This window comes from Pelecanus crispus, chromosome 11 (assembly GCF_030463565.1).
Source record: "Pelecanus crispus isolate bPelCri1 chromosome 11, bPelCri1.pri, whole genome shotgun sequence".
NCBI lineage: Eukaryota > Metazoa > Chordata > Aves > Pelecaniformes > Pelecanidae > Pelecanus > Pelecanus crispus.
In genome coordinates, this window is record NC_134653.1 from 31,987,908 (window position 1) to 32,048,855 (window position 60,948).

Sequence of the window (60,948 nt, forward strand, 5' to 3'; positions counted from 1 at the left end):
AGTTCCAAAATTAGCATTATTTATCTATTAAAAAAATCAGGTCCAAAAATTAACATTATTTATCTATATATAAAAAAAAAAAAATTGACTTGAAAGGCCCACTTAAAACACAAGCAAAGGATTACTCCTCTTTCTGCTGCTATCCCTTGTGTTCATTGATGGTGGTCCATACCAGCATACAGCCCTGTGCAGGGTTCACTTTGCTCAAGAGCTCTCAGATTTGTGCTCTGAACGTCCAGGGAATTGCAGCTGGATTGAGCCCCTGCATCCCAGTGGCACCGGGGCTCCTTCTCTGCGACCCTGTGAAAAGCCCAAGAGGAGCTGGAGCGAGGGATTTTGGTACCAGTTCACCTCCTCCATCCTCCTTTCAAATCCTCTTGATGCAAAATCCATCAGTGCCCCGCTCACCTTCCTGCTGTGGTGGCTCTTCAAGATGGTGCCGTCAGTGCTGGTGCAGCTGTAGCTCTTCTTCCTCCTGTCGCTGGAGAACCAGCCCTGTTCTGCCCAGACTTCTCCAGGAAGAGGGGCTTCTTGACATCAACTGAGCCAATGCCAGTCCCTAAAAAGCACCGATCTGGAGGGAGGTCCTAGGAAAGTATTTGCATTTCCCAAGAGGAACAGAGGGACCAAGCTCCTTGCTGGAGCCAGGGGAAGAATTCCTCCCAAACGGAACCAGTTTCAGAGACCACTATGGAGATGTCACATCGCAGTGACAGGCAGAAGGATGCGGGCAGATCTGAGAGTGTTACCTTGGTTTCTGATCTCAACACGAGCAACAGGGCTCTCCCTTTGTTGGTGCCACACCTTGAATTCAAAGAATGCTTTAATAAACCACCTCTCTGACCTGCGAGAGCTTCGTGCAAGCATGGTGAGTCCAAATGTGGGTATTTGCTCATGATGTCTTCTGCATCAGAAAGGCACCTGCCAGTCCTGGAAGTCTCAGCTTTAACCCCCCTGAGAAGCAGGGACACACTGGTGGCTGGGGCACTCTCTCAAATTATTCTGCTTAGTTTCAGGTCTACTGATTTTTCCAGGCTCCAAAAGGTGCAATTCCAAGCTCATATGCTTAAGTTTTAAGAGAGAGAGTGAATGGAAAAGGACCACCTTGGGGATGTGCTTATCCCCAAGGCAGAAGCAACATCTGCTGACCTTGTCAGGTAGGGTCAGCAAACCACTACAAGCAGGAAGACATTTACATCCTGAGGGCTTAGACATCACCATTTCCAATAGCTGACACAAACCACTCAAACCTTGCTGAACCAGAGGACTGTACAGGGCCACTCCCTGCGGTTTCCTCTCTCATGCACATCTTTTCTTTCACCTTCTGAATATGTAAATAGCTAAATGAAAGTGTTCTCCTTTGAAAGGGAAACAGATTTCCTCAGACGCGCAAACAGGATGTTGAAGTGAGTCAGGACAATGTCCCAATTCACATTGCGGGAAGAGCAACCTGAAGAAGAAAGGAGCTGTTCTTCCCCACGGGGGCACGGAATTGCAGTGCCAGCCCTGCAGACTCGGCTCACCTCAGGAGTCTAAGCTCACGCACACTGGATGCACGCTTGAAGCAGGGAGACACAAGCTTATGCAAAACTGTGACAAGCCACTGTTCTCCTCACACGTGCTTGAAAAAGAATGGTGCTTTGCCACAAGCATTTGGGATGCAGCAAGGCAGATAGGCTGGCTGATACCAGAACATCAGACTTCAAAGGGCTGAGGTCAGGCAGCGATGACCAGTCAGAACGAGGGTGGAAGTGCACGCCTAGGTGAGACACAAATGGCGACTGCAGAGAGTCTGATGTACAAAGTGACACAACTGGATCACTAAAGCACTTCTGGCATCTGCATTGTGCTCATTTCTGCAAGCTCACATAGCAAACAGCCACAGAGATTGCCAGATAGGGTTTATTTAGGTTCTGTAGGCAGCCTATGGATGTGTGGCTGCTCACGTACTGTCTTTTTGTCTAGCCCAATACAGTGGGTTCTCTGCCAACCTTTGGCAGAGGTAGAGGCTGCTTCTTTGAAAAGCTCTTCCCACTTCTCTGAGAAGATGGGGCAGCTTCAGAAAAGGGAGGGACATTAAACAGGTTACAATCACACGTTGGACGACTGAGCTTGGACTGCACAGTAAAAAGATGATGCCGGAGCCAACACCAGCCCTAAAATGCAGAGGGGTTGTAGGGCTTCCTTTGCAAGAGATTCTCAGGACCTCTGCTGCCCACCCCCAAGGGCAGAGTGCTCAAAAGCTCATGCTGAAGCCCAGGGATTCTCAAAAGATGACTTGAGCATTCACAGACAGAAAGGCTCAGACAAGTCACTCCCAAGACGAGAAGGCTGCCAGGCCCAGACAGAACAGTGCATGAACATCTGCAGATCTGTAGCCTTCCCAGTGCAGGATCATCGGGGCTCAGAAAGATCCTCCCCAGCCCTGGAGGGCTGGAAGTTGGGGGATACACCTGCCCCACGTGGTGCATCTCTGCAGTGATAATGTGGTGGTCACCGGCAAAGCTTTCTTGACAAGCAGTTCCCCATTTTTCCTGACTGAAAACAAAGCTGTTGACTTTCATGTCCTATGAGGAATGAACAGTCGAGATGGAGCAGTCACAGAAGTGTTAAAAGGGCAGGCAGCAGCAGGACTTGGGGACAGTGATGAGTCTAACCTTTTGTGGGTCTGTTTCCATTTTGTGATGGAAAGGCATTGGGGTTTGTAAAACACACACCTTGTTCCAAGACAGGAAGGTGTTAAGCATCTCTCTGGATGACAACAGGGACTCTTCTGTGTTTGCACGCAGGGAACTTCCCCGACACCCAACTATTCATTGTCTGCCCACCTCCTGGCGATGTGCACACTCAGGAGGAGAAAGTCCTCAGGGACGAGAACAGGCATAGAAGAGCCCCTGAGGGTAAATACAGGTTAAAATTTTTTAAAAAATTAAAAATCTAGTGAGTATTGCTTTCCATTCTTTTACATATAAAGAGAGCCCTGAGCTGTTTGCCCATTGAAGTGCCAATTCCCTTACAGCAGTGATTTCATTTGGCATAATTTCCACAGAGCAAATGTAGGTCCAGTTTTGGCAGTGTTCAAGGATTAGCAAAATCAGCCACAAAAAAAAGCCATTTTAGTAACTGTCTTTTGGCACACCAGCTACAATTATACCAGCCTCACTGAAATCACCACCAAATCAGCAGTAAAGAAACAGTGATCACGAGCCACAGCTTCCTCCCAGAGATGTTTGATGGGATCATTGCAGTAACACTGGCATTTATAATGCCAAGAGTGAAGTGAGGCTGAAGTGTTGGTTTATTACTGTTATTCACTGTCTTCTCCTACCAAAATGCTTCATGTGACATCTAGCTAGAGCTATTTTAAAAATTAAATGCAAACAGAGTTAGAGAACTGCTAATACCTTCTCCTGGAACCACAGGCCTGACTCATCAAAAGTGCTCATAGAGCTATTTTAAAAATTAAATGCAAACAGAGTTAGAGAACTGCTAATACCTTCTCCTGGAACCACAGGCCTGACTCATCAAAAGTGCTCATAAGCTATCTTAAGTCAAAGCCACCAATCACAAGGATGTGATTAACCAGCATCAAGTCTTGTGCAATGACTTTAAAATAAAATCCCTCTTTTCACTCATCTCTTTCACTTGAACTAGAGCCTCAGTCACCCAATGCTGCTTCCACTAGGCAAGAAAATTCAATACACCAATGAGGCAACAACTGAGGCACAGAGAGCTGAAGTGTCCTACCAGGGAAAACCAAAAATCAGTCGTTAAAGGCAAAAGATGAAATGTTTTTTGTTTCATTTTTTAAAATGGATTTAAGCAACTCAATGCCTAACACTGACATCAATTCCACGGGAATACCACATTAACCCATCTCAGTGCTGCTCTGTGGAGTCCGCTGCCCAGGCAGTATGTCAGCCAAGAGCCCCAAATCCAGGCCTGCAAGAAAATAAGACCATCAGGGCTCAAGGCATTGGTGCAGCCACTACAGGCTTAAGAGTTTTACCTTTCTTGGGGAAATACCAGGGCTACCTTTGCATTTGGAGGCTGAGGGGAGACCTTATCGCTCTCTACAACTACCTGAAAGGAGGTTGTAGTGAGGTGGGTGTTGGTCTCTTCTCCCAAGTAGCTAGCGATAGGACGAGAGGAAATGGGCTCAAGCTGCGCCAAGGGAGGTTTAGACTGGAAATTAGGAAAAATTTCTTTACGGAAAGGGTGGTCAAGCATTGGAACAGGCTGCCCAGAGAGGTGGTGGAGTCACCATCCCTGGAAGTGTTCAAAAAACAGGTAGATGTGGCACTTTGGGACATGGTTTAGTCTAGTCTACCCTTGATTGGTTTAGGTGGGCTTGGTAGTGTAGGTTAATGGTTGGACTGGATGATCTTAAAGGTCTTTTCCAACCTAGACGATTCTATGATTCTATGATTACTATCCTGTTAAAACTAGGTGCAGAAATAAATAGATGTTTGTCTGCTTAGTTTTGTCAAAAGCGCTTGCTCTGTTATGCTTAATATAATTAACAGCAATGAGGGTCTGAGCACTTTAGGAACAATCAGAACGTCAATACATTGGGAAAATTATGCCATGCAAAATGTGAAAGAGCAGGCTCACTAGTTATCTAAGGTGAAGAAACGTGTCCGCTCTGCAGACACCTGGACTTGTGGAGATGGTACTTCAGCCCATCTGTTCATTCCATCTATGATCTGCTTCAGTGAAGGGGAGCAGAGTTGACTACAGAGGGTAATTTTCAATTTTTCCTAATCTGGCTAACACTTACTCTGGTGAGACAGGGAACAAGCCAGCCCAGAGCAAATACAGCCTGGCAGCCAATGCATGAGAAAAGGAAATCACCTGTAGGCTCCAAGTAAGCCCTTCAGAGTGAGTTGATACTTTCAGTCAAGAAGGGGCCCAAGGAGCACAGTTTCTTAAAAGGAGTCCAAGCTTCAGAAGCTCAAAAGAGGATTGAAGCCTTGCAGTGGGAAAGCCAAACAGACGGATCCCAAAGGGGTAGCTTCAGCATTGCTAATAGGAAATGAGCCCTTATCACCTTTCAGAGTTGCAGTAAGGATGGCAGGTCCTGGTCCTAGTCCAGGAACAATTCCACTTACCATTTCCCCACATCCAGTTAGAAAATAAAAGGCATTGCAACCAGTTTCTTCCAAAAAATAACCTTTATTGTTTTGGTTGTAAATATAAAAAATGCATTGCACAATTTAACAGACCTACTGAAAAGTGCTACATACCAACAGCACAACAGAAAACGTGTCATGCAACAGAAAAGGAAACCTAGCCAAAGCAAGAGCACAACCTGAAGTCCTCATACCTCCAAGCTTTTTTTTTTTTTAAAACGAGAATGAACTCCATTCACTTAAAACACATTTAAATACAAGGTTAGAAGAAGAAAAAGAGCAATTTATTCATTGTATTGTTAATTAAAAGGCTTGCTCCTAACATTGATATTTTTTGATTCAAAACCTTATTCATGTTGGAAAAGTTCAGATATAAAAGCAGTTCAGACAATGGCTAGAAAGTCATTCTATTATATACCTAGTATGTGTTTCTTTGTAACTGAATCAAGTTTTACGAATCAATCTACAATTCAGTACTACCACTTCTGCTCTAACACAGTAAATGAGCACGAAATCCAACCAAGAATGAAACAAAAGGAAACGTGAGGCCTTAACTGATGTTGTGGAAATAATATTGGGGCCCTATAAAAAAACCACCCCCAAAACACATGATCTCCTCTGAAACTCAAGTGTATAAATTGAGGAGGAGTAATAGGAGAACTTCTGTTGTCTCACCTAATCAAAAAACCTCCTAAAAGTCGTTGTTGTCCATAGTCCTCCAAGACTGGTATGACTGAATCCCTAAAACACCCAAACCAGGTATCATCAGCCTTTTGATTTTGGTTTTTTTTTTTTCCCCATGCAATAAAGCTGGAAAGGAACAAAACAAAACAAAACAAACAAACAAACAAACAAAAAAAGAAAGAAAAAGGTCAAAATAGTTAACAACCCATTCTATTTTCAGCAGTATCTTCCAGTTGGCAACATCAAGGCAAGAACTATCCACTCCAGAAACAAAGAAAGTGAAATAGCTTTCAAATAATTTGTACTACAAAAGCATTATCTTACTGAATGTTTCTGCAGTGAGCTTCCTTCCCTTTCCTGCTCTCAAATTGCTCTTCAGGAGTTTTGGGCTTTAAAAGCAAACAAAACAAAATTTACCTGCCCCTCTCACCTCTACCGCATATGCATGCATGCATACATACACACACACTCTTACTCAAGGGAATGTTAAAAAATCCTGCAGATACGAAGTAAAGGGATGTTATTTTCCGACGCAATTTGACAGCCCTTTGTCTTTTCAAGCCATCCCAGATTTAAGAGATTTATTAGGCATTTGCATATTTACTGGGCCTCTCTCAAACTTCTGGTATGACAGTATGTATGTGTGCATATGTGCCTGTGTACATGGGAGGGGAGGACAGTGAAGTCAGCAGGAAAGACGCAATTTTTTCCATACATACACACAATTTTTCACAACCTCCATTTCAAAGGGATACAGTAATGCCACGCAGGTAAAACCCTCTTAAAACCCAGGGAAGCCCCACTTTGTCAACTCACTGAATTTTCCACATAGCACTGTATTAGGGGGAAGAATGTATGACTCAAGATAAATCAAATGCATACAGGACGTCAATATCTAAGGCACAGATGGAAACATTCTAGTAAGTCTCCCTTCAAGGAAGGCTTCCCGAGGGGTCTAGAAAAGCATGGAAGAACATGCCAATCAGGTCAAATAGTATTAATTCAGAATCCTTTGGTTTTGTGCAGAGATCAGACTGTCACAATGAAACATGCACTAGTCTGTTCCTACTGCTCATTAATTCCTTCAATTCTAGTTTGCTTCTGGACTTTCATCACTTACTCCTCCTGCTAACAGGGAGCATCATACAAGCCTAATACCTACATCAGAAAACACACAAGTTCTCTAGAACTTGTTTGGGGTGGGGGCCATCTACAATATACTGATTAAGAGAATTCAACATCAGAAGGAGCCACTAGACAATCTCAGTTTGTGCATGTCACAGACCATAAATGTTTTATCTAGCCACGCCCTTATTGAGTGAAATATGTTGGATTTGACTGAATATGACTTGTATTCAATTATATGGGGATTCTTTAAAAGTTTAGCACCAATTCACTGAAGACAGACATGCACCATCTGTAATTCCGTGTAGAGTATAGGCACCGTGTGTTTTGCTTGCTTAAGTATACTTTGGTGACACTGAGGAAATTAGACCACTTACATTAGGGGAGGAAGTGTTACCAAACTTTTTTTTAAAGAAATATGGTATTTAGACTCCTCAATGGGTGAGACAGACTAAGGAGTTCAAATATAAACCAAAGTGGAAAACTATGCTGGAGTTAATACATATGCAGTCAATCTTTTTTCATACCAATCCTCACCACTTCTACTGTGCAAATGATGAGACATAATACAGCTTTTTCCTCCTGTGTTTCCAAATGAAGAGAAATCACACCACTCACAAGGCTGACTGATAAAATAAAAGAATTCTGATATGCAATAATAGGGTGACAAAAATACACTGCTTCAAAGAGCAGCCACATCACTTCTGGTAATTGCACTACGTGGAAAGTATCTTTTCACTTTTCCTTCCCTCCCTCCTACACTCTTGCCTAAGCAAGCAATCTTTGATTTAATTTTTTTCTCTTTACTATGTTAAGATTTGCAGTCTTGTCATAGTGCCATGAGCTTGTTTCTCCACCACAAGTTATTAAAATAAGCACTTTCCCTCCAATTGTAACCAGCTCGTGGTGCAGTGAGCACAATGTTTTTTCCATCCACATCCAGATAAAACTGCTAATGGACAAAATTTTTAGCAGTTCAGTCACACTACCCCTTCCTATTCCTTTAAGAGCCCTTTCAGCTTCCAATCCATTCAGTGAGATCTGAGATGTTAGTATTTAGGCTCAGAAGTCGTCAGACTTCCCTGGGCTTTGAAGTATGCTTGTAGTGCACTTTGCTTGTTGAGACAGAACTCTAATGTCATTGATACTAGTAGTGGTAAAAAAATCAAGCACAATCACCGCCTGACAAGCAGGAGACCACACTGCAGAGGAAGCATTACAGAATCTGTTAATCTGAAAAGTACAGCAAAAACACAAGCGGGTCTTTTCTTGGACAATTTGCCTACTGATTTCTTTCTAGAAAACCAGATACATATTTTTAACATGCAAATATGCATGTAGATATCTATGCATCTCAATGAGATAGCCCAGTTAAGAAAGAACTTGAGGGACGCTCCCCAGCTAATCACAGTGTTAAATGACTTTACTGGAATCAAGTTCACAATCAATGATAAAAATAGGAAGATTTAAAGCACTGATTTGAAAAAGAATTTACACTTATTCAACACTTTCCATCCAGATGCATCCCAAACAATATTGCTTAATTGATTACAACATTATGTATGAAAGACCTAGATATGGATCCCCCAGAAAAATCTAGTCACTATTTAATTACCATGACAAACTTTACACACTATTTCAACAAACCATTCCTTAGCTGAGGCCTGGATTTTTGTTGGTTCTGTCACAGGGACACAGGTTTTCACATGTGCCACAAACTTCAAATGATATATCAGATCTACTGTAAAAGAAAAAAAAAAAAAAACCCAGAAAAAAAAAAGAGAAAGAGAAGAGTGTCTCCTCGTTTGTCTGCACAGCTACAGAAAGGCATGTTGGTACTTAGATCATGCCATTTTGTCTTCTTTTGTCTTCGGCTCCTTTCCCCCCCTGCAGTCCCCGTCAGCCCCCAATTCCTCAACTCACAGTACCTCTGCCCAGGGAGTGGGCCCTGGGGTTAATCTTTCATGCTTTCTTCTTGCCACAGTCCTGCTCACACATAAACGAACTCTGCAATGAAAGCCATCAGCTACAAAATCTCAGGACAAAGAAGAAAGAAAAAATACTCCCCATGCTTATTCCCACTCCCCAAGCCTATTGCTTCTTTTTAAAAAATTTGGCCCACCAAGTGGAGAAGACTGGGGAAAACGCAGAGAAAAACTACATCCCCCCAAAAGGAGAACCTACTGAGCCCATTTAAGCACATGCAATGCCAAATATTTTAGCTGCTCCTCACTTTAGCACTGCAATAGCCTGCTAATCACCTCCAGGCAGCCTGCTTTTGAAACTGGAAGAAAACTACTCAGGGGAGGTACAAGGGAAACTTTACCCACAGTTTGCATAGCTCTTAAGAATCAGAATCAAGTAATGAATGGAATTACAAGGGTCACAGGATCATTCCAGACTATGAACAATCAGCCAGAATAAATATCCCAGTGCTGTCTCAGGATGGACACAGACTATCACTGCTATAACGAGACTAAGTTTATCTGCAGCAGAGCACAGTACTTGCTGAGTGTCACAGAAAAATGTTATGCAGTATTTTGGGTTCTAAACATATTTATATGTTTTATAATTCATGTTGAACATAACCTTCCCATACATACCAAATTTAGCCAAGTCCTTCAGGTTTTTCAGCTAGAAGGCAAAAAGAACAAGCAAAAAAGACGAAGCAGCAAAGAACCGACTACAAGTCCATCTGATCTGATACAGTTTCTGAGATAACAAAAAAGCCAATTTCTTAACATTACAAACTCAATGCTTGTCTCTGAAGCGCTACTACATTTATCTATGGATGTGTTTTATATGTGCACATTTTATGAGGAAGGCAGCTGAACTCTGCAGAGTGCAAGAAAACTGTTCACAGATTAAATGGGTATGAAATTCATGGATCCGTCCTAGTTGCAGACTCTATACAATCTCAAACTGCTTTCTTGTACTTACTGCACAGCCTGCTACTCACTTGCAATGGCTATTATCAGGAAAAAATAATAAAAATCAGCTACTTTATTTGCTAGAAAATAAAGCACGTCTTGAAATTGATCATATACAATGATACACTCGTTGAAATAAAAATACACAAAACACAGCCTGAGATTTTAATTTTAGTATTTTTGCCACAAGTTGACATCACTGACAGATTTTTCTTCTCCTTTGGTTTTTAATATGATCCTGTTTAACAATTTTCACTATTCAAGTAAAACAAATGGAACTGAATACCAGAAAATAAAATAAAAAGCACATTTTGTTTCATGAAATTGAAAGCATATTTCCCCTTTAAGAGAACGTTCCTTGGTGTACATGATTTACACTTCAGAGAACTTAGTACTTGAAGGTGTTTCACAGAAATATGTTTGTTGCGTATAGATGCATGCTGCATTGATGGAGATATATTGCTGCCTGCAGGACTCAAACCTGCCGAATTTACCTGAGCTTGGTGTTTTCTCACTTAACGGAGTACAAGCACTGAAGAGGAATCAAAACGTTATGACAACGTTGCATCATACTTCCACATATTCTGAAGGCAGAGCCAGATGCCCTGAACAACGTCTCAGGTGAAGGAGAGAATTCTTTCTAAAGTGCACCAACTGAAAGGAGACTCGCCAGGCTGCTAGACTGGCAGGTTCTCCACCCCTTGTATAAGCAACTCATTGTCTTTGGTTGTTAGGTTTCGCCAGCTGCTTTGTTCATCTTGTTAACTGCCTCAGCAGCTTGCTCGGGCAGGCGAGATGGATCTGACAGAATTGAGGTGGTTGTACTTAGATGCCGGAGTGTGTTCAGCACCACTATAAAAAAAGGCAGAAAAGTACCAAGAAAAGCCATTAGCCTGACTGCAAACAGCTCCATGCAGCACAGTGTGCAGGTACTGCAAGGCTGTTATGCATGAGAGAATTATGGAAATACTTCTGCAAAACATGCATGCCTCCACACACAGCAACAGCAATAAACAGAGATGTGCAAGAACTGTGCCCAGGGAACAAGGAGCGGAGCCCTAGGACTTTAAAAAACCCCACCTATTTCTTCTACAAAGGAGAGCACCACTTGGCAATTACAACTGTAAATGTAAATACTTGCTGAATTGCAAGGGGAAAGGATCAAGCAATCATGGCCAAACAGAAGGTCATTCCAAAGCTCAATACACATCTCAGAAGTCTTCCTTCATAATGAGATAAACACACTGCCAAACTTACTCCAACTAGAGCGCAGTGTCTCAAATTTAAACACAGCTTGAGACTGTTTAAATTCTGGCATTTATATTCAGCAGTTTGGGGTCTTTTTCTGTCCAGTGTTAAGCATGCAACCAAGTGTCTTCACAGTCAAAAGAGGTTCTTATTTTTCCACTGAGATAATAAATGGAACTGAAAGTCATATTCAGCATCATGTGCTTTCTTTGTCATCCTCTGACTTTCAAGAAATGGTATTATATATGGTCTCACTTCCTATGATCTGGAATAATTGCTGGACAGAACTTCACTTACTTGGCCTCAGAACAGGAAGAGAACAGTGCTGATCCAACCAGGCCATTGCAGTTTGATTCAGATCCTTAAAGCTTGTTGTTGAAACCATCCCATTGAAGGACTCAAACAATGGCTTAATAATAATGCTGAACTGCAAATCATCAAACGTTAAGGGAGACAACAAAGGAAGAGTTCAAAATATTCTATGGGAAAGGCTACTACAGCTCAGTCTGCAGAGAGAACAATCGACTTCTACGTGGACTTCAACTACTAGAGGGATTGCAACGTTTCAAAAAATATTTTTTGAAATCTGTAACACTAAGACAAAGGAAAAAACTGAACCTCAGTTCCTAGTGATACCTGTTATTTTTTGTAAAATTCCTGTACAACTCACCTGATCTACAAACCAACTGCATGCTGTGGCACTGTTGCAAGCACATGAGCATCTGAAACTTCTACCTACATGTAATTCATCCAATTTCTTCATTGCCACCTTTTTCATATAACACTGATGCTTTCCTAGCAAAAGGACATAGAAGCTGTAGTGTAACCACACCACTTACCATAGCACACCACAGATGCATCCAGGGTGGGGTACCTGGATGAGTCTTGCCTGGCAATAGTGAGTCCAGACAAGGCCAACAGTGCAAGTATTCAGCCAATTCCTCAGGCAGATTTTTCAGCAAACACTCAAGTTCTCTGCTACTGTAGCTAACCAAAGACCTCAAAGTACGTAAGCACATTCTTAGAGATGATCAATGGCATGGCAAGGATTCCCACACCAAGGACTAGACTTGCTGATCTGCATCTATGTGGACCAGAACAATAGCAAGCTGAGGATTGTCAGGCTTTTATTTTCGCTGTCATCACAGCTTGGAAGGATGGGCCTGGAGCTGGCAATAACCTTCCTGTCAAAAAAGGAGCACACAGAATTCTTAGCCTGTACTGTATTAAAACATACAGAGCACCACCACAAGCCTCAGTTGGCCCCGCTCCCAGGCTTTCAGATGAGCTTTCCTGAAATAGTCACCATATATGAACCCAAACATTGCCACAATAATTCACTAAGTAGATTCCAGCTTACAGGTACATTTATTTCAGAAGCTGGTTGGACAACAAAACTCATCTGAAGGCTTAGAATCTGTGGTTTTACCATGTTACTCCGGATGGAATTTTCTGACTACAGTCAGCAGCACATGAGAATGTGGTCCAAACCAACTTCAGCATTGTCTTGCACCCTCATCTTTCTCCCTGTGGCTGACAATCAAGATAGGTCTAACAATTGCCTGGAATACTTGAGGGGATTTGCATGCCCTTACAGACTTTTACAGAGTTACTGGAAGAACAACATGGGTATTATTCAATTGATATTCTAATATTCAAGAGTATTCTATTCTTGGGTTATCTCTAGGAGCCCAAGACCAGATTACTCATTTCCCTCCTATATGCAACAGAAACTATGGTATTTTCATATTTGTAATGAAACTGCCCTTCTCTCTCTCTCACAGTCATTTCATGAGGATGAGATATTATTATTATTATTATTACCACTCACTCCCTGGACCTTGTCAGCTTTTACTGCAAGACATTCTGAAATATGTCAGCATGTGTTAAGGATTCAATCCAACTGTTAGAACAACCTTTCCATCGCAGTTACATCCTGACTTGTAAAGTGAAGCTTGGGAATGTTACTTTGCCTATCAATCTTCTCCTTCACCAACTACAGAAGCCTTTGTCTTTCCCCAAATACTACAAAACCCTGCTACCGAAAATTGCATCTTCATCCCTAATAAACCTCTGCCACTTTCTACAAGTGTCTCACTTCCAAATTCTGGAGCTATTTAACATCTTGGAGCAGCATAAAATAAACACACTATCCAATCAGCAAACATGTGCAGGATTGTCTTTAAATAACCGTTTTCACTCTTACATCAAAAGACCTCTATTTTCATAATTCACTTGAAATTGTTCCAGAGTTAATAGTGCTGTAGGATCCAGAGGTTCCACAGTTGCACCACCTCTATGAACATATGAAGTTTAATGGGAAAAGAGAAGGTTAACACTACTGCTCATTGCTAATTACTAATATCCTTGCACTGATTCAAGCTAATAATGCTTGATCCAAACTAGTTAAGTCCATACAGCACAGCACAAATGCAGCTAACTTGGTTTCATTCAGTTTGTCTTTCTACCTCCTGCATTCTCATTCGCTTACAAGCACAGCTGCTAGCATTGGAGACTACAAGAGCTACACTTACAGAAGCAGTCCATTAAACATTTCTTGCAGTATAATAACCCACCAAGAAAACCTTGCCTTTGTATTGCATTTTACTTCTAAGTTACCTCCCATACTTTAAGGTGAACAAGTTCCGCCCCACGACAGCCTATAAGGCAAGGACTCATATCCACATACAGATGTGAATGAAAACTGAGGAGTTATGTTATTTAAATAACTTGGCTTAAAGTCACAGCATCAGAATCCAGAGTTCTTGGCTCTAAATATATTAGTAGCAATCCTCAAGTTCATCACATTAACATAAAAGGATACAATCCAAAACTTCCAGTTCTGCAGGGTCCTGCTTCTCACATACTCATCAAACAGCCTCCTCATGTGGTCAAATCTCTGCCATGTTATGGAAACCCCAGAAGCAGGGAGCTGCTGTTGACAAGAACTGAAAAGAAGATGTTCTGAGGTCAGAATTCTCACCAGAAAAGGACACACTTCTCTTCCACACTAAATTATAGCAAGAGAAAAGTGTGTATCCCCAGCATCCCTGACCGAGGTGGCTTCCCAGCGCATAACCCCTGCAGAATGTAATTGTTATAGCCAGGAATACATACTGTTTTCCCATCAGTTTTGTCTACATTCACGCAGCAAAGCGGTTTCTCAAGCTGCTACACACTTCTTATTACAAGCAACAAAACTGAAAACAAATTATAACATAGGACAAAGTAGTTTTTGGCATCCAATTAGAAAAAGGCGCATTAGGAGTCAAGGAAAAATTTACAGAGTTACTCCTGAGCAATGCTGCAGAAGAAAATGTTACAGAGATTCTTAAGAAGCAGATCAATTTAAAATAAAACCAAACAGACATCATCATACTTTTAAAGAAAAATAAAAAGATTTTGATTTGCTGATAAGTCTAACATAATACCTAAGCCTAACATTTCTGTAGAACATAACTAGGGTAAACCCACAGAGGAAACTGAGGCACCAGGAAGGTGAAGTGACTTATCAGAGTTATGTTCAGCCAGTGGCAAGCTCCTTGATTCCAAGTCCTGCGTCTTATGTACTCAACCATATTTTCCTATAAAAATTGACTGCATTTGGAAAGAAAACTGCAGCAAAGCCATCACGAAGAGTAAGAGTGTTTGATCGCACAGTGAGCATAGCTTTAAAAAAACATCATCGCTGGCTGCTTCTCAGAATTATTCTAACTGACCTGATGCATCTTTTTGGATGCTGCCACTGTTGTGCATTCATGCTCAGAGCTTGCTGAAAATCCGCACGGTTTGCTACCAATGCCCATTCCACAGCAACTATGCTTTTTGTTTGGAAGTTGGTAGCAACTCTACTTCTGTTCAATACCCATCTGTTGTTTGGCATGACATCTGAGGCAAACATTCCCTGTTGTTAGCCAAAGCAACATTCAAGCTGCTCTGCTTCATTACAAAAAGCTCCCCAAATCTCACATGATGGTAGCGTTTAGCTCCTCGATTTCTTCCCGAAGGCGCCTGGTTTCCTCTTGCATCTGTGTTCTTTCCTGCTGTAGTTTAGCGATATATTCTACTGTTTTCTGGAGCGTGATTGCATGGCTGATCTAGACCAAACACAAACATAGAGCTCACTTTCTGGAACAAAGCTAAACAGATGAAGAGTTTGCCCCAACCTGCTGTAACACCTAGAAAAGCACTTCAGCACCTTTTCTTAAGTTTTCTTCACTGTGTGCAAAAGCACACAGGTAGGCAGAGCGAAACACTTAAGATAATACTAAACTCTTCATTTCTCCGACTCCTGTTTGCACACTGGTACAGAGAAATGTGGTTGCAGTGGTTGTTTTCTTCCACAAATTACATTTTTGCTACTTTGTTGAAAGAAGTATTTTAATAATTTAAAATGTTTTATTTCATTACCTATCCTCTTAAAAATATTTACAATTCTTACTTTAGTATTGAAAGATACACTACATCTGCTGATAGATTTACAGTGCTGTTAGAAGCATTATTTGAAGTTGACAATATAGATTATTTAGTTTGGGAATCCTGAAGTTATTAAACAGAAGATAACAAGGCCTAGCTATCACCAAAAGAGACAGAAACAATGCCACAGATCTTTTTTTAAAATACTCTTCAGTTTTGAGGAATGAATTAAAAATCTGTACTTGAGAAATAAAATAATCAGCCATTTTACAAAAGCTGAGTTTTCAAAGCTGATTACCTTTCAAATAGGCTATTCAAACCAGGAAGTGAAATTCTGACAACTTACAGCCTAAATATATAAAACTATTAAAATTATATAAACAAATCAATATGCTGCACAATAAGCTTTCATATTTTCCATGTTTCAAAAGGTACTGGTATTTAAAGGACATATAGAATTTTGTTGTGCAGACAAGACTATGTTTCAATTATTTTGATTTCAATTTAGCAAAGTTAACTAGCATAGCCAGAATATGTTCTTAATTTGGACAAAGTCAGTTGACAATGAGAAGTCAGTTGGAAATTTTTTTCTCTGTAAATCTATGCACAAAAGACAGGTGACGGGGCAAAAAAAATCCCTGAGAATATTTGCAAGGCTGTGGGCACAGGGCCAAATTCTTAAAGGCAGCTGGGTGATACTAGATGTAAAGAGTCCTAGAGAGATCTTCAAAATCATCTGAACTGGTCAGGCTCCTGACTCCTGGGAGGCAGAGATCTCATCGGTGTAGGAAGCTTTAGAAATGTCACTGGATTTTTTTGTCCTTCCTTTGGCTCTGTAGGGAGAGAGCATGGGGAAGTGGTCTGTGGCAGGGAGGCGAGGGCATGGGGGACATCAGGCTGTGGGGCAGTGCAGGGGCTGTGGGGGAGATCAGGCTGTGGGGCAGTGGTGGGGGGTGTGGAGAGGTGGGCTGTTGGGTGCTCCAGCTGGGGAAAGATCAAGGGGAGCTGGGTTGTGGAGCAGTGTGGGGGGCTGAGAGGATGAGGGGGGAAAGCTGTAGGGTAGTACTGGTGCACAGGGGCCCTAGTGTGAGGGAGAGGTGTGCTGTGGGGCAGTGGGTCTGGGGTGCAGGCATGGGTGAGGAGTTGGGGCTGTGGACTTGAGGGAAATGGAGCTGTGAGGCAGTGGGTCTGGAGCATGGGGAGATGGGGCTGCTGCCCCCCTTTCTCTGGCTCCAGGGTACTAGGGTGCATGTGTACAGGAGGGGGAGATGGGACTGTGCGTGTGCCCTGCTGCTGGAGCTGTAGTGTTCTGAATCGGGGAGGGGGGTGTACTGGGAGGGAAGAAGGGGCAACCAGCCCTCTTGAAATGTTTCAACAGTATTTGCAGGCACACAAGGTTGCTTTGCCATGCTCTCAGCTGTCCAAACGCAGCACAACATGAAACCTAAGCTAACAAGCTGGTGGGTATGTTAGCTCAGGCCAAATGTCAAGGTATATCAAGCCAGGCATCATACCAACAGCATCTACCTGGCTTCTGGTTGGCTCATGGTTCAGGCAGAGTAAGTTTACAACACTGGCTTGGCCATAGCTTTTTCAAGACAAGCTATGGGGACCGGAACTCATCCAGAATGGGTATAAAAAGCCAGTATGTCAGAAGAAAGGTGACATAACAGTAAGTGCAAAGTCATCTTACGCTGCAAACATGACAAAAATCTTCATTACTGAGGTCCCAAGAGCAAAGATTGCAAAGATCAGGTTTTCTTCTTTCCCTGTTGGCTTTAAAGATGCAGCATCTCATCAGACAAGACGTGTTCAACATTTGAAGCTGCATCAGAACAACAATGTCTAAAAAATGAACCGCTTTCACACACTCTTTTGAGTATAAGCCATGATTTTATCACCCTTCCCTTTCCACGTCCCTCAGTTCAAGTACCTTCACTGACTGACTGGCACTCTCAGTCAACAATGAAGAGATTAAATGTATTAACAAGTCTTTTTAGAATAGCTCTTTCTTATATTCCATATTAAACTGTTAGTGCTGCCAAGTTACTTACCGACTTGGAGTTGGCTGAAACCAAGCTGTTCAGAGTACTGAAACCAATCTTGATATTAAACCTCCGTTTTTGTTCTGAAATATGCTTCATTCTTCGATTCTGCATAAATAAAATTAGCTCAGTCTATGCTGTTCTCCTTTACCATTCTACTGCTATGACTATTTCAGCTCTTCAAATTCGCAGTGTCATTTTTATTGACTTGTGGCATTCAGTATCTTCCCAGTCAAAGCCACATGACTATAAATTTGCAAACAACAATTTATTAAAAAGAAGTGTCCAGTGTATTAAATTCAATTCCAAACCTTGTAAGGTTTTCTTCCTAAAGTAAAAATTCCTATTTAAGACTGTTACACAATTTCCTTTTCTGAAGTCAAATTCCAATTTTTGAGGCATGTAATTAGTTAGGATTTTGTTGAAGAATTTAAGTTTAAAACAGTCCATATCATTTATTCCTAATACATACATAATGTTTACTGATGTAAACAGCCAGTCTGACAAAAATAAAAAAGAAAAAGAAAAAAGAATCTACAAGTCTGGCCTATCCTGAGGATAAAGGCTTTGTCAGGAATTAACATTTTCATTTGTACAATTAAAAACTTAGAAGTTATTTCCACCAAAATCCTGTTTAGAAAATAAGGAGTTGGCACTTTGAGAATGCATTCTTGGCAGAGCTAGGCTTTCTGGCGGTAGCTCACCATCACTGCATTTTATTACTTTGTTTTCCTCCATTATAAAGTGGTGAAGTGGCTGCCCAAAAACACAGAATATGCAGGTTCAAGAGCAGACACGAGATTTCCAGCGCCTTCTATGCTTTGCCAAGCTGAAAAAACAACATCACCCAGCAACAGAGAACTGTTTAACCAACAATGCAGAGGAGCAAAAGAACATACACCTAGAGACTGGCAAACATCACTGTTTCTCTCTTGTCTTACAAGGGAGTTACTGACAGCACACATCCAAAGCAATTCCTGTCAAAGCAGGCGAGTTTAAATGGCTATAAAGCCTATCTCGTTGCAGTGCCCTTACTTTTAAGAACACTTCTCCATCTAGTGGCCACTTTCCCCCATCGGCCATTCCGAATAATTTGTTCCTTTGTTAACTTGCCCTCTAGCAGCGAGAACAGGCTGCAACTACTGATTGTGAGCATTTATGCCAAGCAAAGAACTGCAAACTTTTATGAGTAACTTGCAGCATGCTGAGCAAGTGGCAGTTCTGATTCTCCTCTGCAACAGAGCTAGAATTGAGTGCAATCACAGGCTGCAAGTGTTTAAACCTACCTTTCTGCCCTGGGAATAACTAAGCTGACATCAACTCACAGGGTATACAAAGACAGAGAAGCCAAAAAGAGGCTGGCACTTGTAAAATCGTTAAGTAACACTCCCTTTCACAACAGAATGAATGAGAGGGTTAGAGTTGATTTTCCTGCATTGGCTGTTTTTGGGGAGAAGCTTCTCATACCATCACAGAAAGTATTCTGACAAGGTCAGCTTGTGCATGAGGTACAGCCAACTTTCAGATGCTATCTCTAGACTGCCAAGTTCTTACCCCAATAATTCTCAAAGCGTTTTACAGATGTAACTTGTAGAGTCTGTGGAGCTGCTTCTCGGTGGAGCAGCATAGCATCGCTGGAGACATGCAACTAACTCAGCAGGTCAAGAACTCCGCCTCCAGCGATGGCCAGAGCCCTGCAGACCTGAAGATCCCCAACAGAACAATGGCAAAAAGCCATGGTTTAGAAAACTAAGCCCGAAACCTTTGACCACGTAAACTGAGACCTGTCACAACACTCCTGTGAGCCACAGTAGGAACTGCTGTCGTGACCATAAGGACCTGCAGAGGTACAGCTAAGCCTGGCCCCTCTGGTGACACAATCCTGAGGAGCAGAACCCATTATATTAAAGTCTGACATTTTAAATTGAACAGAGCAGCACAGATGCAGTGCAAGCTATGCCTAAGCCACAAATACCCCACCGTTCCTGAAGCACAACTTACTGTCTAGCCCACGCTCAGACATCAGGGCAGAAAAGTTGCTAGAAAGGCGAAGAAGAAAAGCACCTCAAAGGAAAGGACACACACCTTAAATGCAGCCATATTAGGGTCAGTGGCAGGTTTTCCTGAGCAGCTGTTCTGGGGAGACTGTGGACTGGGGCTCTGCTCAGAGGTGCAGGGGGAAGCTTGGCCTGAATTCTGACAGTCCCGGCCTTCATAAAGGAAGAAAGACAAGTCACATTAACAAAGAACTTTTTGTAGCAAATGTAACTGCTGAGACGTTTCTATTCAGAATTGAACTGAAATGCAGTCGGCAACCAAATTATACTCATTGATGAAGCAACCACATGCTAGAAAATGTCAAGATTGCTGGGAAAGCTTAGTATGTCATGGCACAAGGCTAATACGTCCCAAATAACAATATGTAATACTCCTCTCACACACACCACATTTCAGGAAAGGCACACTGAACGCATAGGCTGCAATTCCATTGTCCTGCTAGACTCCCCCATTTGAGGCTCTAATGGCCTGGGACATGACGGTAACGCTTACAAGCCATTTACCAGCAAAACCAGTGTATGTCTCTAAAACCGGCCCAGCTACCACTCACACACGCATGCAAAAGGAATCTTTGCACTTACCTACTGTTAACAAGGACTGTGTCTGAGATCCTCCAATCAAAATTAGAGTTATGATACTGAACAACAAACCTATTCAGCACTTTCTACACAGATGCCTTTCAAACGGGTAACATTTCTTGGTGACTATGACAGTACACCCTTTTAGAAAGGAGCCACTTACAGGAAGCACAAAATTGCAGTTTGTGGGAACACTGCACAGTAGTTTAAGACAAAAATTGCAAACAACTGGATGCAACTGAATCTGCAGGGTAGAAGGGCCTAACGAGCTTTTCCTTCAAAAAATCATCCAGGGATCCTCAAGGCCCATTTATACCCTGCCTAACCAATGGAAACACGCTTACATGTGTAGGGGAGAGAGAATGCTTACAGCTTACTAACTTACTAGGTGTAGGTGAGGGAACTTGTGAACTGCTACTGTGGGAAGGGATTTGCTCTCCTTTCACCAACACATCCTGGACTACACTAGGAGAGAAGAGATGTGAGACTGTGGACTGGGTTTGTTGACTACTTGGTGCTCGCTGTGCTGGACCAACCACAATGTTACTATGGAACTCCGTCACCCCGGGAGCCTGGGAACAGCATAGAAATAGCACAGAGAAAAACAGAGAGAAAGAAAAAAGAGAGCAGGAGGCGGGGGGATGGGGGCAGAGGGAGAGAAGGGATGAGAGAAAGGAGAAAGGGGGGGGGGGGGGGGAAGAGAGAGAAAGAAAAAGAGAGAGAGAGAGAGAGAGATTTGTTACCTTGCCTTTCACTAAAAGCAGCAAATTAATACATGATTAACAATCTGATGACACGAAACAAGGACTAATATATAAGGAATTGGCAGGCACTGAAGTCAGACTTCTGGCAGGAGACCAGTATCCTTTCATAACTTAAAGCAGTATTATAACACATCAACAGCATAATAGACTAAAAACTATTTCCATCTTCCTGCATACAACATATTGGGAAACCCACTCATATACTCAAGGCATGCTTTCCAATACGTAAATGGAAAGGTGAGCATCCTGGGTTTCTTCTAGCTTCTGCACGATTAATAAAAGCACAAACCATCCCCATTCACAATACTGTGTATACATGCCTCTCTGTAATCTTACTGTTGTGTGAGACAGTCTGTGAAGACTAGATAGAGCTTCCAGGCCCATAAAGTAGCTATATTAAAAATAAGCAAACATAATGCTGAATGCACAAATGCTTATGTGCTGGGTAACAGGTGAGATTTAGCGGACTAGTTACCCTCCTGAGCACATTATGGCTCTAACTACTTGCAAATAACAGGCCTAAAAAACAAATATATTTTTTTTCTTCTCCTTACTCTGACAATTCCAGCTGGTGCAATTGCAACATTAGACTGAGACGTGGCTGGCGTCAAAATCCCCTCTCTTTTTAAAGGTGCTGGAGTTACAATCACAGCTCTGGACTGTCCCTGAAAGGCAGCTGAAGAACACAAGTTAGAATAGTTAATGAGACAAAAAAAAAAAGCTGGAGATTATTTTGTATGAAATAACTTGTCATTGAACAGGGGAATGGATTAATGGGCACCTATTTGGTATTATTTCATTGCAATACAAAGTGCCACCAGTTTTCTGATAATCTCAATCCCATGAATCCAGTACAAAGGACGTTAACACACCAGTTTTTTCCGAGGCTTCTAGCACCACTGTCACTATTTCAAGGTGAATTTACAGCTGTACCTAGTAAATCAGGAAGGTGTAAAGTGTCTTCATTCTATCAGAGCTGGGTTTCACAGAAGGAGGATCATCTTCACCTCTCCTCTCACATCCATATTTCTTGGATCTCAGGCTTGCTCTGCTGACCCAGAAAGGGTCAATGACAGAAACCAGCTGAAGGATGCACATTCAATATTTCATGCTTCTCTGTATACATATTAAATTATCTTTCTCACCACTTCACTCTACTAGCTTCTTTCACTATCTAGTTTTACAGATGCTTTACATGACACACAAGCACAAGACAGCCAAATGTGATTGGGAATCAGCACCAAAATTCCAGAAAATAGGCTAAAGAACCAGGAGTTCTGCAGTGTTAGACAGCTAGAGATAACTGTGAATAGCAGCAATTGTCTCCACAGAGAAAGTTACGAAAAAATCTCAAAAGAAAGTCTGTACAGGAGGCTTGCCCCTATGACAGGAATCAGGATCCTTGCTCTAAAGTTTTTTTCACCACTACAGTATTCTAGTCTAACATAAACCTGTTAAGGTCTCAATTTAACCAATGCAGATGTACAGTTACTGACATGGCATTAATGCTGACATTGTTCTTGCCCAGACTTCAGCGAGAGCATGACTAGCTATCCTATATTGTTACTAAGGGAAGAATCATGCAAAGACACAGTTTCTGTATGCTTTTGAGAAAACTAAACCAAACTTACTCAGTTTCATTCTAGCCTGTATTGGCTTCAGCTCTCCTTTGTACTAATAAAGTCACGATGTATGAAAAGTGTCACAATAGCTCAGTGACTACCAACCTACCCCTCTGCAGTTTAGCATCAGGATTTTGAAGGACATACACAGCAAAACAGGGAGACAGTGCAGGATATCTAATGTCCTCTCCCCTACTGTGTCACCTGTGACTAACAACTGTGTTTTGAATCAACTAAAGTTTCTGTATAGCCTTTATTAGAAAGGCCTGTGGAATGCGCAAACCTTGTGTCAGCCCTTGCGTGGGTATATCTGGCAGAGAGCACTGTCACTCTGATACAGGGAGTTCATTCTTTGTCTGAGCATTCCCACATATAAAGCTGGAATCACAACCCTTCCACTGTTCACTAATGTTCAGCCAGACTTATGACATCTCTATTGAGCTAAAGAGCCTACTCTTACCAGTGCATTAACGCTGCTGCACAAACTTGGTATTTCTGACTTTCATATTTGGGTAACTGTAATGATCAGCACATATTTAGATGCCCCTTTACATTTTTCATGTTTCTATCCTACACATGCATCTTTTGCAGACTTTCCTCTTAAAATCAGAACGTTTATCCCAAAGTGGTGATAGCAGAATTCTTTCCCATGTGAAGTCTTGCACCTGATGAGACAATCTGTGCAGATCTTTGAGTCCTTGTACCACACGGCAGTAGATGTTATACATCCCTTTCTAACAGAGGTTATAATGCAATTTGCTTTATAGTCATGAGATGATTTGTTTGTCCTGAACACAAATGACAGGCATAAATGCCTCAGTTACAAGTACCGATGTTTATTCTATTGCCAAAAATACATCTCCAGTCTTTACACAAAATCTTGGATTTGACCTCCGAGCTTGGTGTCCCAGTAGTTTAGGAGCACTGTGATTCCTGAACACATGCCACTACCAGGAATGAAAAACCGCAAAAACTTTAAATCTAGATGAGAAAAAGCCATTCGTTGTGGTGGTCTAGAAGTAACTGCTGAAGCATTGGGAAAGTGATATATGGGGTGAGGGACAACCCCGGAAGCACTAAGAAAGCTAGGAACAAAGCTTTTCTGAAAATGAGAGTTGCCTACAATGCTTTACTAGGTGAGAAATGCATGTCTTGACTGCTGAAGGTACATGGACTCTTGCTTTATAATGTACTATAGACAGAAACACTGCCATTAACACCCCAGTGTTATTAATCACGGACCAACTTGTTCCCAGTCACATGCTAGAATTAGATTGCTCAGTCCGTTCTGCTCCTGAACAGTGGGGTTTTTTGGTTTTGGTTTGGTTTTATTTTTTTCCTGGTGGGTAACCACAATGCCAGGCCCTGGCAAACACACCTACTCCTTAGTAAAGCCTGTTTAACAATCCTCCTCCAGGCAGGGTTTTTCTTGGATTGTTGTTGCGCATTTCAGGTGGCTGAAGTCACTTGGCCCCGAGCCAGCACAAGTCTAAAAACAGTGTGCAGTAATCCCAAGAAAAAGTGTACTGGCTGTCCTGCTCTAGTCTTGAGCTTTCCCATAAGAACTACCACAAGCAAAACTCTCTCTGCTCACACTTGCTATTCTTAGCCTTGTGCAGTGCCAATGGCTCCAAATCATACCCAGTGTGGAGGTCCCAGCATAGGCACTCATACTCTGAGCTGAAAACCACATGCTCCTGACAGCATCTCAAGAGTCTGTAGATTGCTTGAGACAAAGATCTCCAGCTCTCCCTGCCTGTTCTTAGTCCGTCCCCACTGGAAGGGCTGATTCACACCATCCCGGTCCTTCTAGGGAGCCCTGATGGTGGATGAGAGGCACACTCCCATGCTTCCATCTGGACCAATGCTGTGGTCCACTTCAACAGCTGCTCCCTAGCCAACACTGTACTCGGTCTCAAAGAGTTTCAGGCACACTAAGATGAACCTCAGAACACATCTGAATTATTACCAAAGGATGTACACCAGTACCCTGGTATCACAGAGCGTGACGACGCACAGGTAGGCGTAGTGACTTGTCCAGGGCAACCAGATGAGTCAATGACAGGGACAGATCTGCCCTTCTCCATCCCACACTATTTCCCTACCATCTCCTACTCTACCGTGGTTGAATGCTCTGAGGGGCAGAGTTAATCAGAACAGCATTAAACATCAAAACCAAGGTTTCTATGGGGTGGGAACACAGAGGTCTAGTCATCCCATGTGCTGATGCATCTATACAGCCCAGCACAGATTTTACGAGGAGTTACCCCCTTTGGCAGGTCGCCTTTTCACACTCACAACCAAACTGCTTCCAATCCTCACAGCAGTCCAGAGCTTCCCATTGAACAGTGCAGCCACACACCAGTAGATGCAGGGGTCCCTTGGACACCGTTCAGGAAGCTGTATTTTTACTATTATGCAAACCAAGAAAAGCAAGAAGGTCTCTCCCTCCTGCTAGTCCCACTCAGAAAATAAAAACACCACCAGCACTTCTCACCTGGGGTGATGAAGGCATTCTTTAACACTAAGGACATTGTTTCAGGCTTCAGAGCAGGCACTATTTTTTGTGACTGTTTGGGCCTTGTCGCAGCACTGACCAGAGGAACAGCTTTGGGGAGTGCAAATGTCAGCTGGGACTGCAGCTGGGGCCGGGGCTGTCCCTGCAGCACAGTAGTCTGGAAAGCCAGGTTACAAGGCACTCCTGCACCTGGCTGCTGCGTTGCCAGGACAAGGTTCTGGCTCTGGCTGAAGGTGGTGGCAGGGGCATTGTGGGTCAACGTAGCAGAAGCTGTGTGGGTGATAACTGTAGATTCACAGAGGCCAAACTTCTGGGCTTCTGGTGCAGCAAATGCAGCTGGCGGAGAGCTTAAGCTAGAATTCAGAGGCACTGCAGGCAACTGGGACTGGTGCTGTTGTGTCGCAGGTTGAAGCAGTGGCAAGGGCGTCTGAAACACTGGCATAAAAGTTTGTGGCCCGCTGAGAGACGAGTCAGGAGTGAAGTCCGCTGGCTGGATGAAAGATCCCCCACTTCTAATGCTGGAACACTGGTCAGCGCCAACATCAGGAATGCCAGGAGCAGGTACTGAGGAAGCAATCAGTCCATCACTGATGTTCCCCGCTGGAAGTGTGTCGGGCAATGAACCCGATGGCAGGACAGGAGCCTGACAGAAAAGAAAAATATTACAGATTCAGACATGACCCCTGAAACTCTTGTCTGAACTCCTCCTGAGAAGGACATGGCTCATGTCTGAGAATCTTCATAGCACATATGTGCCTGAGATGAGGCCATTTCAAACATTGAGAACCTCTCTTACCTGGGAAGAATGGCTGCTGCTGTCTGTTGTAGCTGAGCTGACAGCAGACACAGAAGGGAAATAATTACTGGAACGACTGGGTGTGAATAAATCTGAAATATGAAAAGTCACCTATTAATTTTCTACTTTTCATACTCAAGGTACAGCATTGCTAGATACTAAAATTCAAAGGAATATAAATATTATTTAGCAAACAATGAAACCATAGGATTTTTGCTTCATACAACTGCTGCTGACTGAGCAATGAATTGTTGTCTTCCAGAGGAACTGATCTCTTCAGGGCAGTCATCTTCAACTTTCATGCAAGCTGAGGACAATACAAAAATCAGTCTGCTGTTTAAGGTTCACCTACACACAGATAGTCAAGAGCTGATTCTCAGTGCAGTCCCACTACATTCAGTTATCCGACACAGACTGCATGCAGACCCAGCAAACAGATGTGATTTTTGACTTCCATGAAGATCCAAAAGCATTAAAGTTGTCAGTAGTAGTTTAATGTCATATGTAATTCTTGAGAGTACCAGAAAATGTTCCAAGGCAAACAAAGTGTTAAATCACTTCATTACTAAGAAGTGTTAAATGAGAAAACCTTAGCGATTCTGTGAGTTCTCCTGTCCACATCTGATGTTCTATCTTTAATTACTCAATGACTTAAGGTCTAAATGCTATTCTTTTGAAAAGCAAATTAACAACCAGGTTCAAACTTTGGAATAAACAATCCTAAAGTGACTCTCAAACCCAGGTAAGTAAAGGACTGGGGTCACAGTAACAAGGGAGTCTACCCACATATGCATCTGCTTGAATGAACAATGAAAACATGTATCAAGTGCTCTTCACACCCTTTGTTCAAACCTCTTGCCTTCTAAAGAGTAGACAGCTGCAATGTTTAATCTTCTGTTAGAAACTAGTTCATAAATCACTGCAATTTTAAAGGAATTAACTGACTATATATCTGGTTCTTACCCTGAAAAGGCTCAAAAGTATCCATAAAATCAAAATTTGGCTGGAGAGGAATAAGCCCTGGTTGAATCATGTCAGCATTTCCTAAGTGCGCTGGAAAATTCAAGAGACAGATTAGATTAGCTTCACATCACTCGCACAGTAACAGTGGTAGGAATATAGCATTTGGCTAGAACACCAACACACACTCCACAGCCAGGCTTGGCCAGGAGGTTTACAGGAAAAACTGCTGCTGAAATTAACTGAGCATCTGCTTTTCTTCAGAACTACAGCACAGTTCTGAAATCAAAACCATTGGGGAATGAAACTTTCAACTAGTAAAATGGAAGAGGTGAAACCTGAAGGCTCTAACTAACAACTGGGGATTGCCCAGCTTGGACGCCTCCTGCTCCCAAACCTCCTGTCCTGCCCCTGCTGCACAATACATAAACTTGCTGGGAAGCACAACCTGAACCACCACAGCTCATAGCACCATATTTTAAAATAAACCATCATCCATTTCATTTTGCCTCAAGTACACTTCATGTAAACCACAGTTGCTCTGGAGTTGCTCAGACATCCATGCAGCAAGGATGATGCATAGTGGACATGTGCTGTCCCATTAGACAGTCAGTGCCTTGAGTTAGAGAGCGTTCAACAGAACTGTGTAGCTCTTGGGATTGTTTTTACAGGAGATGTGATTTGCATTTGTTCTAAGGGACATATCCAAAGAAAAATACATAGGCATTCCCTTAAAAATACACACACACATAGACACTTTGAGATAAATAACAATGCCTTCATCCACTGATGAAGGTAAATACTGCTCATTACAGATTTATTCAGAGCAACATTAGAGGACAATGCTAGGAGCAGCATGTAAGAAGCAAAGACAGAAATTAAATTTAGATGAATATATAAAGCATTAGACAGCTACATTCTCTGACCTATTTTTATCTGTATCAGCAAAATAAGAAAAACTTAGGCAGGACTGGAAAAGCAGCAAAGCAACAAACCAGACTTCTCCTAGAGGTTCCCACCGTAAAAATCAACACAGCTAACAGCCAACAAGTACCTATGTCCCTGGAATTTGGCCAGGAAACCAGCTGATGTGAAGACAGTGTGGAGAACAGTGTGTCGGTGAACTCGGACATAAGCATATCGGCATCCAAGAGGCTGCCTTCCTCCATAGGGACAGGGGTTTCTCTGCCATACCTTCTTTTCTGCCAGAGAACCACATCATCATCCTGCCAAAGGAAAGGAAGAAAAGTCAGGCTGCCTAGACAGCGCTAAAGCAGTCAGGTGCAGATATATAAAACCAGTCTTCACTTCTCACATTTTTAGAGAAAGAAACTCTCCTTTAGGAGCCATTCAAATGGACTGAAACAGATCAGTGGTACGTCTAATACAACACCACCTTCAGCTCACTGATATGAGCAACAACTGAAGACTCCAGTAGAATACCACAATACTCTGGGAAAGGTTTTTGCCCCAAAACCAGATGTTGACTAGAAGGACATAAGACAAAATAACTTCATCAACGCTTTCTAGTTTCATTGATTACATGTGTATTTTTGCAGTTTAACAATCCCTTGGTTTGAATAAAGACTTAAAAATAACATGCACACCAAAACTCAAAGCAAACAACCCCTTATCTTGAAGTGTATCTGAATCTCTGAAATGTAGTTAAGTGTAATTGTAATCTGACTTTGCACAAGGTATGTTGATATTTTTGTGGGCACTTTTAGCCCATGAAAAATATAACATAATGTGACTTGGTTTACCCATCCTTCACTATAGGCTAAGCTAAACTGCATTGCCTTGCATTTGCTGCAGACTAAACGCACACGCAGTCAGGTTCTGGTGGCTGAGACAACATGCAGCTGCAACTACACCAGCAAACCATGATGGTGCATTGGGAGCTCATGGCCAAAACAGCTGAGAGTTTTGTGAAACTGGAACAGATACAGATTTATGCTGAGCTCCAAAAAAAAAAAAAAAAAAAAAAAAAAAAAAAAAATCTGAACAGGTATGATGGCTTTAGGAGGCATACTAAATGGTAATACTATTGTTCCTTTGAACATTTTGCCTTTTTTAAGGATCCTGGCACATTATTTGCCCATGTTGTGAGCAGCAGAAAGATCTGCAACATGTAGCACACACATCTTCACAGATCCAGTTACACAAGCAAGGCAGTAGTGCCAGCTACGATTCAGTAACAAGACGAAACAATGTGCCAACCCTCAAAGAGATTGATCTTTCTGGGCACCCAATACTAATTCTCATTTCTTCTGTTAGCACTTTACATTCAACCTCTCCTCCCTCCAATTTAAGCTACAAGTCTTACAGTGCTCTCTAAGGTGCAGAAACATTAAGGTGTCTAACCTTAATTACAGTTTAAGCAAGATGCTTGTCTTTAGATTTTAATCAATGCAAGCTACTGCATGTTACAGCTTTGTTACTTATTGCAGCTTCTACAAGCATAAATGCTGCCACTTATCAGTGGTATTACCTACCCTGACCAAACTTGAAAGATCTTCATCTTTATGTTTCTGTAACTGCAAAAGGAGAACAAAACAGATGTTAAAGGTCCTGTAAATTCCCATAGATGACCTGATTTTGCAAAACTTCTAACATCCAATCATGCACAATTAGTCCCAACACAATAATTTTTAGTTAAGTGGGACTAATCAGATGAGTATGCCTGTACTAGCTTATCGTGTTTTAAGTATTCTTGCATGCTAGCAAAAGTGACATCAAAACTCAAAAAGCAACAACATACTGACCAAGTTCAAGTAAGCTACTTTCACTGTATAAACCAACAGACCCTTTTCTTGAAGTACGTTCTCCACTTGTGGTATTCCTTGATGACTATTTCAATTCTTCGTTTCCAGTATTTCCCTTCTGTTGCAATGGCCTGAGAACACAAACACATACCATGAATTACATGGAATCACATAATGGCTGAATGTTCAATAAATTTCCAAGCAAATATTCAGGCAGAAAAAATGCAAAAGAAAGCATGCTAATTCTGTTTGAGCTCATGATCAGCAGCCCACACTGTCCCACAGTCCAGCTATCACAGAGCAAATCTGATAGTACTAACTTCATCTTTCCCACAATAAACAAACAAGAGGTGATGTCTGACTGCACTGTCAGCATTTACCACATCAGCTCAACCACAACCAACAGTTAAGAAATGGAAAAAAAAAAAAAAACCTTTAAAATGAATCTACTAAAATATAATGTATAAAGCATATGACACTGTTCTGCAGAAAACAGGCAAAGAGAATTTCACAAGGCTACATAAACATGCACACACATGCACAAAAGCTGTTAAGAATGACACAAAGCCATAGAAATCTGATGTCCAGCTCTGGGAGAGGCATGACCTCGCAGGCCACATACTAATAGCAACAAAAGGATCAGAACAATGTGGGTCTTTAATGTATCACAGATAGCAGTGTATAAGTTGGGGACAGCAGACTAACGAGGGCCTTAACACAACTTTCTTGTGTTCGAGGATCATCTTTCAACACAAACATCAACATTGTTCTTTCAAAAACCTGAGGCAGTTCCACAAACTCATCTGGAACTCCTCCGAGTTATAAATTATACTAGAATTATGCAGTATAGAGAGCACCACATATTGCCTCACTGGTTTTCTGCAAGGAGCCAGAGGGCAGACATTAGTTTTCATTTATGTTTACAAGAGCACAAAAATGAAAAGTACACAAACTCATATTCACTCTTTTTGTGAAGCTGACTTGACAGAGTAAAAGAAATTGCTTGTTGTCTAGAAATCACACCTCATCAATTAAGAAAAGGTACAGAAAACTCTTACAGGGTCACTTAGATTCAATCCTGGAAACAGTCATCACTGATTTCCCACTGACTTCAGCAATATCCAGCCAGAAGAGAGCAGTGGCTGTCAAAATCTTAATTATTCAAATTGCACTTCTATGACTTATGTTTCACTAAAGCAGAACACAGACATAAGTTACACAGATAATAAATGTCCTTCTGGTTGCAACTTGATCATCTCAATATGATAAACTTAGAAAAATGAGTTCAACAGCACACCTGCTTTATATGAATGGTTCCTTCTAAATAAAGACATCAGAGCAAAGACTTGTTATGCTGCTCTCATATCTAGCGGCCAAGAAAATCTTGTTATAAACTTTAGAGCTCATTAGTCTGTTCCTCAAGTTTTACATACCTCTGGCCGACGATGTTCCTCTACATCAACAGAGCCATCCAGTGGAGTCACAAAATGGCACACTGGATTCTTGCGCTTCTCCAGGTCTGAAACCAGAATGAAAATCTGAGTGTTCGGCACATGCAGGCTCTGCAAAAAGCCCTGTCACTTCAATGGTAAGATGTGAAAAAGAAAAATCTAGCCAGGGTTCCTTCCAGATAGCCAAGAGTAAATGGGGAAATCTCAGGCTGTGCTTGGACCACTCAGTACAGCCTCTGTGCGGATATCTCTAAGAAAGCACTGATCCAAAGACACTGCCATGACAGCCTCTGAGACATCTGGGCCTTCAGCAGATTTTCGAGCTTTTCATTAGACAGTAATTTCAGTTCTTTCCTGCTTCTTACATATACGCCTCTCAGAAAATATTTTATAGCAAGCAACACAAGCAAGCATGATACTTACACTGCATGTACCATGCCCTCCAGATGGCGTTATTGAGACGGATTTTATCTCTCCACTGAAGTTTCAAGCCTTTAAAATTTTTCCATTTTGGCGAAACCAGCTTCCCACTGAAACAAAACAGACAGAAAATCATTCTGATTTCAGGTTTTCTCTTGCCACTCCTTTCAAACCAAAGCATCCCCCTAAAGCTGCCAAACTGTCAACAGAAAAAAGTACAACAAGCCATGCTTGGCCAGTGACAACTTTTGCCATATACTGTTTACAGCTTACTGACCTAGGTGCTAGAGACAAGTCCAGTTTTCAAGACTCCTCCATGTTCTCATCTGCCTGCTAACAACTGTCACAACTGGTCTTACAAGTATCTTCAGCAGGACTGCAACTCATTTCACCCAAACTCACTTCTCTCCTTGCCAGTATCCCACCTTCTCAAATGCCAGCCCATGAGCTTCCATCAACTGAGAACAAGATTGCTCAAAATGAAGCCCAAAACCTGGCCTCGAGGTTTTTCTGTGTTTGGCCACATATAGTTTTGGCTTGGATTTTGTCAAGGGGCTAGATGAATTCAACAGAAGTTCATTTCTACAGTTCCATTCTATTTTCCAGGCTGGTAACACTGGAAAGGAAGAATGAAATGCCAGTTCTGGCCCAAGAAAAACCACCACCCACCAATTCTACAATGCTGGTAAACACAACTGGACACACACGATCACCAACAGACTAGAAATAGTAACTTTTCTCCAAGGAAAGGGAAGGCTGGAAAGAGAAATGGCTTATGTATGAACAATCTTGGGAGGTGGGAGGGAGACGGAACAAAAAAGGAAGAAGTAACAGGGACTCCAGTAAACACTGTATAAACACAAACTACCCAGCCCTTAAAACACACCTTTATGAATCATTAATCCATACTACTGACAGAGCAGAGGAAGTAGGAAACTTTCCTAACACAGTAAATTTCAAGCCATCGATTGAAGTACAGGTATTGTGCCTATCCCAGGTTTTCCCTCTCACTTTTTGTGGTTTTAGCCATACACAGAATCACACAATTCATAGAATCACAGAATGCTTTGGGTTGGAAGGGACCTTTAGAGGCCACCCAGCCCAACCCCCCTGCAGTGAGCAGGGACATCTCTAACCAGATCAGGGTGCTCAGAGCCCCGTCCAACCTGGCCTGGGATGTTTCTAGGGATGGGGCCTCCACTGCCTCTCTGGGCAACCTGTTCCAGTGCTTCACCACCCTCATTGTAAAAAATTTCTTCCTTATGTCTAGTCTAAATCTATTCTGCTTTAGTTTAAATCCATTACTCCTTGTCCTGTCACAACAGGCCTTGCTAAAAAGATTGCCCCCATCCTTCCTATAGGCCCCCTTTAAGTACTGAAAGGCTGCAATAAGGTCTCCTCGCAGCCTACTCTTCTCCAGGCTGAACAACCCCAACTCTCTCAGCCTGGCCTCGTAGGAGAGGTGCTCCAGCCCTCGGATCATTTTTGTGGCCCTCCTCTGGACCTGCTCCAACACGTCCATGTCCTTCTTGTGCTGAGGGCCCCAGAGCTGGACGCAGTGCTCCAGGTGGGGTCTCACCAGAGCAGAGCAGAGGGGCAGAATCCCCTCCCTCGATCTGCTGGCCACACTTCTTTTGATGCAGCCCAGGATTCGGTTGGCTTTCTGGGCTGCAAGCGCACATTGTTGGTTCATGTCCAGCTTTTCATCCACCAGTACCCCCAGATCTTCCTAGTTTATGTCTCCGTATGCCGTTTGTGCATCCTTGTTACAATGGAAGTGGACCAGCAATACAAACTGCAACCAATATGACAACACATGCAAAGGCAACAGTTTCATTTTGAAACACCACAAGCATCAGATCAAGAGTTAACTTGGTCTTCTGCAGTGAAGAGTACACAAATGAGCGACAGGAGCAACATCACCTCCAAACACTTTGCCCTCTCAGAAAAGATCACCGAGCACGTGGTCATTCGGGAGTGACTTCTCCCATGAATTGCAGTGGCACTGAAAGACATGTACTAGAACTAGTCTGCGCCAGGGCACTATATATTTGCTATCACACGTTCAGTACAAATGAACTCAAAAGAGCTGAATTAGTCCTCCTCTGAAGTCCCCATTTTACACTTAAGCTCTAAAATCACTGTGAGAATGGGAAGTACACCCTGCAGAAGTGCCAGGCACTTCCTTCAGCTTACCCAAGGCCATGCAGAGGGAGGCCTGACACTAGAGAACTGCTGATTCCCCATATCCTACTTGGTCTGGGAAACCTCCTCAGAGCAGCTCTTTTCAAAGAAAACTTGCAATAAAACTTGTAATACTATAAAGAAGTAAAAAGTCCTCACAGCCTACACAAAAGAAGCCACAATGCCGGAGCTGCCAATAGTAGGATATTAAACCACCACTTTCTTCAAGTATCTGGCTCATCATTTCTTTTCTCCCTTGCTAGCACCACAACTGCTGTTACCACTCAGGTATTCCCACAAACGTGACAGTAACAGAGGGGCAAATGCTAGACCTCAGTCAAGTGATAGGTAAAGAAAAGCCAGCTCTGCTCTTTCAATTTTACTACTGCATATAATGCCAGTTGTAGCAATAGGTTAAATCACCGTCAGGTGAGCTGTTTCCCGACAGTAAAAAGATTTTTTTTTGTGCTCCTCATCCTCTTTAAACTGCTATGCTTTTATACGCACAGGGAAGTGGGTGTAGAGGCCAGGTATCAACTGCACTAAAAGGACAACTCACAGCAGCAAGAGAGCAGGTAAGTGACAAGCCTGTGAGTCCTGTGTTCACCACGGTCCATGCCCAGCTGCCCCTTCAGGGTGTCTGCTGTATGCTGAGCCCTCTAGGCTATGCTATAAGGCTCTGCTACAGCCTTTAGGACTCTGGTGTTTGAGAAAAAAGAAAGTACAAGCAAACTTTGGTACACAAAACAGAACACTGGCTCCCTCTAAGGCAAGTAGACTTGCTGGAGCAAGCAACTTCACTGACTGGAAGTAATAGTAAACCACGTAAACTATCAGCAAGGAATAGGAAAAAACAATTATTAATGTACTTGCATTACTCTCTGTAGCTGGGCTCTAAGACACTCAGTACAACCACATTTTGTATGCTCCCTGAAGTCTAGGAAAGCCCTTCTGGATTTTTTTTTTTTTTTTTTTTTTCCCCTAGAGCACCCATATGTCACTCTGAAATAAATCTCCCCAAACCCCACTTCTGAGTTTCAAGACTCTTTCAGTTTATGGAAAGATCTCCAAATTAAGTGTTTTATCTCACTGCTATCCAGCTGCTGTGGGTCAGGGCAGACTGTGGATCTACGTCTGTTTAACATTTTCCCCATCCCTGCAAACTATCTCATCACCTTCACAGTGTTCACTGCACAGCCAGCTCTGCCACAAAATCATTGCATATCTTGTCTTATCATTCCTTCTAAACCCAGACTAAAGCACATCTTTTTCTGTTTCTCATACGCACATTAACAGTTCGGAGACAGGAGATTAACGTGCTGATGCATCACCAACGCTGAAAAAATGCCCACATGCCTCTGACTAAGAAATCTGTCAACTTAATGTTCATCTCTTCATAGCTCTGTGTGACTGGACCGTTTGCCAAAGCAAAAACTCTAATAATCTTCACTCAGAACAACAACAATGAATGTTTTTCTTAAAAAAAAAAAAACCACCACAAGAAACAAAACAAAACAAAAACCTGAAAGGAACTGTAATTAATTCTTGTACACTCCTTGCACCTTCAAAGAGCCAATTAAAACTGGAATTAAAACACAAATAGTTTAAAACATTTTCTATAATGTTTTAAATTCTTACAAAATGCTAAACAAAAGTAGCGCATCAAAAGAAGGAAGTGATTAAGAACCTATTCTTAAAATAATTATTATTTTTAGTTCCCATGGGAGCAAAGCACAAGTCCAGCTTGAGGTCATAAGTGAAACAACTGTAGCCTCAGTGGAGAGGAATCAGCATGAAGCTGACAACAATATTTAGATACTATTCCAAGTTCCAAAGTCAATGGAAAGTCAATTACTTTGCACAACACTGTGAGAGCAGCTGCCTAACTGAAACCCATCTTCAGATTTTAAAGCAGCAAAACAACAACCAAAAAAAACCAAATGGAGAGACCCACTGGTTGCTGCTCCTTCCAGCTCCCTGTCTCCTAAGACCTACAAGAAACGTAGAGCAACTTGCCGACCAGCTAGATGGTCACAATGTACCTGCAAGCGTAAAATGTCACTGCACACATGGCCTTCACTCTTTCTACAATGGCTGCTGCAACTCTGCAGGAGTGCTGGTTCCAAAGAGGGGAGGAAGAGAGCGTCCCAAGGGAGGCTTGGACCAACTACTTGGACCAACAACCATCCTCTAGGATGTTGGTGCTGCACAGACGGTGCCCAAGGAGAGGAGCGCAGGGGGAACTAGGCTCTCAGTTGCATTCTGCAGGGGTCGTTGCTGTCAGAAGCACAGGATGATGCCAGCTCATGTAAGCAATGCTGGAGGAATATGTGACTTTCATATCTTTATCACTATCAAACACAGATCAAATCAAAGTGGCTGAAAACCATCTGGTGGATAATGTGCAATACATTCCAGCAGCTCAGTTCAGTCTCCCATGTAGAAATCTTGACCTCCTGAGACCGAATGTCCTCAAGTGATTCGATCATAGCAAACCAACTAAAAAGGCTTCAGCTGAACAGCCAACAGAGCTGGAATTCCCCTTGGACACATGGGCCCCAATGTCCTTTGGAGGAATTGCAGTGTTTTCAGAAGAGCAGCTTCACAGGCAATCAAGGCTGTGACTTCCGTATGCTACAGCTTTCACCTATGAGTCCTGGATATGCCAAGAAAGGCTGGAGTCCATTCCCAAGTTTTTTTACATACTTTTTCCGAGCTCAGGAACAACCTCAAGCAACTGAGAATCAGGCAGGCAGACAGATAACGCAGCACTGATCTGTCAGAGTAACACAACTCTCTCCATTTTTAAAATTCCAGTGAAAGCAGCTGTGTTTTAAAAACAATTACAAACCTTCAAACATCACAAGATTTGCAGCAAAGTACAAGAAACAGACGTCCATTGTGAAGCATGACCCGATTCCCTTAAACGTGTTTAAATTTTTCTTCAATCAACTGAAATGTAATTAGGGAGAAGGTATGTATTCTAACATGGTACAAAACAGATTTTACTCTGGCAATGTCCATTTTTATGCAGTTTTGCCTCTGAAAATCTCATCATTTTCTTCTACATTAATAACACCAAAAATAAAACATTTCAGGCACGCACAGGCAAACAGTACCTATGGAGGGTTCTTCCATTCTCATCTCCATAGATATTTTTTAAAGACAATATGTTAAAGCATTGCCTTCCACTGGTGATTAGCAACAAACAGCATTTCAAGTTTATGGCTAGCAAATATTATCCAGAAGAGCAGTTAATGAATGATCTTTCAGGATATTTTAGTGATACTTTTGACTCAAGAGGCAAAAGAGTGACCTTCTTCCTTACAGGTACAGGGCACATGAGATGCCATTGACAGCTGTTAGGATGACTTCAAATTTAAACCAGTAGCTCCCTATAACACTGAAAAACCATGCAATCAAGAAACTCAATGGAAAAACTCCTGCCAACATCAGTAGAAGCATGATCCAGCTCTGATATAAGATGACTCACAACAGAGGAATCCCCTGTTCTCCTCCCTTAAATCAGAGGATTTTAAGATGGACTTCGGTCAGCATAAAACCATGGGACACAACCACCTTGTGGATTTGGACAGAAACAGACATTTATTCTGTGTGCAAACCCAGAAGAAGTTTGGGGCTTTTTTCATTACTAACTAGCATTAAGAAATGCTAGCATTTTAAGAAACACTGATTTCTGCAAAGAGCACTGAAGGGGCAGAGAAGGAAATTTTTAAATATTAAGATAAATTCCACCCAAAACAAGACAGTCTCAGAAGGCTGGTCAGGTCAGCTTACATAACCTCCATTTAATAGGTGGTTTGAATACGTGTTGATTAAATGGAAACTATATAGTATAGTACGGTAAAATTTACGGGTTTTTATACAGCTTAAATGCTTTATTACGCTGTTTCCGATTCAACTTGCAGTTCCCCATTTTTTATCTACCTCAAAAACGGTCAAAACAGTACCGCAGCATTATGTTTTAAATCCTTTTCTAATAGAAGACAATAGGGAAGACTTTGCTGTAAATACCAGTCTGAAAAATCCCCTTCCCCCATTCAGAAAAAAAATTAAGTTCGTTCTCCACACCATGACATGCAAATGTTGCTGAACAAGGAATTTCAGCTGGCAAGCTATCTTGCGACTGTAGTGAACTAAATGCTGCACAAAATAAGAGGTCTTTAAAATATCCTATGAGGGAAGAAATGCATGATCTCTTGCTTAAAAATAAGGAAGCAGTGAGACTGAATTATATGCCCATGGCTACAAAGTGTGTGAGTGACAGCACTAGAAGTGGGACATAGATTTTTTTTTTTTTTTAATTTTTGACATACCACTGTCCTCTGCACGTAAACCCCTTGTTTCCACCCTCTCATCTTTCACTTGTTTTGATACGTAGGGACAAGGAAAATCTCTGGCTAGAGTTCGCTCTCTAGCTCAGGAGAAGTTATTTTTTTCTTTTGCACTCAGATAGCACCTGGCCTAGATCTATCGTACATGGAATTTAAACATAAACCTCTGTGCGCCGTGGCTCAGATTCCACAGGCCTGACCCTGCTGCCCAAATATATATTCTCAGCAAACATAGCAAAGATACCTTGAAAAGCAGCTACTGCAGGAATCACTTCTCCTACAGACCATAGGGGTCTTGTGTACTCTAGTTGTAAGCAAATTATTTTGTTTTCAAATCTGAATTTTGTAAATTCAGTTTACAAGAATAAGCTACAGAAATGTATTGCACTTTCCTGTTTAGTTAACAGATTCCCACTCCCCTTGTGCTAAAAGACCTCCTTTTTGCCTTGTTAACTCCTGCCTTAAAACCCACTTCCTCTGTGCTTCCTCCCCCCAATTCCTTCCTGTACATGACTGTGCAATCTTTTGAGGTAGACTAAGATTTTTCCTTTTATTGTAGGTGATGATAACGAGGCTCTTAATTTAAGCAATAGAAAAAAAAAACACAACCTGATTTCATACTACAGTAGTTAAATAGACTTAGCTTTTTCAGCAACACAGAACAGGAACTTTTTGGCTTTTCCCCAGCATTTTTTTTTTGAAGGCGTGGTTTTAGTTTGTTTTTTAATCTCCAATCTGTTTTGTTGGGGAGTTGGGTCTGTCAGCTCAGCTCTCCAAGAGCCAAAACTAACAGTATTTCCCCAAACAAAGGTTCATTCAGAGAATCAGATTATATGCATTGTGTGCTGGAGCAAAGAGGCAGGCAAGTGAAACAAAAACATTCCTACACTGAGTGAATGTGTGTAGGACTTGCGAGGAGGCCACGCTTTAGCATCTTACTATTTGTACCTACAAAGCTAATCCCAGCTGCAGCCCTAGGATACTAATCCCAGACAGCGCTTGTTTTAAAAGCAAGCATTAGGGCAGCTCACTTTCTTGCTTACCTAGTTCATCCTCCTTACCTGAAATCCTCCCACAGTAGCGGACTCCAGTTTATAGATGGGCAATGTTACATTCCCCACACTCCACGAACGACAGTAGGGAGCTCTGTGCTGAAGTTACAGCAAACATTTTCAACCAACCAAACCCGCCCCACTGTTTGATTGATCTCCTTTTAAAAATAATACTTCAATCTTGAAGACAGAAATACTAGAAGAGACAAACATTTTTCCTCTATCATGAGCATTATATATAAAGAAGTGTTAGAAAAAATAAAAAACAAAACCCAAAGTTATCCACTGGCAAACTGGATTGCAACACCTGCCAAGGAACATGTTATCTAGACCAATTTCACCCAGGAAGGCTGAGGTATGCACCTCCTGAAAAGGAACAGGAAAGTAAAAGATCAGTCATACACCAGAAGCAAACATTCCTGCCCCAAGGAATGCACTATAAACTTTCATTTATTTGTTTTACAAATTGAACGTTATTTTAAGCAAAGTTTGGAAGTTTAACTTAATTTGCACAAATGAAGGTTTGTTGTCTCTGGGCTCTCACTCTGATAAAGACCATGTCTACCCTGGCAACTCACGGACGGACCCGGTAAGTGTTGTGGCACACTGAGCGCTACCCTGGCTTATACCAGCAGACCTGTGCTTTGCCAAGGCAATGTACTGCAGGCACCTCAGACAAAAGCAAGAGCTGAAAAACTCACGTTTTGAGAGTATTATCACATCTTCACTGACAGCTTATCATACCACCATTACGCCAATCAAGGAAAGGAGTTTCGTGCTGTAGTTTTAGCCAAACATAACATGGACAGTATCTGCTATATGAAGAGGAAGGCTTGCAGACAGCTGGGAAGGACCACTGGAGAAATGTTTGCAACAGAAGCAGGTTTCATGTAAGTTATGAAAGGGTGAAGAGAGCACTGAAACAGCACAGCACGAAGGGGAACATGACAAACAGTACAAATATCGAGGAGTCTTGGAGGCTACAGTGTCCTTCAGCCAGTGTCTATTTATAAAGACTCAGAGTATTTATACAGTTTCTCATTTCCAGTCAGAAATCAAAAGATATTTCTAGAAATACTCCTGCTTTTCAGACATCTGTTGAACATTGACTCACTTTACTATAGAACTGAAACAGCAAGAAAACAGAAAAAGCTTCATAAGTAATATCACTAATTTTCAGTCAAAAGGCTGAGAAACAGGCCTTACCATCACCATCTATCACTGCTAACTCTCGAGCAAAACCTATCCTTGATCCCTGCTGTACTTAAGATTGCCCATCTACAAAAGTCATGTACTTTAACTTTATAAACATTAAAACTTTATAAAATGTCACATACTTCAACGGTCAAAATTCAAGACCTTCTTCAAAGAACTACCAGAGACACCATCACGATAAAAGACACTGACATACAGAACTTGCACAATGCTTTGAGATCTAGGGTCAGATGCAAGTACCACTACTTTCATTTGTCCAAATCTGAAATACCAGGATGGAGAGGAGCTGCCCATGGACACAAAATATGCCAGTGGCAAAGCAAGGACAGAATGCCAGCCGATCGTATCCCAGCCACACGCCCCATACTAGCAGGAGTAAGTTTTAGCAAGGATTAGATTTACATATTTCAATTTACACATTCCCCATCTCTTGGTGAATTTCCCTGCATGACAATAATTTAGGAAATATTTTAATAAGCTCAGTATGAAAATGGTATAAAGGTAACACTGTAAGAACTAAGCTGACCTGCACCTGCGCTATCATTTTATTTGGCATTGCTGTTTCTCAACTTGTGTTTTGTCAATGAAAAAGACAGAGGAAAGCAGTCTTAATTTTTCTCCCACTTGGCTAAAGAATTCAAGACAACGTAGAATCCATTTTTATCTCTGTAGCAAAATTTTTTTCTGTTTACAAATAAACAGTAAAAAATTCATATTTCCTAAACTGTTTCTGGGGTCTGCTAGGAACACATCTGTTGGTCAGATATGAGTGTGGGTAAAAACTTCAGGTCTCCTCAAACCTTCCTTTAGAAGAAAGCATCATTGTAAACATCATCAGTAGTTAAAAATCTTACAATTAAGAGAGTTACAAAACTTTTGCAGTAATACAGGCTTATTATTTAAAGAAAAACCTCCACAGGAAATTGTTCTGGTTTTTGTTTAAATAAACACTGCAACCCAAAGTTTCTATTCTGATATAAAACGTTAAGAGACACAATCTGTCGTTTATTTTCCTGGCAGATTAGATGTAGACATGGAAAGCATACAAAGTGAAGATTATCACAATTTCTAAGTATTCAGTTAAAAAAAGTGTTCCTTTGAGGTAAGAACTAGTGGTTTAAGCATGGGCTTGAACCTACACTGTATAAACTTAGCATGTACTCCATACAGGGGAGTTCAATTCTCAGTTGGAACTGAACGGCAATGCATGTTCAATATTGAATTAAATCCTACATAAAAGGAAAATTATGGTAGTATACACAATCACTACAAAAGGCAGGAAGCATCTGAATTTATACGTATGTATCTCTGCACATTTCTTATTATGAAAAGCCTTTATTATAGGATCACAAGCAATCTGTCCATATCCTAAGCCTCTGTGTACAGAATAAACAGTACGCAGCACATCCTGAATATTTAGCACTTTCATTGTGGCCTCATGTTGTTTGCTTTTCAGTGCTCGTACCCTGATTTATAGATTATTACTTAATCTTCACAAATTCTTCACAAGCTTTTCTACGGTGCTTTCACCCGCATTTTGCAGGTGGGAAACTGAGGCATAGACCTATCAACATTTCATTATGCACTTCTCCGATCTGGCCAATGTGAGATGACATGCCTGCATTTGCTTGCAAAACTGTATCCCGTTCCCTTTCCTGATCTCTCACCATGCCAGATGGACCTCCAGTCAATGCTCTGATCGCCTCTATGGTCACTGCTTTGACTAGCTGCTACCCCCAGTTTCGTAGAAAATTATAATCTTACCAAGTTTAAAAACAATTTTGCAGGACAGAGCACTCCACTCAAACATGGGCCACCTCCTCACCAAATTTCAAGGCCCTGCTCTGATCCTTAGGGTAATATAATCTTTGAAAAATGATTGGAACATCTTTTTTTTTTTTTTTTTTTTTTTTTAATATGGGCAATACATTTTGTTTCAGCTTTATTAGTGGAACAGACTAAACCACTTTGAACAACTTCTCATCCAAAAAACATAGGCTCAGACATGGGAAAGTTCAGATCAAACAGTTAAAACAACCAAACATACAGTTACATAGTAGGGATTAGTGGGCAACTTTGAGAACAGGAGGTGCTACCAGTGTTGCCTACAGTAATTACTGGGTAAGAGGGTGGGAAGTCAATTCTTTTTAAAGTCTTCTGCAGCGTAGGTTAATGCCTCATGTTTTAAAGGACTCGCCCTTGTAACAAAACGATCATGTTATCTCTGTATGTAAAGCAGCGAACATGAAACCTGCTCACAGAATACCAGACAGCTGCTCTCCACCTGCAAGCTGCAGGCCAAGTATTGAAGTCAAGCTGCTAGAGATGCAAAACCTCAAATCCAACCCCCTCTCCAGTTCCCCTTCTCTCTGGTGCTAGGATTGCAAGGTTCCTGTAGCTCAGTCAGTGTTGTGCCCTGAGCCAGAATGACCAGAAAATGAGTATCCAGCATTATTCACAAGGTTGTCAAAACTATTTTTAACGCAACCAGCTTGAGAACTTTTATTTAAGGAACACATGCTCTGTTCTTTGCCTGAAAGGAGCAGAAGACAAACATCAGCTTTAACATACCTTGCGACTTTGTAATACGCAATGGTGCACCAGTAACTAACACAGGGATCTCCAGTGATGAGGGCTTTAAGAGTTACCAGATTTGCTTTGCTGCACCATCTTTACCAACAGCTTTCTTTTCAGCTCCCTCCCTGCTGCATGCTTCCCTTTTAGAAAACAGCCACTGCACTCAATGAGCCCCTTCTCTTCTTCATCACCTCCTAATCTTCATCTTGCCTCCCTGCTGCTCAAACAAAGTTTAGAAGATTTTGGTGAGGCAAAGGAAACATCATATATCTAACAATGTTGCACATGGTGTAACAAGTATATCACTATCCATTCTACTGTGATCTTTTCTTACAAAATCTCTGCTAGGAGGTAGAGGAAATTTCCCACTGCTCTCAACTGTTATGATGATCAACACTTTGTATTAACAAACATATAAACAAAGTAATTCACATCAGATCAATACATTTGGTTTTCCTTCTTTAAGAAGTGTTTCCTGTGCTCTTTAATGCATGGTGAAAAGTAAGAAGCATCATTTTCAGAGCAGCTTCAATATAAAGGGAAGTGATCCTACTCGCTTATTTCACAGTCTCTTGAAATTTTCCACTTCCTAAAACTTGATTTCTGCCACAGGCTTTTCATCAACCTTCTCAGAATCAGAATATTCATTACAAAGAGCTGCTTTCCAATACAGATGATCAGGAACTGATACGGTTGTCCAGTGCACCCTCCTCGTTTACAAGGACGGCTGTTGGCAAGGACCCTCTTGTACAGAGAGCTATGAACATGTCAGGATCCTTTTGAATGTTAAGGCCTTAGCCTAGATTAATAAACTGATCAAGATGTGATGATCTGGGACCTTGTTTTAAGCTCCTAAATTATGGTTCAAAGACTTTTCACACACAGACCTTCTGAAAAACCCAAACAAACCATATCAGCGTGGCAGATCAGCACAGCTCTCCGAGCAGCACACATACCGACAGGAACCCAGAGCTGTTTACCATGCTCAACAGGCAGAGAAACCTGAAACTGGCACTTCTGCTGCAGAAGATAGTGTAACATTCTCTGCACAACATTACAAGCCTATAAATATAGTGCAAGACCTCAGAGTTCTTATTCTGAAAGCAACTTAAGTGTTTTAAAAAGAAGAGATGCTCCCCCACCTCTCGCCTTGTGAAATAAAGCTTTCATACTAGCTGTCTGCAACCAACTCCCTGCAGCCTGAAAAACACCAGACTTACTACCAAATTCAGTTATTAAAGACTCAAGACTGCAACAGCACATACAGTTTATTCAAAGTTTACATAAAAGCTGAACCAGACACTACACAAAAGACAGAAGTAGACTAAAGGCACCATTGTGTTACTACTAAGGCTACTGAAAGATCAAAAAAAAAAAAAAAAAAACTCATAGAAAGACAATGTAGGGAGAAAAACCCTTCCAGAGTTAACATAAAACAGACTGAAATGAGGAAAAAAATGAGTTTAAAAAAAAAAAAAATAGAAGTACCTCTAAAAGGCTATGCACACCTCACAGGAAAAGTCTCTGCTTAGAGCTCTGTTGGATCTAAGTGCAAACAAATGCTTTGACAATGCCTTCACCAAAACCAGCCCTTCAATTAGAGGTGAACATCACATAGACCTGTGAAGCGGCAGCTCCTCCTGCCCCTGCTACAGGAGCAGCCACATCTCAAAGCACGGCAGTAAAACTCCCTGGGATTCACCAGTCAAAGACCACAGCCTCCTAGGAAGGTTGAACATTCAGAGAATGAATAGTGGAAAACAGACCTTCACCTCTGGGTCACCAGCTCAAACAGGAGCTGTGGAAACTTGTCTGCAGCACTGCAGGAAAGGCTGTGCAAGTGACCCTTCGTTAATTAACTGGGACATGGTGGGGAGCACACTAATGCTCATGACATACAATCCTCATCATGCTTTTCCCAGGTGGCTCTCGTTGCCCATTTAGGATTGGACAGGCCAAGGGAGATGCCTGGTTCCCACACAGGGAGGGAGAGAAGATCAGCCCTGTTCTTAGGAAAGTGGCTCCAGTCATGCTGAAGAGTAGAGTTTGTTACTTTATAATGATGGTGGTTATGCTTGTTATGCTCACCACAGCACAGGGCATTGACAAACACTTCACAGCAGTTAATTTTATAACACAATATTTAATCTCACTATATGTGGTGAGTGTCAGAGAAAGACCTTGGTTTCATTGCAATATAACCTTATAAAATAATTTCTTTGCTCACAGTAACCACTATGCTCAAATATCTACCAGCAAAACAGTTCAGAAATTCTCACACCATTCACCCACGCACTAGTTAAGTCACAGCTGGACTGACTTATCCCCTTTCCTTACCAAGAACACACTTTCAAATGGACCGAGATGGTTTATGTCCCAAAGCAAGAGGTGACTTCCCGAGTAAACCAAATTACAGTATCAGCACTTTCCTGAATCTTCCAAACAAAACAAACCAACCAACCAAAAAAAAAAAATCACTAAATTACCCTCACACAAGCCTCCTTGAGCCATGTTTTTTCCATGTTCCAAAATCAAAATAAACCAGCACCAACCTTCACTTTGTAGAGTCCTTTAGAATGCTCAAGTGAAAGATAAATAACTTTTCTCACACGTTTACTGCTACAGAGAGAAGCAATCTCTCTAAACTTCCTAGGATCTGTCTCCCCATTTTAGAAAGCCTGCTATACTCACACAGCCTATAATCACCACATGCAGAGGTCAGACCCCAAGCCTACTAATGTGCTAATAAAAACTGCTAATAAAAATTTTAGGCTCCTTAAGCTCTGCTAAGATTTCTGCTGGAGATTTGAGTGTTCTACTTCTATGACTGGCTACTGAAAACAGATGGGATGCATGCTGGGCTCCTAAACAACAGCCTTCACAGACCAAAACTTTATTAGAAACAGTAACAAATTGGCTTTCATTGCAAATTTCTGTGCATCTACTCACAGAGTCTCTAAGTTGAGCTGTGCTCTTCAATAACATTTGCTGATTTGATAAAGTATATGAGTGAAATCTAATCACATGGTTCCTATGAAGGGTTAACTATTTCACACAGCAAGAGAGACAGACAAGAACACAGGAATGCCTCTTGTTCCCATGCAGTTTGATTACAGATTACCCCTCATAGGAGGAATGACTCAGATCACAGTCATTCAAGTCACAAACATACTGGCTCTCTACTTTCACAATACAGCAGAATATCCAGCACCTTCAGGCAGCTGGTTAGGGAAGGCAGCAGCACAGAACTAGGCTGATACCACAGAAAGCAGCCACACAGCAACACAAACTGGGCTTATCTCCAGTTTCCAGAGACCAAATGCCACCGACATATACTGTCCCGTGCTGCCCTGAAGAAAACACGTTTCTGTACCAGGCAAAAGCTATAAAATGAGAGCACTCTAAAGCTGTAATTTTTATAAGGCAAAGGACAAATCTCTTCTTTAGAAGAAAAAAGGTTAGCAAACAGTGAAAGTGCTGCCTGGAATTTTTTTACAGCTGATACTAAAACACTGTCTAGCTCACTCTAGTACTTGGCACCAGAACTCGCCTGCTTTAGCAAAAGCTCTAGGAACACCCATACAGGTTGGGCCAAAGGTCCAGCTTTCCCAGTACTCCGTCTCCAGCAGTAGACACAAGCCGGTGCCTGGGGACTAGTGAGAACAGGACAAGCATGTTTGTATGGCATTCCCTCCAGCCCCCAACAACCAGCCCCCTACAGCCCCTCTCAAGTGTAAAGGAAAATGGTATTAACTATTATATTAACTTACTCCCTAAAAGTGAACTGGAAGAACTACATTGTTTCTCTTTTTGCTGTGTTTATAGACACCTTCTTTTCCCCCCCCATACCTGGGTGAGTTGCATATGTGTATTGATTTGATGGGTCTCTGCTTTGAAAAGGGAGGGATAATGGCATTTTTAATAGAGAACAGCCGCTGTGGTGACTACTGCAATGACTCAGATGCCCCAGCTTTTGGATTGATTGCTTCAGACTCTTGGCTATTTCACAATCTCTGCTTTCTATTTTCAACAGGTTTTAAGTGTCAAACACGGTTGCTAATTACCTGAAATAAATGCAGTTTACTCCTCGAGGATATTTGTATCTTTGATCAAGTCAGTTCTCCCATCCCAACACTAGGTTAATTTGAAATAAGCTGACAACATACAAAGAATTTCTCCCGCTCCGTAGTGGATCTAAGTATTTCACAACCGTATCGAAATCCTTTGACTTAGTCCTTCCTTTCTGAAAGTTCCATATCCTCAAACCCAGAAAAGACATTTTTGTGTGTGTTCCCAGGTCACTAACCGTTCCGTCCAGTACAACCCCTCCTCTCAATTTTCCTTCTCAAAAGCTATGTTATAAAGAGCAAAAGCAAGTAGATCGTTCCCTTTCACTGCTTCACGCTTTCCCACATCTGGCATGCCACCACCATATTTTCTATTCAAGTTCTCTCAACCTCCATCCTGTCAGGGGCAGATGTTTACCAAGCAAACAGAAAGCTGGACTAAGGTGAAGTATCTGTGCAGATACTAATATGCAGTAGTTTGAATGTATACAGGGAAACATTTATACCTCCTCTGGACACTGTACAGAACGAGCTGACGTGAGAAGCACAGTATGTAACATCCATTAATGTGCTGCTAACAGACAAGCAAATTTCAGAGCCCATTCCTGAATCCACAATGCAGCTTAGCAGAACCAGAACTTCATTGCATTGCGTCTCACTCAAACACAGCGAGTTCTCCTGATGCAGGCAGTTGTCACTGTAAATATTAATAGCAGAGCTTCAATTGCCATGGATAAGCTTACTCACACTGCTACAGCTTCTATACAAACATTCAGAAATTCACCAGAATGAGCAGAGACCAACCATCCTAGAAAATAACAAATTATATCATTCTTTGCTCTGGGAAATGTGGCCGCAGATAATATCCATATCCATTAATTGGCAGATCAGGAATGCAACAAGATCTTCACTGGCCTCTTCTGTTTGGCACTTCTTCTCTAACAGCTGCCAGGCCCACAGCCCAGGTATTTCCTTTTTTACTTTTTTTTTTAAATTTTATTTTCCTTTTAACATGCATGCCTTTCCTTTTTTACCTTGTTGATCACTTCTGTCTCTGACACACTGCAAAGTAATAGTTTTCAATACTAACACAGGCTACATCAAGTGTCATACCACGGCACCAAAAGCAAAAGTCTGCATAATAAGAAGATAATGAAGAGCAGTCATGGACTTCAAAGAAGAATCACAAAGAACTGAGCAGCTCTTCCACAGTTCATGCTCCATTTGGTCCCTGTCCCTTTGGGAATAGTGTCAATTGTGAAGACAAACAGTGAATAATTTTAACAGCAGCCTAAAATCTGGATGCAAGACGCAGCAAGAACAACTTAGCAGAATAGCCTGTGATGGCTTACATGCACGTTCACATGAATGTACAGTTGCTAGATGGTAACTAAATGCAGTAGGCCTAAGTTATTTTTAGGTGTATTGTGCAACCCCCCTACGTCACTTCTTTCCAGCTGCTCCAAAGGCACACCACCACCATCACACAGGCCTGGGCTCTGTATCATCACTCCTGGTTTGATGGTCTGAGTCTAACCCTTGCCCTACATTAGAATTTCACTGGGTAAGAATTCAGCCAAGGCGCCAAAGCCCTTGGCGCAGACAAGAAGAGTGTTTTGGACAACTAGCTCACGTGGGCTGGGAAAGTGGTCTGGCTGTTGGATAGAGAAGTCACCGCATTCGCTGCAGCCCTGCTAGAGGTCTCACAGCCATGCTGGCCAAGGTCACTTCAGCTGACGTGTCCTTGAACTGCTGCAGGCAGAGCTCTCCTTACTAGGGGACCTTGAGGGAAGGGAGAGTAAACAAAGTAGCAGAGGCAAACGGAGGCCAGGATTTCGAGTAAACATCCCAGGCTAGAGAGTTCTGAAAACAATGAACTTGACAGATTCCAGCAGCAAAAGTGTCCTTCGTGCCTCTGCAGTGTTTGCCTGGATCTTGTTACGCAGACATATCACTTCAAAAAAAAAAACAAAAAAAAACCACCAAACCCACCACCCAAACCAAAACAAGCAAAAAAAAACCCCACACCTGCTGATATAGGAGGACTAACAGGCTTCACTGTTGGATGGATCAGTGAAAAGCAAAGGCCTCATCCTGTTTATGTAGGCTTCTGAGGATCTGTTCTAAGCAGTAGTACACAATGCAGCACAAACTCTTCACGACAGAATAGTCTCATATGCCTCTTGCACCCAGCCTGGCAGGACACAGCCCCAGGACCAAGCTCCTGTATTTACTGCAACTATTCTAATGGCGGTAAGGCTCTGGTGTCAATACAAGCTCTCAACACAGTTACCTCTGAAGCATCCACATAATCAGGACTCCTTTGGGAGAATACCGGGGTAGATATGGCATAGAAGGCGAGCAGTGCAGAGGACCACATGTATACCACACAGAGGGTTCAGAGCAGGGCAGACTTGCAAGCTGCCACCTTCCCCCCAGATTGGCAAGACCCAAGTATAAACAATGCAGCTGCTGTCTCACTTCCAAAACTAATAATGGCAACCCTCTTTCTCAAGAAAGGCGAACCTATTACACAAGAGCAAGGCTATTTGGAACTTCTCCTTACCCCCTTGGTCACCCTGAAGGCTCAACTCTTAGATTCTTGTTCTTCTTCACAAGCCAACCCTAGCACAAGTAAATCCCACCTAACACCAGCAAAGACAAGACCACTCTTTCACCTCCCAGCTGATGGAAGAAGCCTTTTCATGCTCCTGTAGAAACAAAGCTGTAGCAAGCATCAGATCCCTGTACTTGTATAGGGACAATTCTTTATGGACTAAAGGGGGTAGATCTCTTAAGCTTTCTTCCTTTGCTCCTTCAGCTGAAAGCAGCCTCAGCTCTTCTATTTCTGCTCTGAACTGTCCCCCCCAAATTCTGTCCTTTGTTTCCCAAAACACTGAGAGAATGCATAGGGAAATATTGTTAATCTGCAATTAAAGAGAAGCATAAACAACACACATGTATTCTACCCGTAAGGATATCCTCTGCTTGCTCTGGTGTGGTATAAATGAGCAATAAAGATACCTCTGGAAATCCAGAAATCTCCCACCATATTAAAAAAAGTATTTCTCTCTGTATGTAGCTAGACGTTCCCACATATAAAAAATTCAAGTAAGAAAAGGCATTAAATATAGCAAAAAGGACTGCATCCACTACTTCCTTGCACTACACCACAGCTAAACTAGAAGTAGAGAGATGAGAAAGTCTCTAACTGTGCATTACTGTTATAGATAATGTTATGCTGTGAACACAAAACCAAGGATCAAAAAGCTGTCTAACAACTCATTAAAATTTAACAACCCATTAAAATCTTTCCATGCTTTTCAGAAAAAGTGTTTAATTCATTAAGTAGCATGCTTAGCTACTTAAACAATTGAACCCTTTTCCCTAGCATCACAGTACATCACAAAACGTATCGTGTCAAATGGGTTATCTGTAGGTCAGCAGTGGTCTGGCCTAAACACACTTACATATCACTAATTGAAGAGAATCAGATTCTTTCACTAATACCCTGCTATATGATAATCCAAGTGGTGGCCTGCAGGCCCTTCCCATCTGGCCTGTCACCTTTTGTTTTATAGTCTCACAGGAGACAAAGCAGCTCCGAGAGCCACTCCTAAGCCACGCTGGGCTTTATACCTCTAACGTACCTTCCAAGTGGCCATGGTCCAGATAACTGACCAAGGGAAGGAATCGTTTCACTATGCCTTGGGCCTAGGTGGCTTCCTACAGCGCTCTCGAATCCCGTTTTCTATTATCCATCTGATGGCACAGCTGGACAGCCCAACTTTAAAAATACTAGTGCTTCACAAAGCTAACTGTTGCTGAGCTTGCTCTTAAGTAGCATACCGAGTAGCATACCTTAACGTACAAACTGAAACCTGCTTAACAGAGAGGGAAGGCGATGACCCTGCAGCCAACCATTTACACTTGCAGAATGGCCAAGGTGTCATTCAGATTCTCGTTTAACACCCCCTCCTCAGAGGTATTAAGCCTGTAAGAGACCTATAAGAGATCATCACATGTATGAAAATGACAGCAAGAGAAACACTATCCCCACAGGAGTCTGAGCAGACAAACATCTGCTCAATCCAACACTACATTTAACACAGCAAGGCAGAGTCCAGCGACTGCAGCACATCAAGCCAAGGGAGGAAAGCAGATGAGGAGCCCTCGCCATTCGTGCTTGCGGAGTACAGACGGTTCCCTAGGAAGCAGGGTCCTTCAGCAAACAGGAGTGGCACGTTTGCCTTCTGAACAAATCTCTCTTGCAAGAAGGGGTCAAGCCTCACAAAGCAATTAGTTGTTTGACAGCTCAACGAGGCTGATACCATTTAGACTTCCGAGCCCAACCAAACAGCTCTCCACAGGTGAAAAATCCAAACTCCTCTATGAAAAATACAGATCCCGTTGTTCTAAAAGCAGGAGGGTTTTCTAGATTCTCCAGAAGGCCACCATCAGCAAACTCACTCAGGAAACCAGAGCTGATGCTCCAGATATTCAAGTTTTCTTGGTGACTGCGAAGCACAGCCCTTTCGTGAGGACAGCGATGATGCCTCTCAGAACCACAACTACCAGTCGTGGCAGGGAGCAGGTGCTTTTCACAGGCAGTTCAGTGAATGCCAAAGGCAGTCAGCAAAACACCGCCCTCCAGAAGCATTATGATTGCCATTAAAATACCAGCCTGGTTTTATTACCCTCTAATTTGCATCTGTAGGGTTCCTCATCAGTTACAATGGCCAGCAGCTTTTCTAACAGAGGTGTAGTAAGCTGCACATCTTCTTCCTCTTTCCCTCCTAAATCTTTCTTCCGTTTGTCGTCTTTTTTTATGTTTGTAGCTGAAGTGTCATCTTTGATACGGCTTCCTTTTAGACTCCTATGTTAGCTCACTTCTAAACTTCATGCCTTTGTTTCCCCCTTTCAAAAAGGCCAGTACACACATCTGGGTCTCTGAAGTGTTGGGACTGTTTTGGTCATTTTTGGAATGGAGAAAGGGAGGAAAAGCAGTTAACTGATTTATCTAAGATCAACAGGCCCAGAAACTAAGGGCTAGTGAAAAGCTTTGTGCTTGTGTCACAAAGCAAGCAAGCTGTGGCAAACACACACTAGAACATTTCCGATGGTGATTACAGCTTTACTTAAAGAGATGTCTGTATTAATTATATTATGAATGGCACCAAGACAGCATGCTTTTACATTCAAAACAATCGAAAATTACCTTCCAACTCCCATTTGAGCAAACAAAAAAAAAATTATTTTGAAAAGACCATATTTAGAATTTCTATTCTAGTAGTAAAACTTTATAGAAGTGATTTCTGGAAAACCTAGCTTTTCCTAACCCCATTTTTCAAGCCTTCCTGCTTCAGAAACTGTGACAATAGTGTAACTCTAGCTTGCGCTAAAAACAATCAGATCCAGGTTTTTCCATCACTGTCTGGAACACAAAGAACCAACTCTATTTTCTTTGGAGGCAACTGAAACAAGTACTTTTCCTAATCATCTTCATAATTGCTTTATAGAAATGTTAAAGGTTTCCTTCCCAGAGTGAAAGGCAAATTGTATGAAAGCTGTAAAATATTTCAATAGCCATCAAAGAGTTTAGAAAGCTTGACTTTTTCCTCAGAAGTAGCTTAGAAGTTTCATCTTTAAAGAGACTGCTTGTGCCAGTGACGTTAAAATATCAAAGGACAGTTGAGGAAAACTGTAAATGCAATTAGTTTCTGCACACAAAGGAAAGGAAGTAGCAAGCATATAGCCTGAAGTCTGTTAATTAAAAATTAAATACCAGATTAAACCCAAAGTGGTCCAAGCCTCTAAACTGGCAAGGTTTTCTGTTGTTGTTTTGTTTTAAAAAGACAAACCTTTCTCTCTAACAGCAAAAGGAAGCAAGGCAGCATTAGAAGAGTCAAACCAGGAACCCCAGCTCTCCTGCCCGCATTTTACTGCATGATCATCTGTGCCTTCTATATCTGGGTCCATGTAGCTCACTCTCCCTTTATCAGGCACACCCTTACAAAGTGCCTCCTATCCAACTCTCCTAGCACAGATCAAAGCACAGGGAAGAAATGCTGGACTTCTCTGACTCCAGCCACACCTTCACTCATCTACCCTTACTATTTTCCATGTCATTTTCTCTTTCATACCTATTTCTCCTGCCCTGAACAGCACTACACTGTCATCCTCTTTTCTCCCCAACTTATCATTATACATTCACCTTCATCCTTTTTATCAGATCTCCTCTGAGTACAACTCCAATCTCTTCTCCACAGCGTCCCTATCATCCTCAGAGACCTCCCTTTCCTTGCAGCCATTCCATCCGACCCTGCTGCTAAATGTTTCCTCACTCACACGTGGCCAGTGAGTTTGTAACTCGGGCTCAAACCCACCCAGTCAGCTCAAAGGTCATTTGTTTGGCTTGAACGTCAGAGTTTCCTTCCTGCTTCCATCCCCGTGACCTCCTCTATCAACCATCCACCCCACTGTGTGGCTTTATCTTGGCGCTTCTAATTCATTCCATGCATTCCTCAAAGATCCTCTTAATTTTACTCCAAATCTCAGTGAGCTTCTGGCCTCACTCCTTGTCCTCTCAACTCTTCCTTCTTTGCAACACATCTCTGAGCACTGTTATTAGGGGAAAAATTCCACTCACATACAACTTAGAGAGTTCACTCTCTACTTGCACAGAATTTGACAGGCTTGAAATTTAAAATGCCTCTCTGACATCTCAGAAATGCCCAGCCATCAGCTCAATACGGCTACAAAGCTCCCTTTATTCCTCCCCACCACCTTCCAGCTTGCTGCACCACTAGATACCCCTTTGTTTGATTAAGACTAATCGTAGCTTTAGGATACACAGACAGATAAGCAGCTGCTGAAGTGACTGTGTATCAACTCTGCCCTCCAAAAGGATGGAGTTTCTTTTCCCCACATGGGAGAATAACAAACAAGAATGATTCAGTGACCTACTAAAGGAGCATGTGGGAAAACATGAGTAAAGCTAAGACCTGAATTTTGGATTTCTTGGCTTTAATTCCTCTTGCCGCTCAGCGGAAAGAAAATGAAACCTGGTAAGGAGGAGAGAACTGGAATCAATGTGTTAATTTCTGTTGCCATCAAACTCTACTTCATTCAAAGCACATCATAATCATGCAACACAAAATCTTCACTAAAAGCAATTCCAAATCTCACAGTTCAGCCAAGCTTTCTTCAGACCACACAAAAGTTACTGAGAACTGGCAATCTGAGGACAAACTAACTCCCTCTTCCCTATTTCAGCAACCCATCAAAAATTGTGATTATGAAATCCATGTTGTACTTAAGCCAGAAAATAAGATCTGTTTACTGTGTGAAAACACAAGACCAAAGAACTACAACAAAACATGTAGATTTAATGGTAAATCAAAAGAGGATATCAACAATGTGCTTTTTTTAATGCAAAACTGTGCACCACAGCTCTGTAGTAATGCCCTACACAGCCAGGTCCACAGAAACCACTAAAAACTCGTGACCTGCAGAGCCACCAAAGTAGCCAGGAGCAAAACAAAAAAAATTTATACCTGTATCTAAATCTCTGCCTACAGAATTTGTCTTTTCTTCCTGTAAGTCACGTGTAGCCCTGAAGACACCAAAATCTAAACTTCAACCAAGGCCTTTTCACACTACCACTATTAAATGTTTACTTTGGCAAAAGAAATGCATCTTTGAAATGAGAACACCTCAGCAATCTTTCTGCAAATCTTTCTGAGCTTCAAGGTTGTCAAGGTGGAATTTAAAAGTGCGTCTTATATAGAGCTTAAAAGCTTGTGACTATATCAAGCATTTGACATAAGCAAGGTTAAGAGGCTCAGGAACAATATCCTGATTCATATCACACTCTGAATATAGCATCCTTGCTTTGAAATGACCCTTAACCATGAGTACTTACAACACAGCAACTCTGCTCAAGTTAGACTCAATTCATAGGATGAATATAGGTGTTTTTATCAGAGTAATTTCTACAAGCAGCATGTAAAATATGTAACTAAATGCTGGAAGTTTTTAATCTCAAACCTGCTATCAGCATTGCTAAGAACTTCCCAAAACACATGCTGCATTAACAAAGAATATGTGGCAAAGGTACTTTGGAAACAAGCTGATCTCTAATGTCAGTCCACTGATGAAGGGAATATTTTTGGCTTACATCTACATGAAGTGAAGGGGTCATATTGCTAAGGAAGAGAGATGAGATCTAGAAGTGACCTGGCAAGCTTTTCAAAAGGTAGCCTTCGTCACAGTTCCCAGACCCCACTCTCCTGTTCTGTGCAACTTTAACAAGCAGAATCCAGAAGGGTTTAGACAATGATTTCAATGTTAACACTCTTACCTGAAGTACAACACCTGTCATGTTCCTTAAGCTCTTATCAGATGGTGAGAGAACTCTGAGGCCACTTAATAATAAATGAGCTCACAAAGTCATCTTCATTCACCCTGTCATACCTTACTACCAAGTAAGATGGACATCAACTGACATAATAATATATAACAGAAGTTTAAAAGAACACCACCTACATTAAGTGTGAGTAGTATCTTTAATAATTCCTAAAATAAAGCCTGTGCTTTGTTTACATGATGTACATGACCACAGACAACTGACTACAAACCCCTTCTCTCAATTGCAGAGATGATCTCCCCAGCACTGCAAGAGGGGAACCTTCACAAGGACAATTAATGACTTACATGGTCCCAGAGTCTCATCAACCCCTTATTTCCTTAAAGGGCATGGGTAAGAGATGCTGGGCAAGTACTAACGGAAGTCTGCAGTGTCACTTATCCATTTTACACCTAGAGAAAGTAACTAAAGGATCAACTTAAATCTACTTTTTCCAGGAGTAACACATTGTATTTCCTACCCCCTGCAACAATGACATTAGTCATTCCAGCATGATTTACCTCTCTACCATCTCAAGCATCAAAACCCTAGAGATAAACTAACACAATGCCACTGATTCCTACCACACATTTTTCAGAGCTCCACATGCAGAGTTCAGAATATGCAGATCTGCATTTCCAAGTACATATTTCAGGTTTTGGACCTTAAACAAACTATATGCCATTGTTCCCAAAGCAGAGCTTTCCACAGGGAAGTCTAATATCTAATATCCCAGCCTGTTAGGGCAATAAGTGGCTTACAGTACCCTTTCTTAAAGCACAATTTTTCACTTTGCAGAAGCCTTCAGCATGCATTCTACGAGGAGCTGAATGTTATTCTTCTGCTGAAAACAGCAGCTCTCCAAAATGAAGAGGAAAAATTCTTCTGTCCCAATCTCAGAAAAAGCCTTCATGATACACTGTGGTCAGAACAATTCATAATACAGTTTAGTTTTGGGAAGTCACTTTTGAGTAATGCAATTATCTGGATGATTGTAAAGTTATTGAAGGGCTTTACTAAATTAAATACAAAGTTTACATAGAATTTTATCTAATTCTGCTTAATAACCATTGTAGGCCATATAACCATTGGCATAGTTTCACACTAGAATGAACAGCATCAAAGGTCATTTTCATTTCAGAATGCACACTTTTTAAAATGTTTTTGCCTTTAAAGTGTCCTGCCTGCCATAGGTCATTTATAGCGACCTAGACACATCAAGATCTGCAAGGTCACATTGTTTTAAAGGGCTGAGATGAAGGGGCTAGAAGAGGAAAACCAGGGTTCTTTTACCTTCGTCAGTGTGGTATAGTTCCCACAATCAATCTCATGAGAAAAACAGGTGACATTTAGATAAAGTACAGCCCGCGTGATACCTGTTGTAAACTCTAGTGTTTATAAGTAACTTATTGATTTAGAACATTGTTTTAATCTCCTAACTGTACAGGGGAGTATGCTGTGGTCATATTTTCCCCTGTAAAATGGCTCATCTGAAATGAGGACTTTCAACCTGCACAACTGGATACATGACTGAAACAGCTATGACAAAAATTAAAATCAGGTTAGCTTGTACTGCTCAAAGGCATGAGGGAATCACTTCCCTCATGTTCAGAAATAGCTTTTTTATCATAAAAAGTTTGACAGTTAACAGCACAAAGCCTTTTTTTTTTTTTTTTTTTTTTTAACAGCACAATTAAAAGACCGCAGGCTACACTGTGCATCCCATCGAGAACATGACTCAGCACAAATTTGGTCACTTTCAAACATAAACCATCCCAGGTAATGACCTAGGCACTCTAGAAAAACTTTGCTTTCTAGCTCATTGGTAAAGCTAGTGGATACCACACAGTTTAGTGCTTCTTTTTAAACCTTTAAACACTGAAATACTAGCAATGGGTGTCAAGTGTAAATAAATATTACACACAAAGCTCTGTTACAGCAACTTCCTTGTTTTTGTATTTAACATAGCTGCATTACCCCAGCTCTAGAAACATGACTTAGCTCATGCCTCTCGTTGCTGGTTCTGCAACAGCCACAAAGCAAAAACCACACACGCTTCTTCACCTTTTTGTTTTACAGTTTTTGGTGTTGGTTCCCACACCCCCCAGTTCTTTTCTAGAGTGAAATTCTCTATCCAGCAAAGGCAGTATGAAAAGTGTAAACACAGAATCCGCGTGTTTTGTCAGTGCTAGATCAGACAGACAATAATGGGAAAGATGCAGCTGAGGCAACAGCAATGAAAACATCCCCATAAGCCAACCAAGTTCAAATCAAACTTGAAGCACAGCACAAAAGGCAGTTGCTGTTTACCCAAGTGTTTTATGTTCCCCGAGGAAGATACGGACAGAGAGACCACTTCTAAGGTAGAAAGGTTCAACCTACATGCTTAATCAATCATTTGTTAAACGGCGACGATTCCTCATTTCATACTGACGTTCATCACCCTAAATTAGACCTTCCAAAATTATTTTAATCCTTTTTAGATCCAAGTTTACAATTGTTTTGTTAGGCAGATTTAAAAAAATTTATCACAAAGCCATCGAGTAAGCAGGCTGAATCTGGGCAGGATGTTTCATGGTTGCAACTAAGCAAACTTTAAGGTATCCAAGTACAGAAGTATTAAGAACACGCTTTTCTTTGGTAGCCTCCAAGAAGATATTTTCTGCACTTTGCCTCATACTACCACCAACAAGCAGGATAAAATTATTTCTGCTAAAATAGATGTGGTGCTCAATTTATGGATCTGTATCAGAGTTCGGTATTGTCAAATTAATATCGCAGAATTATTCCTTTGCATTAGATGTGATACTCAGTTTCAAAATCCCAAGGATACGCTACCGGAAGCACAACATAAAATAAAGCTGATAGAGGCCGATGAGAAGATACGCATGAGAAGTCTAGTTCTGTCCCTCATAATACTTGTGTTTGCTTTGCATGTTCCTCTCGGCTTGTACAATAAAGGCAGACTGGTTAATTTTTAGTGAGGTTTTACATTTTTATTTCTTTTGGAAATGCAAAGCATTTACATCCATTGTTGTATGCACCTTATCTAAGATTCACTCTCTTGCCAGTAACTAACTTGCTTGGTAAAAATTATCAAAATGAGATACTTACATTACATTTGCTCACTAACCGTACAGAACGGATAGTTCTATTGTTTCCTCTTCACTGAGCAATACTTAAATAGATGAATTTGGGGTGTGCAAAGTTAATTTTCTTTTAGCAAGCTAATATGGTTCCTATAAATGAAAGCAAGTATTTCTGTCGATATGCTCAGAGGCGTTTTCCATCATTCCTTTTAATCAACTTCCAAAATATGCTCAATAGAGAACATCAGATTGGATCCAATTTCTGCTATATCGCATGGAACAAAAGACTCGAGCAGGCATACATCTTTTCAAAACACTTCTATTCCATCGCTCTGCCTCCATTTTGGATGACAGACAAAGGGAGTAAATGTGAATATAATTCCTTATTAAATAGTTGAAAAGCAAAACTGAAGTCTGAGCAAAAGGCGCAGATAAACCCAGGAAGCGCTACTACCAACTGCAACCACCGGAACAAAGGAAACAATGACAGATCCCATTTTCTTGATTTTGTTATAAAAATAAAATTGGGGGGGGGGGGGGGGGGGGGGGGGGGAGGAAGAAAGAAAGAAAAATTGGCCGGTTTTCACAGAGAGCGGCGCACAAACGTTCGCTTTGCCCTTCAGGGATTTCTCCGGAGACTCTTCAGCACTAGATCTTTCCACTAACTTCAAGGCTGACGGCGAGGTGCTGAGCATTTTCCAGTGCCACGAAGAGTCTGCAGAGGCAGCGCGCACCCCCGCGCCGGGGACGAGGTCCCCCCTCGCCTCACACACTCAACCCAACCTCCCCTCCTCCCCTCCCAGCCCCGGCCAAAACGCGATGACAACCTCCCCGCTCACCCGAAACCATTCGCGGCGAGGGCTGGGGCGACGCTTTGCCGCCGTGGTCTCAGGCCTACGGAAAGTGCCCTCAAGGATCCTAAAGTTCACTGGAAACAAAAGCGACACCAACACCCACGCGTGGGGCGGGGGGATATCACCGCCGAAAGGCGACGCTCGGCTGTCCCCACGCCCCCCGGGGGGCCCCGGCCCATCGCCTCAGGCCCCCCGCGCCCACCGCTCCCCGGCCCGGTTCCCCCCCGCCGAGGCCCAGCCGGGGCTTTCCCCGCGGCCGTGACTCACTCCGGGAGCCGCTCGGCCCCTCCGCGCCGCCCCCGGCCCCCGGCCCGCCCTGCCCCGCGGCCCCGGCCCCCGCCCCGCGGCCCAAGGGCGGCGGCCGGTACCTGTAGGCCAGGGACATGCACTCGAAGAGCTTCGTGAGGGAGGCGTCGATGCTGAGGCGGCCCCCGGCGCCGCCGCCGCCGCGGGCCGCCCCGAACTGGTAGGTCTGGCAGGTCTGCTCGTTGACCGTGTCGAAGTCGTAGCCCTTCTTGGGCGGGTGCTCGCTGTGCGGCGACGAGACCATGAAGTGGCCCGAGTGGATGATCTGGGGGCCCGGGGGCTGCCCCCGCCGCGGCCCGCACCGCCGCCCTCCGCCCGGCGAGGCGCCCCCATCGTCCGTGTCCGACGAGTCCTCGTCGGGCTCCGTGCGGGGGGACAGCGGCCCCGCCGCCCCGAGGAGCTGCGCCGGCCGCATGAACACGTCGGCGGCCATGGCCCCGCTGCCGCCAGCCGCCGGCCGAGCCCGCCGCCCGCTCTGCGCCGCCACCGCCCCGCTCCGCCCCGGGCCGGCCCCCGCCGCCCCGCACCGCCTCCCTTAAAGGAGCCGCAGCGCCACCCTCGCCCCGCCCCTGCGGCCTGCGCCCGCCTCGGCCGCCTCCCGCAGCGGGGGCGAGCCCGGGCCGCCGGCCCCCCCGCGGGCCCAAAGGGGGGCCCGCCATTGCCACGCCCGAGGCCGCCTTCCCTCGACGCGGCCGCCAGCCGCCCCTGAGGCAGCGTCCCCTCAGGGAGAGCCCCAGGCCGCCATCAGCCACCCCGAAGGCCCCTGGAAACACCCGAGGGTGTTTCCCCTCGGAGAAAGCTGCAGCCCGCCATCACCCGGGAGACCGCCTTCCCTCAAGGCAGCCCCCGAAGCCGCTTTCCCTCGCCCCACTCCGCTTTAGTTACAAGAGGACAGCTCCTTCAGAGGAAAGGGCAGGACCATCCCGCTTCCTCCCACGCAGCCACCATGTTTTATCCTTCCCCTTACACCACTGCCAATTATGAAACATCCCCGCGGGGCGGCCGGCCACCTTGCAGCACCACTAGCCTCACCAAGAAAGCGGAAGGCATCGCTGCCACAAGGCCCTGGTGTCACGGTACTGCTGTCCTGTCCCCACTCCTCCCTCAGCGGTTTACACGATCCAGCATGGTGCTCCCGCCCAGTGGGACAATGTTGTAGGGCGTGAGGTGGTGCATGGGGAAGCCTCGACCAAAAATGCATAGCCACCTCCAGCCTCGAGACCGAGAAGAGGCCTGGGAAGGCCGTGGTCACTCGAACAGAACCGTCACAAGGAGCTAACTGCATCTAACTTTGGTAATACGCTTCCTCAGAAAAACAGCCCTAAGCTTA

At 42.6% G+C, this 60,948-nt stretch overlaps 1 protein-coding gene across 2 annotated transcripts; it reads right to left on the minus strand.

Annotated features, from left to right (window-relative positions):
• Window positions 1-10,022: 10,022 nt before the first annotated feature.
• On the minus strand, window positions 10,023-60,051 carry MLXIP (MLX interacting protein). 2 transcript variants are annotated; one of them, XM_075719327.1, is made up of 17 exons: window positions 59,681-60,051; window positions 31,516-31,622; window positions 31,075-31,160; window positions 29,683-29,772; window positions 29,372-29,413; window positions 27,931-28,102; window positions 26,880-26,969; window positions 25,917-26,008; window positions 25,100-25,763; window positions 21,535-21,656; window positions 20,602-20,788; window positions 19,666-19,790; window positions 17,590-17,688; window positions 15,089-15,216; window positions 13,944-14,067; window positions 11,417-11,546; window positions 10,023-10,723 (listed from the first exon to the last, which is right to left on the minus strand). In XM_075719327.1, exons 1-17 carry the CDS (start codon window positions 60,049-60,051, stop codon window positions 10,602-10,604), a joined length of 2,751 nt encoding a protein of 916 aa, XP_075575442.1. In that variant the 3' UTR covers window positions 10,023-10,601. The 2 variants fall into 2 exon arrangements, with proteins under 2 accessions (XP_075575442.1, XP_075575443.1); XM_075719328.1 differs by lacking the exons at window positions 20,602-20,788; window positions 21,535-21,656 and having other exon boundaries at window positions 59,681-59,862.
• Window positions 60,052-60,948: the final 897 nt, after the last annotated feature.

Excerpts from the sequence above, each read along its gene's own strand:
- MLXIP (XM_075719327.1), bottom strand. The coding sequence starts at position 60,051 with ATGGCCGCCGACGTGTTCATGCGGCCGGCGCAGCTCCTCGGGGCGGCG. Across the intron at positions 26,009-26,879 it reads TACTTTTGAGCCTTTTCAGG|ATTTATTCACACCCAGTCGT; the intron begins GTAAGAACCAGA and ends TTCATATTTCAG. Across the intron at positions 11,547-13,943 it reads AGAACTGGAAGTTTTGGATT|TTCAGCATTATTATTAAGCC; the intron begins GTATCCTTTTAT and ends GATGATTTGCAG.